General features: G+C 38.5%; 1 protein-coding gene and 1 long non-coding RNA gene across 5 annotated transcripts in view; both read right to left on the bottom strand.

The window, feature by feature from the left end:
* SKAP2 (src kinase associated phosphoprotein 2) overlaps positions 1-11,555 on the bottom strand; it is a 170,715-nt gene extending 159,160 nt beyond the window's left edge. For 2 of the 4 annotated variants that reach the window (XM_059396690.1, XM_059396692.1), the window contains exons 1-3: positions 11,252-11,549; positions 1,474-1,579; positions 868-893 (exon numbers count right to left, since the gene is read on the bottom strand). In XM_059396690.1, the coding sequence (XP_059252673.1) occupies positions 868-893; positions 1,474-1,579; positions 11,252-11,318 (199 nt within the window). In that variant the 5' untranslated portion in view covers positions 11,319-11,549. Of the gene's footprint in view, positions 1-867; positions 894-1,473; positions 1,580-11,251 lie in introns of all 4 variants that reach the window. The other 2 variants (XM_059396693.1, XM_059396691.1) reach the window with 2 other exon arrangements.
* Positions 11,556-27,143: 15,588 nt separating this feature from the next.
* LOC132015004 (uncharacterized) lies at positions 27,144-34,369 on the bottom strand. The gene is made up of 3 exons (XR_009403519.1): positions 34,240-34,369; positions 31,007-31,147; positions 27,144-27,176 (listed from the first exon to the last, which is right to left on the bottom strand). It is a non-coding gene; the product is annotated as an uncharacterized LOC132015004 (long non-coding RNA).
* Positions 34,370-72,089: the final 37,720 nt, after the last annotated feature.

The raw sequence follows: 72,089 nt of genomic DNA, 5'->3' as shown, positions 1-72,089 counted from the left end.
TTAGAAGATGCCATACTGTTTCTCCTAAACCCAGATCCTAACTCCTCATTGGTTAGCTGACCTCATGTTGTGACCCTCATCCCAGCATCCATAGGCTCCAGGTCATGATCTATGAATTAGCATCCTGGAAGTGAGGGCCGTACCCAGTTTCCCTTATAGAACTGAAGACGTGAAGGAGTAGGAACTTCCTTTGCCCTTCCTGATTTGGTTTTCAATACGTTAAGCAACCATCCCCTAAATCTAAAGGAAGTCAATCAGGTTACCAGCACTCTTCACATACTGTGAAAAAATTAAGTTCAACCCCTTCTCTGAAAATTTCTATAGCATACATTTATTCATACTAAAAGACTCACAATAATAAAAACAAGTATTTGAAAAAGATTTTACTCATCCTTTCAAGCAAAAACTGATACTGTTTTAAGACAATCACTCTTTAAAAACATTACCTATGAGCAGTGAGCCACAGGCCCTCCTGATCCCATCACAGCTATAAAATCATCTCTGCTGGGTTAAATGGTGTTAGCTTAGTGTCTCACCTCTTCTCTCCCAGATTATTCCATGTATACCTGCAAGTTCATACTTCTCTTAACAAAGTTCTGCCACAATGTGAAAAAACATTAAAGCACCTAAGAATATTAAATACATAAGATTTCTGCATCAGGAGACTGTGCAGACTAGATTCTGGATATGCTTTTTAATTTTTTTCTCAGCAGGGGGAGCTAGCACTCTCATGTTGAAAGTCTAAGTATACAATATGGAAATTTAAATTTTGATCCCAACTATCAAATTTCAGTATGTTTTAGATTACCCTACTGAACATCTCCACAAGGATAAAATATTTCAAGGTGGACAAACTTAAGGATTTACCTTTGTCTTGAAAGTCCTGAAGATAGCTGGAAAAAAAGAGCAAGAATATTATATTTTAAAATGAGGGTTGACAAATCGAAACAAGGTTTATACATTGGCAATAATTCACACCTATTTTAAAATATGTAACATAAAGAGACGTTTAGAGAAAAAAGCACTTCCTATCCTGAAATGACAATTCCAAAAGCCTTATGGATTTATAACAAAAGTATAAAAACCCAAGATACAGTCATAGCATTAAAATCTTTAGTATCCATGATATACATTATATTTATTCATTTCCATATCTAGAGGTATTTATATTAAAATTCTCAACCTACCTTTGTCCTATTATTTAAACCAAATATGTCTTCAATAATTAAACAGTTGGATTTTACTAGAATGCTTAGAAAAATATATAATCAAGAACCTTAAAAAAAGATAATATGATAAGCATGTCAGTTTTTAAAAACTATCATAGAGGACATATATTTTGTCCTTTAAAATATTTAACACCAATTCAGTTAGGACATAAAGAAAGGTAATTCCAAGATAATTCTTTATTAAAATGTTAACTACGAAGCTGCTTCTAAGTAAGAAATAAAAAACAGCAAGTAAGTGACTCACATAGACTTTACATCTTTTATCTTCTTAATAAGGGATTCTCTCTTTTCCTTTGCTTTCTTGGATAAATTTTCCCCTCTCAGTGTGTCTGCCACAAATGTTTCAACATCTAAACCATGAAATATAAGAAACAGGATACAAATTATAGGAAAGAATCATTTTTTGTGAAGACAAATAAGACAATGACTGTTTCTACCCATAAGTGTTAATATCTGTACAATTTGTTACAGTTATTTATCAATCCAAAGCATAACAGTTGAAATATGTTTCAAATACTAAGTTGGACAAATCTGCTCACCACTTAGCTAATAAAATTTGTATGCTCTACTTATGCTTAGCACAGCAAATGCTATTTGGATGTTTGGCATCATTAAACCAGAGAGAAGCTCACAAGTTTTAATAAACTATGGTGCCCCATAAAACAAATTCTCTCATATAAAAGCAAGCACAGAGCTTTTATGCATGTGTTACTATCATTTTGTAGTATTTTGTAAGCTCCTGTATAAACGGGTCATTCACAATATTATATCAATATAAGCTAATGTCTCTGGCAAGGGCCTGTTTTTTCCAGTGTAATCCATTTTCAAGTATGTGCAATATTTAATGTTTTAAAGGAAAAAATAAATCCCTTCTTCTAGCCAAGATTCCAAATCAAACCCTCTTCCTTCCTACCTGCCCCATCCATTCTACCAACCACCTTAAAAAAAAAAACATATCGTCTGCTATGTGGTTTTGTGTGTTCTTGCTTTCTGCCTGGGTATTACCACCTGGAAATATTTCTTTAAATAAACGAAGAAGTGGCAAAAGTAGATTCATCCACTATTTAAAAATATAGTAACCTAGAAATAAGATTTCCATGGTTTCATATAACATTTCCACTTAAAATTTAATAAACTTGTAAATTATTCTGCTTTCTAGTTCTTTCTAGTACAAAATTCCAACTAGTCTTTACTGGTTTGACTTTATAATAGCCCCATTCATATTGTTCATGAACCATAGTACAACTTTAAGTTAATTTTATATTCAGATGTTCAAATCTTACTTTGAGATATCTCATATAAAGGATACCATAAAAAAATTTTAAAGTAGGATGAGTACAAACCATCCATATTTCATATTGAAGAGATGTATGTATGTTTTATTTTCTTTTTATTCTCTGTCCCCTCTTTTTATTTCTCTGTTCCCTAACTCACACTGATAAAAAGACAGTATCAAAGCATATAATAGTATATGTAATTAATTCAAAGCATTAAAATAGTCTTTCAACTGTATTTATAATTAACAATTTAGAACCCAGTATTTGAGATAGAATGTTGTAATCGATTTTAAATTCTTCATTACAATAGTATCTTGATCCAATAAGCAAAGGTGATTAAACTGTTATCCCAAACATTCATAATAAATGTATAATGATCATTTTTCACTAAATCAATATGACAAGTGAAAGAATTAAAATTTAGTCTTGGAATAATTTTTTTAAAGTAGCTTTCTTGTTCAAAGTCCATTACTGACTAATATTACACGTAAGTATCAAAACGAAATGAAAGCAAAATGCCACAGCTTCTCTTTACTTAAGCTGTCCATATTTTGAAGAGGAGAATATATAGACATAATCCATAACCAGGGCAACTTAGAGCCAGACTTCTACTGTGAGTTCGAAATAATGAAACTTACTTAAACACACACACACACACACACACACACACACACACACACAAGCACTCTCCTTTAAACTCTTTAAATTTTGTATCCAGGGAAACAAGCAACCTTTGGACATTCAGACATTAGCTGAAATGGAGATCACTGGCTTCTCTGAGACGGTGACAGTACACCTACTCAAAAAGTAGAATAAGGGAAGAAGTAGCACGTCTACTGCTGATTCTTTCATCCAACCGGACTCAATACTTGGGAGAGTCTCTGGCACAAAGACTGGAGAATAGTCTGCTTAATGTTAGTTTCACTCAGTGTCTGTCTTTAATTCCCTCATCCACAAGTATTTAATTGCCTATTTTACATTTTCATTACACAATCCAAATTTAAACAAACAGGATCTATTTTCTATCTCTGGAAGCAATAGCAGAAGGAATTACAGCCCAAGAGTTATTTCTTTAAAAGGTCGTTTCAGTTCTATAAAAACTCAGAAAACAGAAAAAGCTCCAATGCTCTATACAGGGTTTCCTAACACTGCCAAAAAATATTTTTAAAATTCTGACCCATGCTATTTTATGAGGAAATGCTTGTTGAAAGAGTGTGAGACTGCTAGGAGAACCGTGTTGTTTATTTGTTGAGAGGGAGAAGATTCCAAGATCTGACAAGGGAAAACATCTATAGTTTTAGAGTAATCTTGATGTATTCTTAAGCTAATCCCAGAAAAGGGGTTTAAGGCAACTAAAAAGATTTAATAAACACTGAATTTTTTAATTAATTATTTCCCAAGGAGAGACGAGTGTAAGAACCGTTTTTGCTGTTTTCTTGTGGGTTTTTTTTTTTTCTTTTTTAACAGATAAGTTAGGAATTTGAAAGTGGAATTGATTCCTGAAATCTTAAGTTTGTTGGTGCCCACAGATTCCGTCGATTTTGAAGTTTTTGATATCTGGGCTATTTCTTAAAATCCACACTGTGCCCATTTATTTTCGAATTGAAAAGAAACAGCCTGTCCCAGGCACCGACACCCTCTGGATGCATGGGGGACTCTTCCGCTGCGTCCCTGCGCAAAGCAGGGACCCTGCTCGCCCAGCGCAAAGACTGGGCAAGCGCTCAGCTGGTTACTCCGGGCTTTCCTGGGAGACACTTCCGCTCCGCGTTCCTCGAACACTCGACACTTGGGAGTGTTAAACCCCCGGGGTTCCCGTCCTAGGAGCTGTGAGCAGGGAGCACGGGTTTGGGGCAGCGCCCTCGCCAGACAAATGGAACTGAATCTGTGGCTTTGTAGCTCAGAGCCAGGGTAATATTTCAAAAGCGGGCAATAAAAGTCCTGGACGAATCAAGCGCTCCTCTGGCTGGTTGGAGAAGAGATTTGAAGCTTTTTATTGTGCTGTGAATAGCCCTGCAAAACGGTAAACTAGCAAGCGCCTTAGCCCTCTTCTACCTTCCTTTAGGGGTCGTGTCCCTCGGTTGATATGTAGATTTCACTGACTGCAGACTGCCTGTAATTCGGGGAACAGTGGTAATTCAATTGTAAGAAAAGGTCAGCCTGCCTCCTCCCCAGCCTCTCTGTCTGGCGAGTCAGAATTCCTCTTCTTCAGAGGGAGGGGTATCAAGTCACGCACGCACTCATCCAAGCTTGGGGACCCGCCTGGCCCGCACCGAGAAAGCAGTTCCGGGGAGCCCCAATGCTGCAGCACCCCACCCGCAGCCACGCAGACTTCGGGTCAGTGCTGCTGGCATTTAACCCCAGAATCAGGCTCGGCTCCATCAGCCTCTGCCCCCGCGTCATCACCAAGGAAAAAGTTATCCCAGAGACTGTAAATGTGGTGATTTTTCTTCCTTTTACACCTTAACACTGCCAAGAATAAACCTTATCTCCCGGTACAACTGTAAAGATCTGGGGGAGAGGGCCCTCAGAAGATCAGACTTACAACTGCTCTGTCGATAACTGTTAAGGTCTCAAAACAAAATTAAAAGATGACATCATGTCTTCGCCCAGCAATCTCAAGCAGTTTAAGTTGGAAACCTCTCAAAAGCCAGCACAACCCCTAAGAGGCAAACACAGCACACACCAAACCATGGAATGGCATTCTAATTTCCTCTTTTTTTCTTTTTCTGTAGGTATGGACCCCAGGAAAAACTGCCTACCTCCCACGTCTTTCCCTATAAGTCCAAGTGGCTAGAACAGGTATCTAATAGAGAGAGAAAGACGCTGACTGCTTTCTACCACCTTCCATTTGGATCACATAGTGAAAAACTTGAACCCACAAAAGCTTAGAGCAATTTTTAAATTCTGGCAAACAAAAAAATAAACTGCCACCCTTTCAAAGCTCAGTACCTAGGTTCCCACTTTTGAAGAAAGCTGAGGTTTGGCCACTTGCCCTCAACCATGCTTGACCAGCAAGCAGCCTGGAATAGGACTTCCTGGGAGCTTGGAAATAAGTCACAAAGGTAGCACTTGATGTCTTCTGCCTCCTTTCCCAACCACCCAATACCACCTTGAGAAGGTTTGCCTGCATACACACACACACACACACACACACACACACACACAGCCTCTGTGATGGCCTGACTTGTACAGGAGGGCCAAGAATTGGACTGAATCCACTACCATTTGCTCAGCTCCAGATCAATAACATAAGTGTAAAACCAATCACACCTCACCCCCAAATGGCTTTACTTACTGAATTCCACACCCTCCTTACTTTATGAATTGGGCCAGGTTTTACTATGTATTCACTAAGGTACTATTACAAAACTTAATATGGTAAGAATCCCAGCCAAACTTTAAGCTGACATCAGAACAAAAGGAAAAATAAGCTGTTCTTCTCTGTTAAAAGGGGGGTACAGTCTGACCAAATACCTACTGGTAAAAACATGAAAATCAATTAAACTGGGCACATGTAGATCAATGCCCAAAGTTGGAAAATGGCTAAGTGAAAAGTTATTGATTCTCTAATCAATGTCTTTCCTTGATTATATAGCACTTTTACAGGTTATGGTTGAACTGTGGATTTTCTAAACATGGGAGAGACACAAGCAAGCACAAGGAGTTCTCATAGTACAATAAGGAAAACAGTCCTGAGTCTTAAAATTCAATCATCTGACAAAATCTTCAAAATTGGCTTTGGGAGCTCCATGATTTATTTTGATAGAAAACTGGGCTGTTGAAGAATACAGATGAACATGTTTCCCCCTCTAAAAGATGACTCTTGATAAATAACACCTCATAATAATCAAAGTCTTTTTACCACGCATTTTCAAAGAAGCCACAGTGAATAACACATTAGTCTGAGATTTACACTATATTCACTGTTAGGTAGCATCTATTGTAATGTGTTCAGTATGTGATTGAAAAAGAAATGTAAACTCAGTGGAATGAAAAAGATAGACTTGGCTTTAATTGAAAAAGACAAACTAAGTGAATAATGAGTATATAAAAACTAGCCTATGCCACTTTTATCACCCATATATGACACTTAATCTTAAATTTATGAGAGACAACTGAAGTGTGTTTCAAATCACCAGAGGCTTTTCCTACACTGTTGTTTCTATCCTCCTTCTAGTAATACTTTAATGTAGAGATAAACCTATTTGGTAATTTCTTCTCATTTTTTAAATATATTTAGATGCCTTTTTTTTTTAAAGAAACCCAGTGATAACTTGGGTTGAGTAACTATAAAAATTGTACATATCAGAGATGAAAATACTTTCAATGGAAAGTGAGGTTGGAAAACAAGCCAGCCAAAGATCCCCTCCCAAGAATAAGTAGGACATTATATGCTTAATAGAGGAAAATAATTTTCTTAACATCACATCTTAATACATCTATGTTATTTGACCCATAATAAGAAATTATAAAATTTTGTTCCTTTGATTTACATATATTCCTGTTTCTTGAAGAGAAAACCTTAGAGGCATGATCAACGGATTTCACTTCAAGATCAAATGTCCTCATAGCACCTTTATGCTCATTAGTTATCACTGCCAAAATGGGGAAGGCTTGTTCTCACTCTGTAAGAAAATCCAGGTGCTAAAGAAGTAGGTGACTATTGGTGACTCAGTAGGTGGCACTCTTCCCTTTACATACTCAGCCAATGCCCCAGAAGCAAATTATGGACACTAGATGTACCATAAATAATTCTCATAGGAAAAACAAACCCAAATGTTGACCAAATTATAAATGGAATTTAAGAAAGGTGGAAATCAAACCATACTATTCTTAGCACTGAAAAAAATTCCCCCTCTATTTCAGCGGAATTGCATTCTTTATCTTGTGCCCCTAAAGGGATTATCCATTTTAATGTGTGAAGTTTAAAAAAAAAAAAATGTTCTGGAAATCCCCAGTAGGGAAAAACGCAATATTTCTAATCAAGACTGCCCGGGGGGGGGGGGGGGGGGGGGCTCAAGGTCACTTTGGAGAAACCATATAGCCACTTTGTTTATTGTTTGTTTAGATTTTCAGAGTACTGACAAGCACTATATTCTCCTGTCAGCATTGGTTTCATCTTCTAACTTAATAAAAAGAAACTTACATCCTCTTACAGCTTTTCTCTTCAAACATGTTGTCCTAAAACAAATATCTGATTGCAAACTACTAACACTCCAGTATTCAAAGGATGGTTAAACAAATGAAGGCGGTTGGGAACCCATGGTTCCCAACACTTTCTCGCCTGCCTGGAGGAACAACCCACATAAATCAAGATTATTCTCGCTGTTGTCCTAGTCAAAATATTTGGATGTAGGAAAAGATTAAATGGGCAAGATCTGAAATTATCCATTGATTCCAATTATCCAGGCTAAACCTGTTCTTCCATTGTTGTGAAAAAAAAAAAAAAATTACAGATTGTCTATAGCGCATAGGCAGTTCAAAATTTGCTTTTAACAAAAATCTATAACCTTTTTTCTATTCATGTAACAAAAGAATAATACAACACCTTTACAAGAAGTATAGGCTTTCAAGATTTAATATACTGATTCCAGAGAAATATATATCTCTAACAGTCAAAACCATATAGCCACTTTTTCAAGAGTATCATTAAATGTGAGTTAAGAATGATAGCATCTATGGGTTTTTGCATTTCTATAGAATGTTTTAGAGGGGAAAGAATGAGAAGAGAGGAGAACAAATAGTGAAGGGAAGCCTAAAACTGCTATAATTAGAAAGAAAAATAAAGAGAAAGAAAATAATATAAACTGATAAGAATACATTGAGCACCTATTTCTATCAAGCAGTCCAGATGTCAAGCATTTAACACAGGACATATAATGATTTGAGTAATAGGCACACAGAACACAAAGGGAAATGTCTGAGCAACATTATTTTGATAGGCATTATCTTTTGACTTTACTTCCTTGTTTTCTGTAGACAAAGATTTGAAGTGCCTGAAAAGTTTAGGTCCTTATCTTCTCTACATGAGAATTCTAGCATGGTGTCAAGCATTCTCAGAGTACTCAACTATTAACTACAACCATCACTACTAATACCTCCTTCTTAGTTTCAAAGAAAGTATCAGGTAATGTAATAATCCCCAAAATTCAAACTAATGTTCTCCCTCTATAGTTGTAGTAATCTTAAATCTAACCTACTATTACCCAAAACACTTGAATTATGCAAATACTCATGCATAATCCGAACAGAATTTTTTGGATGGAAAATGTGAAAAGGCTGCTGAGAACCTTTATTCTTGCAACCTTTCCTATCTCCAAAAAGATTTTAATTACAGTCAAACACAAAATGTTAACATCTTTCTTTGAATAATACGTTAAAAAAGGAAACTGAAAAACACTAGTTTCTTTAAAAAGTATAGACAGATATTCCCTCAAATCCATACCTCTTGAAAATGTCCTCTGAATATAAAGTATAAGTCAAAGTTTAAAGATTAATTTTAATTTTTAAATTTTAATATTTTAAATTTTCATATTTGATTTTAACACTTTATGTGTTTTACATGTGATTTGTTTAATAATATGAAATACTGAAAGCTTGACTTTTATTTATTTTTTTTTATTAACATATGATGTATTATTAGCCCCAGGGCTACGGTTCTGTGAATCACCAGGTTTACACACTTCACAGCACTCACTATAGCACACACCCTCCCCAATCCCCAATGTCCATAACCCAGCCACCCTCTCCCTGCCCCCTTCCCCACTAGCAACCCTCTGTTTTGAAAACCTGACTTTTAAAGATAACTTTTAAAACACTCATTTCAGACATTATGCAGGTATATTAACAGACTAAAGAGAGAGAAGTGGCTAAGTATATAGGAAGTTAGCATTGGTAGATAATTTAAATATAATAAGCTTGCAGCAAATTATATACATAAGGGCCACATGAAATATTTGTAATTTATGGGAATCAGAAAATAATGAGTCTCATACTATCGACAAAAGTATGGTTATGGGGGGGGGGCGCCTGGGTGGCTCAGTGGGTTAAAGCCTCTGCCTTCGGCTCAGGTCATGATCCCAGGGTCCTGGGTTCGAGACCCACATTGGGTTCTCTGCTCAGCGGGGAGCCTGCTTTCTCCTCTCTCTGCCTGCCTCTCTGCCTACTTGTGATCTCTGTCTGTCAGATAAATAAATAAAATCTTAAAAAAAAAAAAAGTATGATTATGGACCCAAATAGCAAACTGCCTCCTGTTGGAGCTCTCAGGCTTTTTAAAGGTGTGCACCCAGAGGTCTGTACTTAATGATAAACACTTCTCCAGTCTGGCTATTAAAATAGTAGCCTAAACATGAAACTCCAGCATTGTAACAATGAAAATGTTAACTGTAGCAAAAATCAGTACTCGTGGGAAACTCTCATGCAGTGGAGTAAAAGCTGCCTCAAATCAAGTCTTTATAGTTCTTTATATTTCTCTTAGTGGTACCCATTAATGACAATAAGCATTCTTAAGAGTAAAATACTATCCCACCACAAATGCATTTATCACACTGTAATCGTGTTTAGACAAACCTAAGTCTGCATTCATACGCTATTGGTTTTATTCTCTTAATCATATTCATGATGCTAACGAGCAAAACAGCATATTAGGAGATTTGGTCTCACACTATAATAGCAACTTACTTAAAATGTCACATTTTAGATATTAATTTTTAAAGTTAAAATAAGCAACTTGGAAGAAACCATCTAAAAGAAACTCTTCTAATCCAGCTATCCATGACCAATATTTAAAGATAAATGCTTGAGACAACTAAGGTAAAACCATCAAAATTCAGTTTCTAGAATTCTGATGAACCTAATGACAAAATAAATGATGGTAAGAATTTCGGAGCATCAGGATGGGTAAGATTTGTGCTACCCTGAAAAGATGTATTCTCTACTTTGTGCAGAAATATGCCTCTCCATTCCCTAGCAGAGTAATGAAGGAGGAGTGGATTCGTAATATCCTTGAAGAACCGCATCTTGAACTCCTAGCGTAAGTTCCTATAAATGGTCATTTAAAACTGAAAAGGGGAAGATGAGGGTGCAAAGATGAAGTACTTTCATCGTGTGACACAGGAAGTTGGACCTTAACTCATACTTCCTTTTTTATTTTCATGTTACTCAGGCTGAAGACAAGTGGGCATTTGAGAATCAGGCCCTCTTTGAAAGTCTTAAATATGAGCGCAATGAACGTTTAAGAAAAAAAAGAGTTTTCGAAATGACAAAACCTTGCGTCCCACAACCTCTAACACCTGTAGCTCAGACATCTTTCTGCATCTTTACACCCTTCTCCTCCATTGGCCAGGCTCCCGAAGAACAACTTCTTCGACTTCTGAGCCCTTCCCAGTTCTCAGACAAGCACTCACGACCATTCCCTCTCCCCTCCTCTCCCTTCTCTCTCTCTCACACACACGCACACGACGTCCTCACGATGCATACAGAACTGCCGGGATCCCGTTAGTCTAGCCCATCCGGGGGGGGGGGGCTTCCCCAGCACCCCTGAACCAAATTTCAACACACGCCCGCTCCCTTCTCAGACCCCGCTTCCCCTTTCCCAGTCCTGCTCCCACTGGCCGGGAGACCTGGGAAGCGTGGGGAGGTAGGGCAGAGACGCTGAATGCTTCTGTCCCCACCGGCTCGCCGTCCCCTCGCCCCCGCCCCCGCCCCAGCAGCGCTGCCCGCCCCCTTACCCCCCGGGCTCTTTACCTGCCAACAGGTTCCTAATTTCCTCAGGGAGGGGGTAGGGAGAGGAGGTGCTGCTGGGGTTGGGCATGTTAGGGAGCGCGGGGCGTGCGGGGAAAAGACCTGTGCTGAAAGGGGGACCGACGGGCTGAGGTTGCCGCTGCGATCTAGACTCGGACTAGCGGTCCCGGTAAGGACAGCGGTGCTACGAGTCCGGTCACTGCCGGGTCGGGACTCACAACAAGGAAGTCCCTGAAGCCCTGGCCAGCAGCTGCTGGACTCTCGGCCCAGCCCCGCCCGGCAGATAGGGGCGGGGCGCTGGGCTGGGAGGAGACCCGAAGCGCCTGAGGAGCCCAACTGCGCATGTGTCCTATGGTTTTCCTAGCCTCGGAAAAGAGCCTCCGGACAGACCACACCCACCCCTACGTAAGGGAGCGGGAGGAGCGGCTGGTGGGAAGGGAGCGGACGGGGGCTGCATCACCTGATCTGCAGCCTGAAGCGCCTTGCAGCCATTTTGGTTACTGGTACCTCCACAACCGCTGACCATTTCTCCAGGATCCCGAAAAATAAGTTATCCATAGTGCCCCTAATTTTCCGACTAAAGGACTTCTAGCCAAAGGTCAGCCCCGCCGAGGTTTAACACCTCACGTGGTAAACCCACAAGGAATTTTCGGCCGCCCTAGACTATTGTGGCCTTCTTTGTCCGATTGAATGAGGTAACCAAGTCCCATCTTCCGCCAGTCTTCTCTGGGAAGCCGTCTGGAGCTGCTCCAGAGAGCTGATTGGTTCTTAAATTACTTTTCTACCTAATTCTTATTGTTGGGGCGACTTCCCCACTATGAACGAAGAGTGAGAAGTTCTAGTCACTATCCTTTTGAGTTAAAAAAGAAAAAGGCATAGATACTACTGTCCCATCTATAAGCATCCAAAAAAAAAAAAAAATTGCTGATTAGTAGAATGGAATTATAAAAGGTGTTCGCTCCAACCTGATTGACAGATATTTATTGCAGGTCTTCTATCTATAAATCTTCTTAGGGTTTCTCTAAAACCCAAAAGACACGTTCTGGTGCCTTTAAAGTGTGTGTGTGTGTGTGTGTGTGTGTGTTTTATACACTGTATATATATATTCTCTATATATGTATATTCTGAGTGTGTGTGTGTGTGTGTGTGTGTGTTGCAATCCGTCTTCCTCCCGGAGTATGGGAACTGCTGCCCTGACAAAGCTTTCCTTCATGCTACTATTGTATTTTGAAGGTTGTAGTGTGGTGTGTGGTGTATAAATTGCTTACTTCTCTACCCTGAGGCCCTCACATGATCCTTAAACTTCAGTTTTCATTAGAATGATAGAGAATTTATTAACAATGCAGATTCTCAAGTTCCACTCCCAGAGATTCTGATTCTGTCCATTTAGAAGGGGGCCTGAGTATTTCCATTTTAAATAAACCTTCTCTCAGTTCCGATCCTAAGAGTTGATTTTGAGAATCACTTTACCACTTTCCAGCTCCACACAGCACAGAATTTGCTGTAACTTAACCTTTCATCCCCACCTGGAACCCTAAATGTGACATAAAGTAATGGCTCTATTAATATTTCATACAAAAAAGTCTCAGAAAGCAATAGTAAAAAATTAATTGGTCAAATGCAATGAAATTTTTTTAAGGATTTTCTTTATTTCACAGAGAGATCACAAGTAAGCAGAGAGGCAGGCAGAGAGAAAAAAAGGAGAAGCAGGCTCCCCGCTGAGCAGAGAGCCGGATTTGGGGCTCAATCCCAGGACCCTGAGATCATGATCTGAGCTGAAGGCAGAGGCTTAACCCACTGAGCCACCCAGGTACCCCTGCAATGACATTTTTGTATACTTCTGTAAGAGATACAACAAACACTAATTGGAAAAGGAAAAATTAGAACATGTTGGAGTCTTGTCAAAACAAAAAACGGAGCTTCTGCCTGGCTCAGTCAGAAGAGCATGTGACTTGCTTCATCTCAGGGTCACGAGCCCGAGTTTAAATAAACTTAAAAAAAATAGACAAAAACTTTATAATAGAACTAAGACACACAACACAACTACGAAAAAGACCCCCTGGAAAACAAATCCATTCCCTAACATGGAATCTGAAATTCCTACTCAGATTTAGAAATGTGAGAAATTATAGAAAGAGTGCTGAAAATTACAATTCTTTTTGGTGGAGGTAAAAGTAAGTAGTTATTTTACAATATATGTCCTCCAGCTTCAAAGAATTGAGAATTATTATTCTTAAACTACAAAATTATCTTCCTTCTTAAAGAAAGAAGAAACTATGTCATGGACATTTTATATTAGTGCGGATTCTACTTTCCTTTAGAGTTATCATATATAATTCTTTGTCTTGTCACATTTTTTATTAAACCAGGCCTCCAAATATTCCTATCCTTTGTTTCCCTCTGATAGAACTGACCATTTTTTTCTTTATTCTTCTGTCTTATTTATTTATTTATACTCTACTCATTCCACAAAGGAATTGAAGTGATTTACTCTTGTATCATATAGACAGTTTTCTGGAGTGGATCAAATGGACAGTGTCTACACTGCTCATTATGACAAGTCATTCTTGTTAGTGAGAGACAGGAAACTATTAAGATTGCCTTAAAATATATAGCATCTAGTTGTCCAAATAAAAAAGGCAATAACAGAAAATGGACTTTTTGTGTGAAACACATTTCACCTACTTAGGAAGCCATTCTCAGACACAGGTTTGTGATGGATTCACTTGGGCAATGCTTTGTATACTCTATCATTTTTACTGTTTATTGTTAAAGTTACTGAAATTGATTATAAGACAGAAAGAGAAATAAAGAGAGGCTAGAAGAAATACATTCTTATTTCTTCTGTTTCCAAATGTTTCCCTAACAAAAACTAGGAAGGAAATCAAATCATACTTTACATTCTTTAAAGCAGTCATATTACATAAAAAAAGAATAATAAATGAAATTTTAAATCTCAACCTGTAAAAGGAGTAACAGCTTCCCTACCATTCCACAAAGAACAGACTAGACTCTGGGGAAAATCCCATGATTTGTCTTCTCAAAAGGAGAGCCTTCAATTCAAAGAAGATGTATATAGAGATATATAGATATATATCCCTATAACTAAAGCTAACCCACTTCCTTACGTTTTTCAAATTTAGTTTAGGTGAATAAGTATTTGCCCACAGGTGTAGGGTTAAAAGAATCTAAATGAGCACTGAAGAAGAACAATGAGCTAAAACACAATTTACTTTTTTTCTCTGCATCTCTTCCTTTAGTTTGGCATTCATAGGCATGTGAAAGAAATATTATATTTTATACTTAGACATTGTATAGTTATTTGTTACCACATGACAAAACTTAGCTTTAAACACTGGCATCTCACATAGTTTCTGATGGTCAGGAATCCATGAGCGGTTTAGCTGGATGGCCCCATCTCAGTCTCTCATGAGGTTACAGTCAAGCTATAGGCTGGGTTTCAGTCATCTGAAGACTTGACAATAGCTAAAGGATTAGCTTTATAGAAAATTCACCCACAGACTGTTGGCTGCAGTCCTCTATTCCTCTGGCTGTTGGCAAAAGACCTCAGTTCGTCACTACATAGACTACTTCTCCAGAGGGCTGCTTGAATGTCCTTTTGACATGGCAACTGGCTTCCCCTAGAGCAAGTAATCCAAGAGATAGCCCAGCCAAGACAGAAGCTACAATATCTTTATCACCTAATCCCAGAAGTGGCATCCCTTTGCTGCTGCCATATTGTATTGGTCCCACAGACCAAGTCTGGTGTGTAGAGAGAAGAATGTGCTAAAACTATCTATTACCTTTGCGTTTGTTCCCAGAGCTTGAAGTTCACAATGCAGGGAGTCAGGAAGGGAAGACAGAGGAGATTCATGATGAGCTGGAATGCAGAAGCACAGGCCATGTTCATGAGCCCACTTGAAACCACAGATAGCTCTTGCTGCCTCTGATTCTGATGGTATGGATGTCCCGCAGAAGTCAGGGTCCTTCCTTACAGAGTTAACCCACACTTGACTCTAGAGTCAGAACTCAAGGGAGGATCCAGCAAAAGATAGAGCAGTTTGCCCTACCTGGCTTTCTGGACTGGTCAGTGTCGCAGGCCAGTCAGGTGAACCAGCAGACAAGCAACAGTATAGGAGCCACATAGTGACAACTGTGTCAGGTGGTATAAACCTCACACGAGAATCTCTTTTGTGACTAATGATGTACTAGATCCTGGCTAACCAAACATAGTAAAAGAATAAATAAATAAATATTTAAATAAATAAATAAATATCTCTTTTGTGGCCCACCCCAGCCAGAAACAGACATAAGAGGGAATTCCAGGACAAGTAGGTTGACAGATTGCAAAGCCACCAAGCACACACTTGTACTATTCTATGTAAAGAGTGGACTAGACAAAAGAAGCAATTGAAATCTTACACTTATTTTGCAGCCTAATATGTTTTTAAAACTTTTTGAAGCCATTGTGTCAAGTCATCTAGTAAGGGCTCTTTTAAGAATTTTCAAAAATGAAGGTTTGTTTTTATTTCCTAAATTCTTAGTCCTCTCTTTATTGGAATCCTCGAGGGCTGGTAGGTATGAGTTTATCATTGTGTGGTGCCAGCAGAAAAAAATTTATATTCTCACTGGAATTAACCTTAAAAGATATGACACAGAAACCCCATCAAGACCAGCACATTCTGATAGATGCAGTTCACTAACTTGTATTTCTAGTTTTTAGGTCATAATTATTATTAATCCTGTTAGTATTATTTATTAACAAGATAAGGAAACATGTTCATTCTCTTTTGCTCTCCATCTCATTTGCAAATACACAAACATGTGCTCAGGGATTTTGCTGCCCTGACCAGTTATTTTAATATGAGAACAATAAGCAACTTCATACAGACCAGGTTTGAGTTTTGTTTTGTTTTGTTTTGGTTTGTTTGTTTGTTTGTTTGTTTTGTCAGAGAGAGAGCACACGCACAAGCAGGGGAAGTGGCAGGCAGAGGGACAACCAGACTCCCTGCTGACAAAAAGCCCAATGTGGGACTCAATCCCAGGACCCCAGCCAGGATCATTACCTGAGCTGAAGGCAGATGCCCAACCCACTGAGACACCCAGGCGCCCCCAGGTTTGAGTTCTTAACAGTCTTTAGGATTCCACAAATTAGGATTAAGGTAGGTCCATTCTAGACTTCTCAAGTGCTGCCTGGTTCTCTCCCCAGGTAACAGCCTTCTCCCTTTAAGTGAAGTTAATTTCTCCTTTCTAGAATCTCTGTGCTAGAGATCTCACCATTGTAAGGTCAGCTCTGGTGGTAATCTGGTTCTGGCTTCATATCCTAGTTCTAATAACTGAGTTTCTCCTGCCTGGGTTCTGACACCAAGTCTTTTACTTTGCCTACTTTCAGTAAAGGAACTTTTTTTTTTTTTTTTAATTACTTTTAGCCCTTTTGGACTATGGCTCTTACTCTCACAATCTTGATTTATAATCTGGTGCTGTAATTCAGGTGGTCTCCAGAGAAGGGATGGACCCATATTCCTGTGTTGCCTTCTACTAATCAGGCTTGGTCCCCAGAGTAGGTACTCTGAGAACATGCCAAGAAAATGCTCACTCTTTATAGTATATAAAATTGAATGTAGACCACCTCATCTCCATGTAAACTCTTTTACTCTTCTGTGGTTTGGTTGAGGTTAACTTAGCCTATGAACAGGTGCATAAAGAGACAAGAACTTTTGATTTCCCCCCCCCCCTTAATTCTTTTCCTCAAAATCTTTACTTTCTACCGCAGAGTCCCAATTGACTAAACTTGAAGATTCCACTTTATTTTTGGCTCAGAAGAGACTTAACAGAGAATTATCCTTGAGCTTAACCTAAGAGATAACTTGCAAGGTTACTGGTATAATTTAAGCCTTTCCAAAGTTGCCTGGCTGGCTCAGTCAGTAGAGCATGCAACTCTTGATCTCGGGGTCATGAGTTTGAGCCCCACACCAGGTGTTTAGAGTACTTTAAAAAAAAATACTCAGCATAATTTAAGCCTTCCCAGGACACCCTACTCCCAAGGATGACCCAGGCCTGCACTCCCTGAAGTTCCATCAATCAGAGACTTAAGAGAGTGGCTGGGTAACCATCTGTGTACCTCAGCCTAGACTGATTTAAGCAGTCGGGTCTTCCTGGATTAAGCACCCTCTGGCTTTGGATGAAAGGTAACTGAAACAGTGTTTTGGAATTTAAAACACCTCGAAAGAAGGCAAGCTGCATAGATCTTCCAAGGAATGGTTTCAGGATTAGCTGTGTAAAGCAAGCAAAGTCTTTATAGGTATATTTTATGCTTCATGCCCCGCTCTTTCTTTAGGATAGCCCTGGTCCCCACAACTCCAACAACATCCTTACCAACATTTAATGAGAAGATACTTTTCTAGAAGAATGAAACCGAAGAACATGACTGCCTTACTAATAAAACTTTGGAAGACTCACATTTGGGCTCTGAGTCTTAATTGGCTACATGTGAACTATTTATTCAATTTTAATTATTTTTATTACAGGAGTTTTATTTTGTTTCCGTTTTGTTATTGTAGCTATTTTTCAAAAACCGCAAATTTAGAGGAAAGATAATTTTCAGATACACTTCTAGAATCATTTTATAGCTAAGTTGGCAAAGATTTTAGAACATTAAATAATTAGAAACAGGCCAAGGTTTCTTTCTATATAAAGACAAAACAGTAAATTGTGATCAGAGTCCTTCTTATTATAGTACATCTATTCTCACTAGGCAATTTGAAAATACCAAGCTGTCTTCAGCAACAGTAATTCTGTGGGTTTGTGCCTAATATATTCATGAAGGGCTTTGATGGATTTGATAACCATAAGCAGCTGTTAACATTAAATTGCCATTTAATTTTTTTCAGTGACTTTCAAAGTTGTCAATATTAAACAGTAGTGTTTTACAAATGACTACTCTAAGACTAATAAGAGTAAAATTAAATAAACTTTAAAACTCTCAAGGAAATTCCCCCTTTTTTTCATAGTGTCCCACTACTAAGCAAACGGAAAGGGAAAAACAAATTTACAGGACTTGAAGCACTGTTTTGTTATATTTGTCTATAATTTCCATTGTATATTACTATACTCAATAATTCTCCCATCCCTTCCCCAGCCCATCCCTTTTATTTTTGTCCTTTTCTCATCTATCTCAGCTTTGGTTGAAAAAAAGAAATGAACTGAGAAACCTACTAGGCAAGTCCACTTAAGTATAAACAATCTTAAATGCAGTGACAAAAAAGTTAAGCACGTTTTTCCTCATCCTCTCACAAGTAGGTGAGCTATGTGCTTTCGTATTGTTATCATTTCTCTTAATTTTTCTAGGTTTTTTGAGATAGTTGACATATAATGTGGTGTAGGTTTAAAGTATACAATTTTATGATTTAATATATGTATATAATACACAATGTTTACCACAATAAGGTTATTAACACATTGAGGTGTGTGCTTCTTAATGACCTAGGTGCACCAGAAAAAGTGATGGACCACAAGAATATCTTGGATTCTATGCTGATGTCTTACTCTCCAAGAATTAAATAAGAACTCCAGCTCTCATATTAAAATTATTTAATTTTATTTCCTCACCTGAAATAAGAAACTTCATTTATTAAGTATTATATTTTAGAAAGCATAAATACAACACTGAAGCCATGGCATTTGCTTTGAGAAAATGGAAGTAAGCGGCTTCAAAAACTATGTAACAATAAGATTCTTCACAGTATTGTAAACATGGCCTGTTAATAATTGCTTGTAGAGTAGATACAATTCTGCCAGGACCAAAGCAGGAGACTGAACATGCAATAATTCAATGCGTGATTAAGAAGAGGCAAATATTAACTCAAAAGATAAATGGGTGAAGGGGGTCAAAAAGTAAAAAACAAAATACTCCTACAAACTAATAATAAAAACATAAACAATTCAATAAAACCTGGAGAAAAAAAGATTAAATAGGAAAGAGATGGAGAAGATATAGAAAAAGAAACATTATATTTACATATGTAAAAATGCAGGGTATTATATATACATATAAATATATACATCCATCAAATCCATGTTCAATCCCATTTCATAATACAAAATTTTGAGGGTAATTTTTTTTTTAAGATTTTATTTGACAGAATGAGAGAGATCACACATGTAGGCTAAGAGACAGGCAGAGAGAGAGGACGAGGAAGCAGCTTCCTGCTGAGCAGAGAGCCTGATGCAGGGCTCAATCCCAGGACCCTCAGATCATGACCTGAGCTGAAGGCAGAGGTTTAACCCACTGAGCCACCCAGGCATCCTTGAGGGTAATTTTTTACCCTCATCTCCAAAAGCATAATTTTATAACATTTTACTTAATAATCTGGATCTCAGTTCTTGCCGTTTTATATTTTTTCCATTTGGATGACTACTTTAACATGATTTTATGGACTAAATTTTGCTAAGCAAAGAAAGTACTATTGACATCTACCCAGCCTTCACAGTTTGTGGCCTGCTGCAGTTGGGTCAATGGCACAATGAAGGATAGAAAGAATTATGCAGTTTTCTATACTGCTGGGCTTTGCTGTCCCTCAGTCCATTCGTTCAGCATTCTGAAGATCTATTGCTGTCTGTTGGCAACTTGCTCCCGCCTTGTTCTCATTCTTTCCTTTGACCCTGAGACCATACTATCACTTTAAACATTGTGCCTCCCCCAAGAACCATCTATAAGAGGAAAAGGACTGCCAGAATGGATTCCTCTCCAGCCAGTTTGCTTTATATTGCCATGAGCATTTGATTTTTGTAATAGCTATTTTAATTTTTTCTCAGAAAGGTAAAAGTATTCTTATATTTTTATGCAATACAATCAAAATGTATACTTCTTAAAATCTAGAAAAATTAACTTGCCAGCACACACACACACACACAAAAGGACTTCCTGAGACATCCCCAAATTACATGCTTCCTTTTATTATATTTCTTCATTTTTATATTTTCAGATAAAATATAGCCATATATTGTTAGGAAAGAGTGTTTGTATGGAACACTGAAATAAATGTTCTTTCACTGTAGATACCTTGAGAAGCACTAGTATAAATAACCAAAATCAAGAGACATTACCCAAACTTAAATTAACAGTCTTAAACTTTTTTCCTAATAATTATGTTTCTTAAATCAGAGTTACATTATGAATACACAATCCAATTGAAGAGAGCACAAAGATTTCAATAACCTATCATTTTTCATAATGGATTATCAGTAATATACCATTATCACCATTAATCACCATTATCAGTAATATAATTTCCAAAAGCTATTTTTTAAAATGTCTGTATCTTCTTCTGGTACCTATCCCTAACACCTACTATACTCACAAACTAGCTACTAAATAAAACTTTGTTTATTTAAGGGCACATCAGTCTAGATCGGCCATGATGAATCAAGTCAATCAAATCTTTGCTATCCATCTCAATCACAGAATAACCTCAAGTTTCATCTCTTACTTCTGACCTTTCTCTCCTTTAGGAATGTCAATGAGTTCCACATGAATGGAGCACAGAGGGTTAACCTCCAACTGTCTGCCCAGAACTTTGCATAATACCTGGGACCTAGGAGTTAAATAATTGTTGAAAGTATGGTGAATAAATGCTATCTAGCAATGAAATAACCATAAGTGGAGAAGAAGATCACAAAAGAGGAAAATCTAAGAACTCCACTGTACCAGTTAGTTCTTGCCACAAAAATGAAGCACAACTAGCTCAAAATTTACTGAATTTAAACAACAATTTATATTATTATTATTTATTTTCAGATATCTTTGGAGTGGCATATGGTCAGCTGAAGAGCACTTCAGTCCCATGCCACATGACCCTTGTCTTGGGCATGTTCTTATGGCAATGATAGAGAGACAAGAAAACAGGCCCAAGTCACAAGCACTTTTCAGGCCTTTGATTGTATCACAACTGTTAAAATCTCATTTGCCAAAGCAAGTTGCCTGGTCAATCTCAGAGCCAAGCTGTGGAGACATACTCCTTAACCATAGTGAGACACTGCAAAATTACTGCAAAGAGTATGGATGTATAATGCTACTTCTGGGGAGAGAATGAACAGTTGGAATAATAATCCAGTCTACCACACTGCAGTATGCAGAATAATGACCCTCAGCCCAAGGTGTCTGCATCCTAATCCCAGAACCTGTGAATATGTAATCTTACATGGCATAAGGGACTTTGCAAAGGTGATCAAGGTAAGGATCTTGAAATAGGGAGATTATCCTGGATTACTCATGTGGGCCCAATGTAATCTCAGAAATCCTTGCAAGAGGGAAGCAGGAGGGTCAGAGAAAAAGAGATGTGACAACAGAAGCATAGAGAGATATCAAGATGCTGTGCTTCTGACTTTCAAGATAGAGGAAGGGGTCACCAGCCAAGCAATGCAGGTGGCCTCTAGAAATTAGAGAAAGCAAGAAAAGGATTCTTCCCTGAAGCCTCTGGAAGGACTGAAGCTCTGCTGACAGCTTGGTTCCAGCCACTGAAGGCCATTTCCAACTTCTGACTTCCAGATGATACGTTCGTTTTGCTTTAAGCCCCTAAATTTGTAATCATTTGTTACAGCAGCAATTGGAAACTAATATACACACCTGTAAAATCTACAAATTGAGTAAGAGATTTCTAAATAATAGAACCCACATATGTAATCATACTACCAACTAAATATGATTTTAGTTAATAGGACTATTTGTAGGAAACATATTAATACATATGACATGAGTTTCCTTAATGTAAATAACTATTAAATAGTTTTTCTCGTACTTCAAACACATTTCCTGGCAAAGACTACTGAGACGATCATCTCTAAATTCCACACTGAATAATGAATGTAAGTTAACAGCATTTTATTTATAAAGGCAATAACTATGTTAGTCCAGCCCTGATGAACTGCCCTGAGTTTCTTTCCATCTCCAAATTCATGCCAATTGGCCTTCCAGTCTGTTTTTTAGATCTTATCATCCACTCACTAATAAACTTGTTCCAGGATAGTCTCATATTCATCCCCTGAATGACTCCGAGGTCAGAAGACACCATTTCATTAATTAATCATCTAGAAATCTCTAAAGTTCTTCCTGATTGCCAAAATGACTTCATTTTTTTAATTTATGCTTAGAGTAAAATTCCCATAAGTGGAATTCGAAACATTCCAAGTATAAATATATAATTTTTAAAACTGAATTGCATAGTGTTTGTTTGGGACTTTTAAAATTATGTTGTGGTCCTATAAAAATGCATAAAAACAACCCAGCTGCAGTCTTTGAAAAGGCTTTGCTTTTTTAAGAGTGAATTCTCATTGAAATTTATTTTCAATTGTTTATTTCTGATAGTGAGAGCCTTTGAATGTGTTACCTATGCAGTGCTCATTCTCTTTTAAAAATGCCACTTAAGACTTACAATGTGTGGGTTAAATGAAAACCATCCAGTTTAATCATAGGACCATCTTTTTTTTTTTTTAAGATTTTATTTATTTATTTGTCAGAGACAGAGGGAGAGAGAGCAAGTGAGCACAGGCAGACAGAGAGGCAGGCAGAGGGAGAAGCAGGCTCCCTGCCAAGCAAGGATCCCGATGCAGGACTCGATCCCAGGACCCTGGGATCATGACCTGAGCCGAAGGCAGCTGCTTAACCAACTGAGCCACCCAGGCGTCCCAAGGACCATCTTTTATTATTGGCACTCATGAAGGCTCATCCGTAGGAAAATAACACTGCAATTTTTGAGTACTACAGTTTTTGATGTTTTGGGGATTTGCTGTCCTTATGTGATTGCTTTAAGTGGCAACAAATCAGAAAGCCATCATAAAATTTAGGTGAGTCAGCCATTCCTGCTGCCTGGTTCATCACTGGTATTTGGGAACATGTAAATGAAAGTGTGCTCCCAAAATACATAAAGAATCTTCTGATCAGCTTAAATCAGAAGTACATCTTTTTTTTCTCATTGCTATAACATCTTTTTCCACAAGGGTCAAACATTCCATTTCTTTTTACTGATGCATATAATCCTGAAACACTTCAACAAATAGAAAACATTTACTGTTTCTCTACAAATATTCATTCTAGTTCTATTGCAAATGTTAACTTTTTTTAAGATTTTATTTTTAAGTAACCTGTACACCCAGAGTGGGGCTTGAACCTGTAGCCCCAAGATCCAGAGTCATGTGCTCTATCGACTGAGTCAGCCAGGTGCTCCATATTGTTAACTTCTGTGGCAGTGGGTTCTGTGTAAGTCGCTAAATGCTGATTTGTAAAACAGGAAATCTTGATAAACTTTTGATATAAATTCCAATTATTTCAATAAAGCCCATTAGAAGTAACTTTTTTCCCCATTGGAACTATTCAGTTAATATTGCACTTCTTAGTTTTATATGTGAAATTTGAAGACCTAAGATGAAAACCTGATCTTTTCTGTGTAGTAAAATCATGTATATTGGTTTTGAGGCATTCCTTTATATAGAAAAATACTGTGAAAACTAGCACTGTATATTGGTAGCCATGGTGAGGTATTCTACATGAATAAGGAAACTGAGAAAATAGATTGCCTCTGAAAATTAAACCAGGAAGTCAACACATAAAATGGGTAGGAGCAGATATGCAACCACTTAAAAGAAACAATATCTATCTCCTCAGTCCAAAAGACTTGGCCGTAGCCTGTTTAAATATGGAGACCTGTCTCCATGTTTAAATATGGAGACCTGTCTCCCACTCATACAAGTACAGAAAAGAGAGAACCACAGTGGTAGGCACTGACATTGTTCCCCTAAACACTATGGAGGATAGAGCCTTTGCCAGGAAACTTTCATTTAGTGGGTGAACCGGGCTTGTTTATAAGCAGAGGGGAAAAATCCAGTTGAGAAGACATTTAAAATATTTAAGATACAGGAGAGAGAGGTGATAATCTATAGCATACATTTCCTGAGAAGGCAAGAATGTTGGGACTCAAAGCGCAGGTGGAGAAACTTACCTTGGATAGGAAGGGAGACATCTCTTCTATTGTAACAAGAGGAAAAGAGGCCAGGATGATAAACAGGTGAGTTTGGAGATCCAGTATTAGAAAATTGAGAAACATTCAATCTGGAGACATCCATTTTCTCTGAGAACAAGGCATGACCATCCACTGAGTGTGTGTGTGTGTGTGTGTGTGTGTGTGTGTAGTGAGGCAGGGAAGTGTGTGGTTGGGGTAGGAAAGAGGAGGAATTTCAGGTTTGATTTTTTTTTTAACGTTTAATAAAGATTAAACTTTTAATAAAGATTTAAAAAATTAAAGATTTTTTTAACGTTTAATAAAGATCTTCTTTAGCTACCTTTTGGCTAGTATTCAATTTGACTTTAAAAATCTGGAATGGGAATATTTTTATATCTATATTTAAAAAGTCAATGTGCTCTTATGACATTACACACTGAAATGACTATTCACACATTCCTGAAAACAATCGTGCTAATTTGTATGTATTATGATGTATATATTTATTGTATTTCATTAGGCAATAGTAGAAATCAATGATACAACTGGGAGAAGAACTCTGGCCTCACTTTTCTTTTCTTTTTTCTTTTTTTTTTTTAAAGAGGTTATTTATTTATTTAACAGACAGAAATCACAAGTAGGCAGAGAAGCAGCAGAGAGAGAGAAGGAAGCAGGCTCCCCGCTGAGCAGAGAGCCCTATGTGGGGCTCGATCCCAGGACTCTGGGATCATGACCTGAGCCAAAGGCAGAGGCCTTAACCCACTGAGCCACCCAGGAGCCCTGGCCTCACTTTTCAACTGACTTGTAGAACATGTTTTCCACTGTGATGTCTATTTTTGTTTGTTTTGCTGTTTTATCTATGTTACCCACAACAAGCAAAGACAGTCACGTCATTTTAATTGGATTTTAAGTAGGTACTGGTTTGTTCCCAACAAGGACTCAGTGAACCTAAAAGCTGGTGTATTCAGCAGAGTTAGATTTGACTGGGAATAACAGAAAGCCCCAAGTACAGTGGCTTAATCAGAACAAACGATGATCTCTCCTCTCTCTGTCGTTTGAAAGTCTAGCCAGACTTTCCTGGGTGGTGTGGTGCTCAGGCTGCCGCAGCGTGTGGCCACGCTTATTGGCCACAACTTAGTTACATGGTAACACAAGGCCAAAAGGGTCTGGGAAGTATTTACTTGGGAGTGTAAAGTATTGACATACACACTCCGGTAAAAATTCTGTTGGTCTAGAAGAAGAGGGAAATAGATATTAGGAAGAGACTAGGAATAACAGCAAACATAATCAATGACAGCACGAAGTTCTGAAATCCTGCAGAATGTTTAAAAAAAAAAAAAAAAAACAAACAAGTTTAAGACCATAGCTCTACTTTCTGTTTGTCACAGGCTGCTGGCAACTTTACTCCTCTCTTCTGGGTGAAAGTTCTTGTATGCTACAAAGTCTCAACTCCCTTATTTCTCTGTTTGGGTTTGAGAAAACTTTTCTTCTTAATTCTGGCATTATCTGAATTTGAACAGATTGGCCATCTGCTTCAACCTCCAACCAATGGGAAGGTTAATCTATACCTATTTTATTTCATACATGCCAGAAATGGGTTTGCAGTATATAAAAATTAAATAGTAATTGTTATTAGTATATTCTCATGGGCTCAGCTACAGAATCCACTGCCCTGTTAGCTAAAAGTAAAGCATGATCTGATCAACTAACTTACCAAAGAAAGTGTATTATTGATCATAAGTTTAACTGAAATCGAACATTCACATATTGTTAATACAATCTAACTTTGCATTTTGTATGTCCTGTGCAAAATAAATAAATTAGAGTGTTGGTAAAAATACCTTGTTTTAAAATAGAAAAAAAAGTTATAAAGCTTTTTATATGAAAAATTAATTCAGTGCCCCCCCCACTAATAGAGGATGATTTAAACTTTCAGGAAACACAAAGTGAAAGCAGAATTTTCCAGCATGAAGTATTTTCAGAGAAGAAAATTAAAGCAACGATTTAAAATATTTTATTACTGCCAGATTGCTAAGACTGCTCCTTTCTTAGGTTCGTTTCAATTTTTTTCTTTCTTTTCTTTTTCCCCCTCTTCCCTCAAGATTTTCCAGCACTTCCTATAACAGTAAACTTTAGGAAGGTCCCTTACCACCTTATCCATAAAGATTTGGAAGCAGTTTTTGTTGCAGTTCTTCATGCTGCTCTCCCTGATGTTAATAGTTAGACTACAGTTTGAAGATATTTGAAATGGAAAGAGTATTTCTCAAAAGTGCTTTGAGGCTGGCCAGAAGCATTTTTACTTGATCTACTATGTTCTATGCTCAGAATACAGCACATAGTGGCCTATGATGAAGCTGTCATCATGGCACATTCAGCCATTAATATGACACCATTCACGGGGAGTTAGAGAGAAGGGGGTTGAGGTAAATTGGAAGGGGAGGTGAATCATGAGAGACTATGGACTCTGAAAAGCAATCTGAGGGGTTTGAAGTTGGCAGGGGGGTGGGAGGTCGGGGTACCAGGTGGTGGGTATTATAGAGTGCATGGATTGCATGGAGCACTGGGTGTGGTGAAAAAATAATGATACTGTTATGCTGAAAATAAATAAATGAAAAAAATATATTAAAAAAATATGACGCCATTCTAAAATAAAAATCAGGGGTGCCTGGGTGGCTCAGTCATTGAGCATCTGCCTTCGGTTCAGGTCATGATCCCAGGGTCCTAGAACTGAGTCCCACCTCAGGCTCCCTGCTCTGCGAGGAGCCTGCTTCTCCCTCTCTCACTCCCTCTGCTGTGTTCCCTCTCTCACTGTGTCTCTCTGCGTCAAATAAACTTTAAAAATCTTTAAAAAAATAAAAATTAAAAATAAAATAAAGTAAAATAAAATAAAATAAAAATCATACCTGAACTCTGTAACCAATTGGTCTTCATCACCTCTAAGGAATAAAGACAAACAATAATGATTCACTTCCCTTCAGAGCATTCCTACATTAAAAATGGCACAGTAGTCTTTAAAATATTTAATTAAAAGTGATAATGTAACACCTTCTCATGCAAAAAAAAAAAAAAAAATCAAACGTATATAGTAGGGAAAAAAAAGTAGAAGTATCTTTCTCTTTCCCCAATGTAATTACTCTGAATCTTAATAGGTATTTCCAAAATGCATTCTCAAAGTTTTGTACTTACTTACATTCCACTATTCTTGAAACATGTTTATAAATAAATGCACTTAATAACGTGTTAAAGGCTCAGAGCCTTTCCATATTTATTGGTTATTAATCAAATTTAGTTTTACAGCTTCAGCTGTGAAATCTTATCACAGATAAGATATCCCAATTTTATAAATCAAAAAACAAAAATAAGGAGACTTGAAGTTGCTCAACAGTAACTCCATGCTGTGCTAGGAATTGACCTTTAACTTCCAGCCTATGGTAACATTATCTAACCACTGACCTATACTCTCAGGCTAATTGGGAAAGACAAAAGTAAAGTCCACAGAAAATTCTTTAAAAAGATGTAAATATTGAGACCCTCGTAGGTATTATTATATGTGCTGCCGAAGCAAGCACAGACCCTCGTAGGTATTAAATATCAGTCTACTATTCTGGTCACCTAATTTTTTCTCCAACTTAGAGTAAAAGTCACATTTATGACCAATTTGATATTTCTTCTATATATATGTCAATTGGGACTCATTAGCCAACAGTTATAGAGACAAATACAGGTATCCACTAATAAAAGGACCAGCACACTGCAAACAATGCACACTTACTGTATTTTAGAAATTCTTGGAAATGCTTTATTTTTAGTTTCATATCTCATCACAAAATCTCTGTGGTCCCTGGGTAGCCGTTGTGTCTAGTTGTGTATTATTACTTGAGAGACAAAAAAGCATCTCTGATAGAGAATGGTTCTGACTCTGCTAGGCTTAGTCTTGACCTCAGCTGTGCCAGTCACTCTATAGAGCATCCAGAAAGAAGATGAAGCTTATGTGAGGGTTAAATTTACAGCTCTCCTCTACAAAAAATCTGATGGTCAGAACTGCCGCTCCCAATGTCCCTTACGCTGTCAAAACAAACTGGTGCCCATAGTTCTCACTCAGATGTTTAAAAAAGAAGCTCTTTCCCTGCCACTGTTACCTCTTGGGTTCACACTTGGCCTTCATGTGAGTGACTCAGGATAGCAATTTGTAGTTGCAGGACACCTTTGAATAAGAAAAATGGATGTCCTCTTCTCTGCTGAACCAAATAATAACCCAATTCTAGTAACAGCTTTAGAACTATGTTGTCGAATTCCTATTAAATTTCATTCTCTAGGCCTAACTCTACAGGACTAGAATTATGTTTATTCAACCGATGTTCATAGTTTCCTGGAAGGTTGTCTGTGGATGAGAAGTGAAAATGTTAAGTAAACATCTTAAAGACTAAAAACAAATCTGATTATTTTGGGAATAGTCAGGTAACAAATTCAAATTCAAATTCACTTTGAAACGGAAAGTTTGAGGTCATGTGGGAACAACCTTTATGTCCTATGAATATGTAAGAAGTAAGAGAAAGACTGAATACATAGGCTGAGCTTTCATACCAATTTTGTCTACCCCATGAAATTTCATCTCTCAGCAACAGCTCTGTATTCTCTCATTTTGATACTTCTCAGTCCCTTTTATTAAATCCTAATGGTTTCTGATGGTTTCTGCAGGATTGGATTGGGTTAGATTGGAAGTATCAAATGCAGATTTGGCTTTTCTTTGCTTGATTATGCAGCTGGATGAGAAGTAGCTTTCCTAGTAGACCTGGGAATCGAGTGAGAATAGACTTGTTGTATGAATGAGCAGATGGAAACCTGACCTTGTCTGGATGTGCTGGGGGGAGAGGGTGGGGAAATCAGTGGCCTGATACCTAGCCACCATCTCTGTTTTTAGCTGTAGCCCTGTACTGTATAGTTTTGGAGGGAAACAGAGCAAGTCTGGCATTTCAGCTCTGTCAATTTATGCCAGAACCTGGGGAAGTTAGTTACTCTGAGTACCAGAATACACATCTGAAAGATGAAAATCAGATCATTGCTATAGGAATTAAAGATTACATCTATCTGCCTGGCACACACACAGCAGGCATTCAATAAATAGTCACTAGAGAGGGCACCTGGCTGGCTCAGTGGGAAGGTTATGCAGCTCTTGATGTTGAGATTGTGAGTTCAAGGCCCACACTGGGTATAGAGATTACTTAAATAAATAAATAAAACTTTAAAAAATAGTGTCTATAGAACTAGTCAGAAACCAGTAAACATTGCCAAGCTACCAGCTGAGACATGAGACATTTCTATCACCAGTCTCTCCTATTAAACTCATTCAAATAGTCTAGAATGACAGAAACATGCAGAACTAGTCTAAAGCTCATAAGGAGAAGAAACCAGAAAGCTCATTCATCCTTTCAACAAATATAAACAAAGAGGACACAAAGATGTCAGTCTGTAAGGTAAGTCATGTACACATATCACTATATTGCACCGTAGGACAAAATACGGGCCACAGAGTTAAGCTGCTGTGGACCTTTGAGGAAGGAAATATTTCAGTTGAATTACCATACAATATTATATTGAAAGGTATGTTTAAACAGGGTTCTATAGGCAGAGTGGGTAAATAAGGTATGTTTATGTTATAGTGACTAATTCAATTTGACTAAAGCATGAGTAAATGAAAAGGGAAAGTGTGAGATAAGACAAAAAAGGTAGGTTTGGACCATACCATAGAGGCCAGGCTAAGGAATTGGAGTTTTTTTTTCAACAGAGAGATAATATGATTGATATGATATTAGCTTTATTAGTCGTTGATCTAGAAGCTTTCATAAAGAGTGGACACAAGAAATACCAAATCCAATGAGGAGATTGCACAGTAAGACAGGGGAAGGATTGTGATGGGCTGATTTCAGGTGAGAACAATGGGATTAGAGGGGAAGGATTGGACTCAAGAGTTAGGGGAACTGGCAAATATGCTGTTAGTAAAGAAAGGAGGGTAATGTATTTCTAACTTCTTTTTGTTATCAAAATAAAAACATAGATTGATTCTGTCTTTATTTTAGTTAGAATAATGGACTGTTTTTAGCTTTATGTTAATAAAGTACCTAATAAATGTGAGCTGTTTAACAACCAGTTTTATCATCTGCCAATATTATTGCATTAGGAATTAAAATAAAACTTAACACCTATGAAAAATAAATAAATAAAAATAAAAACTTAACACTATATTTGACTTCTCTGTTTTATTCTTCCTAAGAACACTAATCTTCTCTCATTCTTAGAAGATGGTTCTCAGTCCTGGCTGCTCAGTAGTATCTCCTGGAGAACATTTTAAAAATTCTAACATCTGGGCCCCTGGGTGGCTCAGTAGTTAGGCATCTGCCTTCAGCTCAGGTCATGATTCCAGAGTCCTGGGATTGAATCCCACATTGGGCCGCCTGTCAATGGGAAGCCTGCTTCTCCCTCTCGCATTCCTCCTGCTTGTGTTCCCTCTCTCACTGTGTCTCTCCGTCAAATAAATAAAATCTTTAAAAAAATTTTTTTTTAAATTCTAATATCTGGGCTCCAGCCCTGGACAAATGAATCAGAATCTCTGGAAAGTGGACTTGGGCATCAGTGTTTTAAATTCTAGTCTCCCCAGTGATCCCAGTGTTCAGCCTCAGCTGAGAACTGCTGACCTTGAACAAGATATACTGTAATCTATATAAGCACACTTGCTCACATGCTTTTATCCATTCATTGTCAAACTCACCGAGCATGCTCATGGTGGTTCATTCTTGAGTCTCAACTGAAAGGTGTTTCCCCAGAATTCCTGGATGTTCAGAATTCCTCACTGGTTTCTCCTCACTCTACGCCCCTCCAGTTTGGGAGAATAAATAATCCCAATTGCTACCTGTAAGTACAGATATGAGAAAAATCGGCCTGAAAATAAAGTAGACACCACTGGTAGCAGAGAGCAAAGACAAAAAGAACACAGATCCTTGGTGAATTGAACTACTGTATCAATCAGTCCAGAAGCCCAGTCTACCACAGGACTTCAGGTTTATAAGAACCAAGAAATTTATTTGTCATTTAAGCCTCTTTGATTTGGAGTTTCTATTACCTCCAAAAGAATATCATATTAACAGCCATATTATCAGCCATCTATGTTCTTAAAACAAATGGCTTTAGATCTTTTTGATCCCAGACCAAAATTGGCAAGGTACAAACCTGAAGTGTGACACTTTTTGTAGGATACCCAGCATTAACACTGTTGTCTTAATGACATGAACACTTGGTTTGTAAGTGCTGCACAGCTGTGAAAACCTGGAGTTTGAAATCTGATGAGTTTTCCAGCTGTATCCTGACCATTTAACTGTGCTCTTTTGTTTTGTTTTTAGCAGCATAAATTACATGAAGTTTACTCATAGTATTATTTCTGTGACTTTTCTTTTTTCTTTTTCTTTTTTTAAAGAATTTATTTATTTGAAAGAGAGCACGAGCAGGGAGAAGGGCAGAGGGAGAGGGAGAAGCAGACAGCCTGCTGAGTAGGGATCCTGATGAGGGGCTCAGCCAGGATCATGGGATCATGACCTCATCTGAAGGCAGACACTTATCTGGCTGAGCCACCCACACACCCCTCAGTGAATTTTCAAAAGAAAATAATTCTAAGTTCTAGGCATTGAACATACTCTCGAAATTTAATCACACCCATAATAGTGCCAGAAACTACTATCAAATTTTATGTGTTGAAAAATATACTGAAAATCCATTTCTTCAAAAGATGCTTAAGATACAGAAGAATGGGAAAATAGAACCAACATTTATATTTGCTTATATGTACATCAGAAAACTCTGAAAGGAAGAAGTTATGAACAGCAGATAATTTCAATGGGAGTGGGGGACTGGGCAGATGAGGATATTGGGGGAGACATACTGCTCTATATTTTTTATACTTTGGGTCTTTGAATTAATGTGATTATATTACCTATATGCGATTTTAGTTAAAATATCACTTTAACAAAAATAAATTTTAAAACTCTAAAATATACTTTTTACTAGAAATACACCCACATTAATTGATTACCTTCAAGAACCCACACAAATGAGAACCCTACCATCTCCACTCAATGCCATATTAGACTTTTAGCTATAACAATCCTAAATTAGAGATTTCAAAGTCATTTTGTAGAATGGTCTTCTTAGTGATTCGATTTTATTAGGGCATAAAACATTAAGGTCACAAGTGACCCTGAAACCATACAAAATGGGGCAAAGCAGTCAGAGTAACGGGAGAGAAGACATGGCTAAAGATGAAGAGAAGAGGCTGAGTTGGCATTCCAGCCCAGAATATTTGAAGAATAAGCACAACTCACAAATCTTATATCTAACAACTAGATGTCTTACAAATGGTACATGAGGATTGATTTGTTACAGCTCATTTAAGGTTTTCTGCATCATTGTCCTCCAGCTAGCCCCAGCTGCCATTTCAAACCAGATCTTGTTCTCTACTTTCTCATCTCTAGGGATAGACAAGCAGTTCAACTCTAATAACAAAATAAAAACCCTAATAACAAAAATAATGATGCCAGCTAACAAAACAACCCTAATAACAAAATAGCAACCCTAATAACAAAAATAATGATGCCAGCTAACATTAATCAGTGGTGGGTTATACTTATCTCTTCTCAAGTGTATATCTCAGACTCATGCTGAGCATTTAGGAGACACTCACAGACCCAACCAGATTCATTAGAAAATCAACAACAACAATAAAAAAATCAATAATGAGATCACTAATAAACCTTTCTTTTTTTTTTAATTTTTAAATAGGCTCCACACCCAATGTGAGGCTTGAACTCACAACCCTGAGAGTAAGAGTCACATGCTCTTCCAACTGTGCCAGCCAAACACCCCAGTAAACCTAATTTTTAAAAATTTGCCCTTTGAATAGATCCATAAATTATGGTACACAACACTTTATAATGATATAAAGCTGCTAAAAATAACTGACACCTATATTAAAACATAGAAGAATATGTAACAGGGGTGCCTGGATGGCTCAGTCGGTTAAACGTACAACTCTTGGTTTTGGCTCAGGTCATGATCTCCTTGTCATGAGATCAAGCCCCGTGTGGGGCTCTGCGACTGGCATGGAATCTACCTGATGTTCTTTTCTCCTCTGCTCTTAAGTCCCCTCTCCCTCTCTCAAATAAATAAATAATACCTTTTTAAAAAATGTAACATAAGATTAAATCTTTAAGGAACAGAATGTCAAATGGCATGTAAACACATGAACAGTTACATAAATTACATTAACAATTACATACCAATTTCATAAAAAAACACACGTGTGGATGAGGCACAGAAGATAATACACAAGTGTGAAGATGGTTGTATTAGAGAAGCGGGATTATAAGTGGTCTTTTTTTCCTTTCTCAAAGTTTCTCTTAATCTTGTTGCTACTCCATGTATTATTTTAACCAATGTTAGTCAGCAAATAGAGTCACCTGCATCACAAGATCCAACATATTGGTGAATTTAAAAAGAGAGCAGTTTATTTCTCTCTCCTACAACAGTCCAAATATAAGCCATGCCGTACTGACACGACACTTTGAAGCTATGTGTCTACCTAGATATGCTGTTACCAAGAGGGAGAGAAGAGGATTTGGAAATCAACTAGCCATGTTTTGCCTCACTACTCCCTTCTTTTCCTAAGGTATGGAAATGAGTTTGCAGTTGTTTATGCTTCTAAACGCATATTAAATGCAAATTCTCCATTCATCCCATCTAGTAACAAGTTCCTTAAATCAATGATGCTGTACCTCTTAACCAAGCACCTAGTACTGCTCTTGTCACCAGACTAAGTTTTATGCTTCCCCCGACCCTCACAAGGCTGGCTCCTGCTTCTCATTCAGGTCTCCTTTCATGTGATGCTTCCTCAGAGCTGTCATTCCCAAACCCCCCTACTTTAAAGAAGCCTCTCATTTAGCCATTATGTCTTACCTTGTTGTTGGGTTTTTTTCTTTTTACTTAAAATTTTTTGTCCTTAGGATTTGCCTTCCCACGACGAAACTGGAGTTCCATGAGAGCGGAGACCCTGTTTACCGCAGCCTCCTGTATACAGCATCAGGCACAGTGCCTCACACACAGGAAGAAGACCAAAAAAAATGTTGAGTGAATGTCCAACCCTGCAGTAACTGTAGAGCTGAAGGGTCCCAACAGGGAAATAATAAGAAACACTTGACCATGGGACACCTGCTGGCTCAGTCGGAAGAGCATGGAACTCTTGATCTTGGGGTCAAGAGTTTGAGCCCCACGTTGGGTGTAGAGATTACTCAAATAAGTGAAACTTAAAAAAACAAATACAAAAACAAAAAAAAAGATACTTGACAATGAGTAGTTAAAGTCCTCTGATGTTTTCTCACTGCCCTGAAAAATATCAGGAGAAGAAAAAGATGTTTTGCGAGCTAGTAGGAAAATACCTGATTGTTATCTAAACTTATTTAATCTCACAGGACTGATTCAAGGTGTAGGCAAATGCTTCTCAGTAAGAATGGTGTACCACTCAGCTCCATTAAACCTCCTTGTCCGAACTCCTGACCAACTAACTCAACTTCCTATAACCTTCAGAGTGCAAGGTAACAGCTAGTGGTGTTCACAGAAATCATCCTAACCAGGACAGTAATAATGAATAGCCAAAATAATTATAAGTGAATTATTATTTCCCTTCCTTCCAGTCTGAGGCAAGTACAACACCCACTGAATTCAGCGTACATCTCAGGAAGAATCTGTGGGTGAGGAGAATAAAAGCACTGCTATCCATCTTTCTTTTTTTTTTAAGATTTTACTTATCTATTTGATAGAGAAAATGTGTCACAAACAGGGAGAGTGGGAGAGGAAGAAAGAGACTCCCCCATCGAGAAAGGAGTCAGGCTCGGGGCTGGATCCCAGGACCCTGGGATCATGACCTGAGCCGAAGACAGATGTTTAACCGACTGAGCCACCTAGGTACTGCATTCAAGAGGGTGATTTTGTTCTAAATTCAGTTTGCTGACTTTTCAACCAAATTTAGCATTATATGAATTTTTAATAACAGCTCTTAAAGCATGCCTTATAGATAAGCCAGTAACAAATCCTTCAAATGTGCATAGGAGGTAATTCTAGCAAAGGCAAAGTTAAATAAACACAAAAGTGAAGAGATATTCCTTCTGCTAAATTATCAGTAATCATTCCTTAGATATTAAGATCCTAAGATCATACCTTAAATACCAACACCCCACCAAGCTGTGAGGAGATGTTGAAAGATTATGGAAAGTATCTGGCATAATGTTGCTAATGGAGTTTTGCGCTGAAATCATATAATTCATTACATATTTATGACTTCCAAACATGGCACATAGGAAGCCACTTGAAAATCACATTATTCATATGTTATCACCTCTGAGGCTACACAAAGCTTTAGCTTTCATAGAATCATTGATTTAAGAAATCTTTTCCTGAGAAAATAATTTTTTAAAAAATTTTATTTATTTATTTGACAGAGATCACAAGTAGGCAGAGAGGCAGGCAGAGAGAGGAAGGGAAGCAGGCTCCCCGCTGAGCAGAGAGCCCGATGCGGGGCTCGATCCTAGGACCCTGGAATCATGACCTGAGCCAAAGGCAGAGGCTTTAACCCACTGAGCCACCCAGGTGCCCCGAGAAAATAATTTTTTAATAAGCTTGAAAACAATCACCAATTTCCAAAAGAAAAGTCATTATTTTCCTTATAATCCAGACCTCCTCTTGGGCTCCACATTTGTGAGTGCCACAGTCTTCATAGACACTTGGGGGTGTCCTCTGTCTTCTGAACATTTCCAGTGTCTACAGAGAAGCTCACAGCGCCCTCCTCATTTCCTCTCAACAAGTTAACAACCAATAGCTTCTTCACATTTCCCTCCACCAACAGCAAAATAAATTTGAGTCCCCTTCCCATGACATTCCAGATGCATCCCAATTTGGATTCATTTCACTTTCCAGCATCATCTCTCACTACAAATCCCTTAAGCATACCTGGTCCCTAAAGAAGTCAAAAACATTTATCTCTCTGTGTCATCGTCCATACCATTTATTGAGTCTGAAATGCTGAAATACTGTTCCCTTCCTTCTGTTCCTTCTTCCCATTCATCTTCCAGGGCTCATCTCCATTGCCACTTTCTCCTTCCACCTTGCTCCCATCACATTTTGCTTGTTTATAATAAAATTTAAAATAACATTACTACTACTACTACTACTACTATTACTACTACTACTACTACTATAACTATTATCGAGGCCTTACCATGTGCCAGCCAATTTGCTAAGCAAGCATTAACTCATTCAGTCATCACCATTATTATTCCATCTTATAGAGGCCTCTACAAGAATAATTCTTTTTTTTTCTTTTTAAGATTTACTCATTTAAGCGGAGAATTGAAATCAAGATACGCTGACTACAGAGATGATGTTCTCTTAGAGCGTTCTGCCTGATACTATAATTAGTATTCATGCCTCTGTCTCTCCAGTGATACTGTAAGGTCCTTGAGATGTGGGGTTATGTCTTTGTAGCTCTGTATCCCCACAGTGTCTAGCACTGTGTTTTGTGCATAATAGTTTTCATGCTCAGATACTTCATTGAAGAAACAGAAAAGACGGTGTGGAAGCTTGACAACTCTGTTTTTGTTTTGTTTTGTTTTGTTTTTAAGGGAAGGACTATTTTTATTTATTTATTTACTTACTTACTTACTTACTTACTTATTTGACAGAGAGAGAGTGTGCAGGCAGAGGGAGAGAGAGAAGCAGACTTCCCACTGAATAAGGTGTCCAACTCCGTGCTCGAAACCAGGACCCTGGGACCATGACCTGAACCAAAGGCAGACACTTAACCAACTGAGCCATCCAGGTGCCCCACTGACAGCTCTAAGAAAGAAGAGTTTCCTTACACCACTCCTGTCCTCCCATCCACCTCCCACCTTATTAGTAGAGATTCCCCAAACTGCCCATAATCCAAACAGCAGAAGCCGTAGCTCTCCCCGAGCTCCGACACTCACATTAGCTGAACAGTCCTGAGAAGGGAAGCCATGCAATTAGCACATGATGAGCAGCCCACCAGAGGCTCGACGTCTGAGAGTCAGCTAGAAATATGATAACAGTTCGAGCTAATTTCTTCACAGCTGGCAACAGCTTTGTCCTAGCTGCAAGCATCACTAGCATGATGTTCATTGAACAAAAACAATTGCCCGACGCAGCTCAGAATGTTGAACCAGAAGTCATCTTGACCTGGGAGACTGCTAGGTTAGATTCTAGACCTATCCTTCTCTCCTCCGTCTCCCACCCATACATGTACTCAGTGAGCAATGCAGCAATATTCCTCCGGTGAGTCAGAGGACCCGCGGATCCTGCATGAGGCCTTCGGCAAAGATGCATTAATGTAATCGGGCTGAGATGATAGCACTGACCGAGCTGCAACACTCACTCGCCATACAGACCTTGGTGTCCTGCACAAGTTAGTCGAGTTTTTAAATGTGATTAATGTACTAACATAGTTTACGATGTGAGATCAAAGATGTAGCCCAGGTTAGCCCTGGAAAAAAAAAATGTGAGAGAGGCAGAAATATAATTCTCACCTCTCCTAATAGCATCACCTTCTGCTTGTGGTATGTGCCCCCTTTATTCCCCTAGACTCCATCCCATTTCTAATTGCAACTAATCTCTGCTAAACATTTCACTGGCAATGGGCCAGTGAATACATTACATTGTTAATTTTAATTTTGATCAAAGTAATACATGCACATCATTTAAAAACTAAAACTTGACAAAAAGCCGTCCTCTTGCCCATGCCTTCCCAGCCCCATTCCTGTTTCCCTGTGGTAACTCCTTCCAGCTCTTGTGGTGTTTACATCCATTTGACAAATAATGTGATTATGCTGTTATTTCTTGATTTTTGTATTTTAAACATTATTTGCTTTCTTCTATGGGAGATGAGGAATTACCTTTTTTAACACATCCCCACACACACCCAAAAACATACACATATTTCCCCTTCTCCATCTTCCCAATGTAACTACAGCATAGTTTGAAGCTAAACCCAAAATAGAAGATTACCTTATTATGAATCTATTAGTATTGTTTCCAGCTCAGTCATTCAATATGTTATATTTCTTGTAGAACTTTTTATTTCCTAAAAGTTTATACTTTCCTCTATTTTTTTTTTGTTGTTGTTGTTGCCTGATTTCCTATATACCCATCATCAACTCATTCTCAGACTCTCGAGTAGAACTGAAAAGACCCCTCAATGTGGTCAAACACCTCATGTAATCCTTCAACTTAATTTGTTTCCTGGAGACTTCTCTAACAACTCTGTTCTTCCATTACAATTGGGAAGAATTGTTTTCTAGATTTCTTGATACCTACCACTGTGGGGCTTCCTTCTGCCTCATCTTTGGAATTCCTTTTGCCTCCTTCCTGTGTTAGATTCCTTATCTTTTTTATTTCATGCCTTCCTCTTTCCAATTTTACCTATTCATTTTCATGGAGCATATCCTTCCATATTTTTTTGAGAAAGGATGCAGGAGCATCCTTTTTGTTGAGACCTCACATATCTGAAAACACATTTATCCTTATGTTTAAACAGGTACCAAATTTTTGTTTGGTAAGCATATTCTCTTAGAATTTTTAAAGCATTTCTCCATGGTTTTCTAGTTTTTAATATTTAACAGACAGAGAAACTGAGGGCCAGTGTACTCAGTGACAAAACCAAGTCGCAAGTTCATGTCTCTTTCTCTTTTTTTAAGATTTTATTTTTAGTTAATCTCTACACTCAGTGTGGGGCTTGAACTCAAAACCCTGAGACCAAGAGATGCATGCTCCACTGACTAAGCCAGCCAAGTGCCCCAAGATCACATGTCTTTAATTCAAGGGTGAGGAATATTTTTCCCCCATAAAACCCAGCCTCTATTTACTAAAGTGTGGAGGGATAATAGGGGAACTACTCCTAGCAGTATTTGTAATTAGATAAAGGGCTCATTTGTAGACCTAAAGGTTGAGTCAAAGGATTTAAGTTATAATGGTGAAATAAGCAGTGATACATAGTTGATTTGAGGGACAGGACCACTCAAATCGCAGGGCACAACTTTTATTACTACCCAATTATGTCAAGCTGGTAGTATATCCTAAAGTTTCTTGGGACTCCAGAAATTGATTGCTTTTTTGTTTTGTTTGTTTGTTTGTTTAAGATTTTTTTAAGATTTTATTTATTTGTCAGAGAGAGAGAGAGAGTGTGTGTGTGTGTGAGAGAGAGAGAGAGAGAGCACAGGCAGGGGAGCAGCAGGCAGAGGGAGAAGCAGGCTCCCTGCTGAGCAAGGAGCCCAATGTGGGGCTCAACCCCAGGACCCTGGGATCATGACCTGAGCCAAAGGCAGATGCTTAACCGACTGAGCCACACAGGTGTCCCTTTAAAGATTTTTTTTTTTTTAGTACTCTCTACTCCTAACATGGGGCTCAAACTTACAACCCAAAACCAAGAGTTGCATGCTCCACCAACTGAGCCAGCCAGGTGCCCCCAGAAATTGAGTGTTGAGAGAAAATTCTCCAAGAGTTTCTCACATTTGTGCACATCTTAGAAACAGAAACACTGACTTGCCTTTGTTCCAAACTCTCCTTTCTAGGATGTATGTGTAGCAAACAGCATGATGAGAATCAGATAATGTATTGCATTGGAGCAAAGGGCAAGCTTGCTTTCAGCTCTGGAAGATAGAGATAATGGTTCTCTCTGGAGGAAAAGGCAGATGTGCTTAACTTCCCATTATGAACAACTTGTGTTCCCTCACTCAGTGTTCCTCACGAGTAATACTCCTCACTGCTTATGCAGATGTCACCTGATCCTCTTCACACTGCCCAGCAGAAGTTGGGGCTCAGGGGCTTGACACAAATGCTGATACTCTGGCTACTGCTAGTGCTGTGAGTAATAAAATGTCCTTGGTTTCTGATCTAGGAGTATCATGTCTTCTGCCAGCACCCATGAACTGTGACAGGCTAACTTACTGGCTTGTAAGTAGAATAAAATGTCGGACCCTTTGCAGTTCTTGAAAGAGGTATATACAAATTACATAGGAGAAACATTCGGGGGGATTAAAAAAGAGTTTCCTATCAAAATGATGTTTTTGGCTTAGAAACACAGATTTCAAACCCAACCATAGTCTAGAAGTCTAAAAACAAATATACTTGAAATTTGGCTTCAACAAGTTAAATATTTTTGCAATGCATCTCAAGTGCCTATGTTTCTTCTAAGTATTCAGTATTTCTATGATTAGCATTCTCTATTTTTACAGAGCTCTTCACAAAACAATCATCCTCTAAGATGTGACCACTTGGGAGGCAGCAGGAAGAAGGAACTCTTACAATTAACTCAAGCCTTCAAAGACTATTTCAACTATCCCTGTAGAGCCAAAACAGAATAAAATCTTTCAAATGTCTTAGATACCCTTAACTTAAACTAAGCCATAATACCTGGAAATATCTTTGAATACATGGCCTGTGATTCATTTCTGCTTTTGGCATCCTTGGCAACACCACTGAATGCGCTAAAGGCTGTGAACTCTGACCTTGTAAAGGGCTTCATGTTCAGTACTAATGCAAGTAGTCTCCATTATCACATCACACTTGAAACACCCAGAATAAAACACCATGTCAAGAAGAAAACACCTTTTTGCCATCATGTACCATGTACTTCTGATGCGATGAGAAAGGACAGTTTGGAACCCAACATACATGAGAGTAAGTCTCTGGAACACTGTAATTCTAAAAAGTTCATTTATTGTGCTGGCACCTCCCAGAGTCATCCTGGTGGAGAGATCGCTTAAGAAGGCTAGAGGAAGGCTCCAGGATGGACCGAAACAGCGCTCTGATGAACTTTTCTGCTAGAGCCGCGTTAAAGGGAAAAGAACACAGACTATGGATTCAAGAGAATGCTGTTCAAACTCCAGCTCCACTCTGACCAGTCAGGAAGCTCTGGGCAACATTTTTCAGCTTTTCTGAGCTCAACTTCCTTGTCTGGATCCTGGCTGTGGTAATACCCAGCAAGGTCGTCTTGAAGACCACAAGTTAAGGTTATGTGCAAATTTCTGGCACATACAGGACTCTTAATAAATATTTACTGAACCTAAATTGCAGAGGGGAGGCTTGGCTTTCCAGATTAAACTGATACAGAATCCTCAGACCCATTGAAAACCTGATGTCTCTATTTAAAATAAGAGACATTTTCTTCCTTATGTAAAGTGTTTCTTCTTAAAGTTAAGAAAAGTTAACCTCTTTCCTGATATTACTGCATTAAGATGAAAGTGGAAAATAGATGTGATACCAGCTAATAGACAGCCTTGAATGCCAAGTAGGGAATTTGGGCTTTATTCTATGAGGAAATCGTTAACGTTTCTAAACTAGGGAATGACAGCTTAAGGAAAATTACTCTGATAGCAATGAATGAAATGATTTGGTGGTGGTTAAAGAGTGCAGAAGAAAGATTGGTTAGGAGGTCATTTAAATACTCCAGAGTGGAGTCATCTGACATTGAGATAATGATGGTAGTATTGATGGACCTGACATGAGGTCAAAAAATCTCTTAGTGGCTATAAACTGCTCACGGAAAATGAGATGCATTTACCCTTCTGATGATAATGTGTTTATCATACAGTTATCCCAGTAACCACTTCACAAAATAATTCCTTCAGGTAGTTGATAGTTTTACGTATCACTCTTAATAACAGGAATACAAAAATGTGTCTTGGCCTGACACTTTTTTCAAGATTTTTTTTATTTATTTGAGATACAGAGAGAGAGAGAGAGAGAGAGCATGAGCAAGGAGCAGGAGCAGGAGCAGAGAGAGGGAGAAGCAAACTCCCCACTGAGCAGGAAGCCCCACACAGGGACTCGATTCCAGGACCCTGGGGTCATGACCTGAGCTGAAGGCAGATGCTGAACTGACTGAGCCACCCAGGCACCCTCAAAACAGACACTTTTAAGCGAAGTTTATGTATTTAGTCTGACACAAACTCTTCAGTCTTGAGGGAGGAGGATAGAAAAATTATCTTGAAAAGACGAGACATGAATTTAAGAGTTCAGTGAAACAAAGTCAAAATTTTGGCTTAAGCTTTTAGTTTATAAACATTTTAATAAGCTTTTTATACAATGAGGATAGGAAATAGACTAAGAATAGAAATACACTGAGCATCCTATTGGAGGACTAAGTGAATATACAGGGTTCACCAATTGCAGGGAATCGTGGCTAATATTTCAGGTTATGTGGGGCAAAAGAAATCATCTCATTATTTGTGTTCCTTTTATGACTGGAAACTCATCCTCTCAAATATTGCCATGGTTTTCAGTAAGCAAGATCATTTAGGTTGGCCATCTCAGGGGCTATTAAGAAATATTGGGTGGACATTACTAGGTTCATGTGCTTGTTTACTTCTTTCATTTTTCTCTTTGCTGACCAAAGGAAATTACAAACCATTATGTGCAACTGTGCCATCATTACAGATTTATGAGAGAAATAAATGACTCCTTTGATGGATTTAAGAATGTAGAAGGCTTAAGTAGATGCTTTCCTCAAAACATAATTCCATTTCCCATTGCCAAACCTGACCTCTCACAAACCCCCTCCTTTTTATAACTACTAATCCTGATGTAAAGAAAACAGAATATTGGAGAAAAATAAGTTTCATATAACCCACCAATACAATATTTGATTCTCCAAACAAATCTGTAATTATTTTCAGTATCTGTCTACTTAAGGACAAGGTAAGTTTCACCAAAAAGGTTAGTTCGCTAATGATAAAGAATGGCATAGAAAAGCTCATCAGTGCTAAAACACGCCCCTCCAAGTATGACAGTTTTAATCAACTACATCTCAAATAGTTAGGAATAACTGAACATTTTTGAGTATGAAATTCTCAAATCAAAACTGGAATGAGTTAAACTTGCCAAGAAGATGCAAGGCAACATAGTTCCGTGAAGTTTTGAACAACTATGATGCCAAAAGCATGGTTTTAATAAATCCTCACTCTGTCTTGATCAGGGAGTGGTAAGAAAGCCAATGATTGGTAAGGCAACCGATCAAGCTGCTTACAAAGCCAAGTCCTTTCAGTACTAAAGATGGGAGAAATCGAAGTGGAAGGAGAAGGAATATGTTAGATTGCGAAAGGAGCCCACAGATGCCTCCCATTCCTGTATGCACGCCCCGATATGCACTTTGACTTCGTATCATGTGGATGAGCCTGGGCAAACCTCCTGATGCTGACAGCCATGTGGATCTCCCTTGAGCAGACACAGAGTCACCACCAGACATATGTAGAGGCTTACAGCCCCAGCCGAGCCCATTTCGCTGAGAGAGAACACCCCGCCAACCCACAACTGTAAGAAACATAGCTATTGTTTTAATCCAAAGCTTTTGGACAGTGCATTGTGCGGCCAGAGCTGAAACAGAAAGTGGTATGAGAACTGGAGGGCTGCTGTGACAGCAACTGAGAATAGGAAGTTTGGGACCAGGTGGGAGACAGAGATTGGAAAGGCGGCAAAAAATAAATGGTAGCCCAATTCGGGAAAACAGTTTGAACATTGTAAGCAGAGGCCAATTGGTGCATATAGTAGTGAAGCTGTGAAACAATCCCAAAGCTGATGTCTATGCTAATTCGGAAGACAGGAAATTGGCCTAATGCATCTGTAGGTTTGGCTAAGGAGCTTCCCTGGAAAAATGTTAAAGGAGTGGTTTTATTTTGATTTTTGAATTGCATAAGATAAAGTACAAAACAGAGATGAGCAAAAGAGGGAACTGTAACTTTCCTCCAGAATTCTACAGGCATTATAAAGGAGTCAGGGGTTGAGAGCATAGAAAATGAAACTATTTCCTATCTCTGGTCTCTCTAGCCATTAAAGATTCTCAAAGTAAGAACCGATGTCAAGGTAAAGATCCAAATCAAGGGTGTGGATGAAAGACCACTGAATGGTGTACGGGAGTCCCAAGAATCTTCAGGATGCTGTACCCCAGCACCCTGCTATGCAGCCTGAAATTGAAAGCAGCCTTCTCAGAAAGAGTTGGGTTATGTGCCTGGAGGGCATAGTGTGGGGCCAAATTAGACTCAGGGGAAGCCCACAAGTTTTTAAGAGTGTTGCACTGGCCCAAATCAAAAAATGCTACCTGCTTCTTGAGTAGAGGGAACCCAGCAACATACGCCCGGCTAAACTTCAGAATTGCTTTGGACAATTTTTTTTTAAGTGTTAACAAAAGTTTATACTCTGAGTGTTACTTCTCCCCGCCACCCCCACCCACCATTTAAAGTCATCTCTACAACCAACATGGGGCTTGAACTCATGACTCCAAGATCAAGAGTTGCATGCTCCACCAACTGAGCTAGCCAAGCCACCCTCTGTTATTACTCCTTAAGACCATTAGTATGTACAGTGGTCCAGGGGTGAGAGTTTCATTTCCTGGTGACTGAAACTAGAACCACAACAAAGTAGCCCACCCACAATAGCAGTTACATTCTTTCTTGGATCTTAGGAAGTTGGCAACTTTGCATATTAGAAACTAGGTGAGGTCAACCATTTTAATTAGTAACCCTTGAATTCTCGATTATCGGAACAATAAGCTTTGATGAAAACTGTGCCAGTTTCACTAATTCGAATTGCAGTTTTTTTCCTTCCCTGATCTAATCTATAGGTGGTAGGTGTTATGACCCCAAATCCTCCTCAGAGTGTCCTACTTCATTTTTTATGCTGAATAGAAAGGGATTTGTGTCAGTGGTTCCTGGCGGGGGGGGCGGGGGAGAAAGGCTCTAGTACTTATGAACTATAAACAGAAATATCACAGTTCTTCCTGGAATGATAGCTCCCTAATTGTTCTAAGTCATACCTGTTGTACGCTTCAAAGGGCCACTGAGAAAGGAGCAAATCATGTTAATCTGGCCAAGAACAAGAGCACATGTTCAGCCCCAATGTTTTTGGCCATATGATGAAGGATACAAGAAGTAAAGAAGGTAGGGCTTCACCTCAGAATCTCGTCCATATCTGGACCAGTTGCATGTCATAAGATCCTGGACTTCCCTCCTGATGCCTTAGGATAAACTTAGGGGTGCGGGGTGGTGGTGGCAGAGTCCTGTGACATGAATAAGATTTTATAAGTAGGAGAAATGTGAATGATTTGTGGCCAGGAGGCAGACTGTTAAACTGCAAAAAAAAAGAGCCACATATTCTTCCCATTCCTGAACACAAGCCCTTTTCTTTTTTTTTTTATTTATTTTTTATTTTCAGCATAACAGTATTGATTATTTTTGCACCACACCCAGTGCTCCATGCAATCCGTGCCCTCTGTAATACCCACCACCTGGTACCCCAACCTCCCACCCCCCTTCAAAACCCTCAGATTGTTTTTCAGAGTCCATAGTCTCTCATGGTTCACCTCCCCTTCCAATTTCCCCCAACTCCCTTCACTTCTCTAACTCCCCATGTCCTCCATGCTATTTGTTATGCTCCACAAGTAAGTGAAACCATATGATAATTGACTCTCTCTGCTTGACTTATTTCACTCAGCATAATCTCTTCCAGTCCCGTCCATGTTGCTACAAAAGTTGGGTATTCATCCTTTCTGATGGAGGCATAATACTCCATAATGTATATGGACCACATCTTCCTTATCCATATGACTTTACAATTCAGACCATCAAGAGCTAGAATCTATTTTTCTACCCCTTAAATCTGAACTTAATCATATGATTTTGCTAATGGAACACTGCCAGCGTGACATGAATGGAGGCTTAGAAAGTGCTAGTACATTCAGGCTTGCCCTCTGTTGCTGCTTGGAGTCTTTCTGCCACCATGTAGGGGAGCCTGGGCCAGCCTGCTAGAAGTCCCCGGCTGTCCCACCAGCTGACGAAGACTACCTCCCATCTGTGAGGGACACTCTCCTAGACCACACCTGGCTTGGCCAACCCAGTCCAGACCAGAAAGGGCTCCCAACCCCCACACAACCATGAGAAATATAGATGTTGTTTAATCCACTAAATTCAGCTATGGTTTTTAGCCAGAAAAATCCCATGGATAAAAAGGCGTCCCCCTAAAAAAGTTTGTTCTTTGGGATTATAACAAGAGCAGAAAAGATAAAAGAGCCTATAACACAGAGTAAGATTTTACAGAAAAGTTTCTAAAGGAAAACAGAAAGAGCATATAATGCAAAGGGCATTTAATGGAGAGGAAAACAAAAGACAGCACCATTGACACATCCAGAATTTAATTTTTAAAACAAAAGCCAGAGTCCTCCAAGGAATCTACAAATATTCAGTTCATACATCAGTAGTCTTAGCTACTGCAGCAGTGAGCAACTAGAATTTTCCTCCCCAGTTTAGGTGAGTAGATCATGAAATTGTGAGCATTGTTCTATAATTCTGAGGCAGGAAAATTATCTCATATTTTTAGAAAAATTTTCACCAAGGAGAGAGATAAAAAAGAGTCGTAGTATTTTAAACAACAATAAAAATTAATCAGATTATCTTAATACCCTGAGTCTTCTCATCAATCAAGAATACATGTAATGAATAGATTACATTCAACGGGTCTCAGGACCTTTCTACTTGCTCCACTTGCGTTTCCATGTTTCAAATATCACCTTCTGGTGATGCCTTTCCTGACCACCCTTTTTGGAATTGTATACTGTTTCCTATTTCCCTTCTCTGCTTTATTCTTCTTCATACTTAACAACTTCTCCTGTACTATATAACTAACTCATTTGACTTATGACCTCTCTCTCACTAGAATGTAAATTCCATAAAAACAAGGACCTTTTTTCTGTGTTTCTTATTGTTATATCCCAAACACCCCAAAACTGACAGGTTCATGGTAGACCCTCAGTAAAAATTTTCACTGAATGAAAGAATTGATTCTTTGGTCAATACATTGCTCTTTGATGTTGTGCTAGCAGATGCTTTTGATTTTCACTGCCAAAACAAAACACAATGTGACCTAAATGTGGTATCCTGCTCACAGCCATAATGGATACTTTCAAAAGGAGGTAAACTTCAGTAGGAATCCAGCCACTTCCCCAGAGCATCCTAAGGAAATAGAGAACTGCAAAGCTCCCACAATGATCTGTTTGTGCCTTGAGGCATGAGATTCTATTACCTTTTTCTTAATATTCATATTAAGACTGCAGTATTATGACTGGTCATAAAATTATCTAGCCCTTTCTAATTCACCCATTGACTAAATCTATGACCTCCCAGGGTAGTAAATTCCACAGGTTGGCCATACACTGGGTGAAAAAATATTTTCCTTATGCTTTTTTAAAAATTCTGAGTTTATATCATCCATTAATTTTGCAAAATGAGTGACCCTTGGCTTAATATTTGGAAGACACAAAATTACGTAAATTGAGCTTGCAATAAAGATGTCATTTTGGTCATTCTCTATGATCATGCTCCATTTATCAAGGGAACATGTGGCTGTGTTTGAAGGGTAGGAATAGCTTACTGTTTTCCTTTTAGGTTTTTACCCTCGTAGGAGTACAGAAAGGACGTGTCAGGACAGAGATAAAGGGAAAAGGAGAAAAGGAAAACAAACAAATAAGGGCCATGTGAGACCATCCAGACTGTGGGTCACTATCGTTCTACTCAGTTTTTTTTTAATTGCTATGGTCTAAGATGATAAGATAAAGAAAATTGATACAATCAGTTTTAAAGCTAAATTTTTCGTGGGTAACCATAACAAGCATCTGAACACTTCTATCCCTAAGGTTAGAAGCAAATGAATAAAGAACAATTTGCTCTTGACGGGATCTTATTTTTAAGGCTAAGGCTGCCTTTAAAACCCATTAACAAAGTATTTCCTAATATAATGGCTGCTTGGGATTCGGGGGTGTGTGTGTGTCATTTTTCACAGGCTGTAGTCCATTTCACTGAAATGTGTGATGTCAGCTAACAAGGTGCAGTCTGCTACCTGCCACATGATCAGTCAGGTTGGGGGTCTCAGTGGGATTAAGCCTTGGAATACACAAAGATTGTTTGTTTATGTATTTACTTATTTATCTTTCAGCTTTGGAAATTCAGAACATTACTCTCTATGTACTAATTACAAATTTTGGTGAGAACACAAGATTCTCCATTATTTGATATTGGACTTCCAATTAAGTTTTTTAAGGGTTACATAGAGTTTTAATACAGAGCAAGAAATGATAGACATACCTGTGTGAAACAGCGAAGCATTCTGGCACTTGGGGTTTTTAGGAGATGAAAAGTGTGCACGTGAAAAATAGTATTGCAGATTACAATACACTGTGTATGGACATCGACGTGGGTTGGCACACATGAATTAGGAAAAAAAGCATCACAGGCTGGAAAGGATTTGCCAATCATCTGGTACGGTGTAAACATTTTACCAAAGAAGAAATGAGCGCTTGAGAAGTGATGTATTCAAGATAATGGAGCTGCTTAGTGGAAGGCAGAAAGGTCAGGCAATCGTGCTGTCCTCAATGGCCAACAATTCTGTCTGTGTCACAATACAATAGGAGGACCATTCGACATGTGGCCAAATGCTGGTCCCTCTAAGATTTCATTCCAGGCCTTGACCGCTCAAGTTCAAAGAAACCTGCTCCTCTTTCTCAAGATCTGGAACACCAGAAAGACTACTTCACCTTGGTCATAATCAGTGGGAAAAGCAACTTATAAATAAGCATACAAGGAAAGAGCTACCATGATGCTCCTTCCTCTCTGACAGCCTCCCTTCCACCGCTACCCCCACCCCCCGCCAACAGATGAGCCTTTTCAGTCCGGTACCAGCAAAGCATCTGACACACGGATGGGTATGTTGATCTAGCACATACTAAAATATTACTTCCAAAAAAATATATTACTTCCAAACCCATGATTCCAGTTCTCTTTACACTATGGCACCTAATTATAACTTTAGGTCACATACCATGGGTCTGGTCAAAGGCTTGGAGTCACACCACTGTTGCTTCTACTATTACTAATTCTCTATTCTTTGGAGATATTTTTATGCTTTCTGTGTCATTCTGTCACATGGAGTATGTTGTAATGAGTATATTTATGAGTCCAGCCATTGGGAGTGGGAACTGATGTATTATGTAGCCTTGCACCTCCTGTGCAGCTGAATTATAACACAGACCTTAACAGCCAACAAGTCTGTGTTCAGAGAAAAAAAGAATTTCCAAACATAAACCATGTTCTTGGCACTAGCCTCGAACACTGGACATTCATAACCCACAAATGCCCAGACTATAAATTTGCAAGTTGCATTAATATGGCAGTAAAAGTCACTCTTCTGAAAGCTGCACTTGTAAAATATTTATAAATTCACATGGTTGTTCCTGGCAAATAACTACATCTGTCAGCTCTGTCTTTTTGCTCCCAAAGCAGCAGGGTTGGTGTCCTGTGTAATTCACAATATGTTCGTAAAAAATTATTTTGGAAAAATCAAGATGGAAGATATTTTGTTCTAGGGGGAAATATATCTGCTCCTTCAATGGTCTGGTGCTACTGTTTGATCTCCTGAGATTTTTTTTCCTCATCAAGGATTTTTCTCTGAACTAGTTTTCATTTTATTGGATTTATCTAGTTTCCAAATTAGCAAGCTAACTCCTGTGGGGTTGTCTTTAAAATCCCATATTAATACATACAACACAGTGGACTTTTTCAGTTCTGAGGTCAATATGTATTGATATGTGAAGAAGTTTTCTATGTCTATTATCACCTCCCTACAGTATTTAGGAGACATTTACATAGGGAGCTGTCTTTCCAGACCTGTCCAAATAATCATCTGATTGTTTATCTTTAATATGGGAGAAAAATAAAAAGAGAAGACACCAGATGACATTTTCAGACAGATGTATGCCATTTAGGGTTATTCTTTTCAGCCTACTGTTTCTAAATAAATAACAACAACAAAAAAACCTGCCCTCTAAAATCATTTCTACTAACAGACTGAATACTTGACAACAAAATGTACTCTTGTATTTGTGTTTATGTAATTTTTACATATATCTGGCATTTCCTTCCCTCTCCTCCAAGGGGGGAAAAAAAAGATTTAGATTGCTTATAATTGAAATACATTTGTTATACAGACAGAACAGCTAAAGGTGAGATCAAAAATATAAAACATCATATAGTATTATGGTCCTTAACTTTTTCTGGATAATGCATCCTCTTAAGAATCTGGTGAAAACTTTGGGTTCTTTCTACAGAAAAATGTAAGTGGGTAAACACACACACACACTCTACACACGCCTCTGCATAAAAATTCAGGTGTTCAGAGACCACCAATGCCACTTCACTGACCACCACAGAGGAAGGAGAAAGAAACTGTGTATCACAAGAAGTTAGAATAAAACTATCAGTACAACTAAGTGCAGAATTTACCTCTCATCTTTGCAGCCAAAGTAAAAAGGATAAATCAATGGGTTGCGTAGGTATACATGTCCATGTTTAATAGAGGAATACATACCAGGTTTTCAGGAGACATATTTTAAGAGGGATTTGTCAGGTAGATGGATATTTGATTAATAATTAAACATTCAATGAACAATGTCTTTAACAGCAGTTTTACGAAGGTGTAAAACTATTTTTTACATGGCCATTTTTACATTGTTCCCTTAATAAATCCTGCGGCTATCCTTATTAAATAGTAATTTTTATGAGCAGTTACACCAGCGGAGCCTAGGGAATCTGGCTTCTGTATCTGGCCTGACACAGAAGCACATGACTTTTCTCTCGAGAAAGCCCCAGCCTCCATAAGGCTCAAAGTGCCTGCAGTGGCCTTTCCTCAATTACACCTACGCCAGCCGGGCATCTGCGGAAACTGGGCGGATTTGCTGCCCCACCCACCTTGTGGGCCTCAGTGGGACGAAGGTAACTTGAAGTAAGACACCAACAGATACATGAGTTAAAAGGTAGAGCTTAGGGCACCTGGGTGGCTCAGTGGGGTAAGCCGCTGCCTTCGGCTCAGGTCATGATCTCAGGGTCCTGGGATCGAGTCCCCCATCAGGCTCTCTGCTCAGCAGAGAGCCTGCTTCCCCCTCTCTCTCTGCCTGCCTCTCTGCCTACTCGTGATCTCTCTCTGTCAAATAAATAAATAAAATCTTTAAAAAAAAAAAAAAAAGGTAGAGCTTAAAACCACAAATAGTTTAGAGTGGGACTGAAGTCTTGTCTGACTTAATTTCTGCACATTCTGGGGAACTGTATGGTGTATGTGTTGATCTTTTTTCAGCCCTAAAGCTGCTCCAGTCAGGCTTATCACCTGGGAATGGGAGAGAACTGACTTTAGACCAACTCATCCATCACTGAAGAAAAGAGATACCGGTGAGGAAAATGCAAAGCAAAGGAAGGAAGAGTATTATTAGATCACTAGATGGAAATGGATTGCCTGATTATATTGACCCATCAAGTGCTATTCTGGTGATTAGCAGCTCAAATCATATATATATATATATATATATATATATATATATATAAAATCATATATATATATGATTTTTTGTTCAAAGAAATGGTCACATAATCTGCTTTAAAAGATGATAGTATGACATCTTACCAAGTCAAAAGAGCAAAATTTCTTGCTAAGATGCTTAAGACAGCAAGCAAGCCCCGGTATCATCTGTGTAAATAAGGTCAGGATAGCCATTGTTTCCCTCCACAAATGGAGGGTGGGGTTGGGGGTTTACTCTGTGGGATTCAGTCAGTTTTGTGCAGGGCACAGTTTATGAAAAGAGGTTTCAACCTTTGGGCCTAGAAAGCCTTGGCTGCATATCCATAGCAGTGCCTGGGGTTAATTCAGGGGCTAGAATATCCTAAAAACAGCAGCCTTCTCCAGAACTCTCTTTTGAGTGACATCTGGGGTAAATTAAGTTTCTGTTTAGTCCTGGCTTTCACTACAGATGTGAAGGTGTAAATGTGCTTTCCAGGAACTGTAGATTATATGGTCATGATGTAGACCACTTTTATTAGGAGCTCAAGTACCACATTTCCAGAAATATGAAGAATGACAGCAAGGAAAAAAGCCTTTAGAGCTTAAATTACAACCACATCTAATGAACTCAGAGGTGTTTTTCACTTACTAGGGTATTGCTTTTCAACTCCTGTAGCTTAAATGAATCTAGTGATCATAACAGTAAATATGGGTTCCAAAGGTATCCCAAGAGGTATCATTAGTCACATATTACATCCTTTTCTAATTTGTACACTTTCCATGTTTCAGGGTTTCACAGGACTGCTGAAACCTCCAGAATTTCATGTTTCCCTCAGCAGTCTACAATAACCCTTAGTCTGAATGACATGTATTATTTCCTCTGCAAACATGTGATGTGGGAAGCTTAGTAAAAGATTTATTATAAGAAACGGTTCGATGTTTTATTTCCTCCCTTAATTGAATACATTATTGCTCCGTGTTTAGAAATGCTGTGTTGATGTATTACACCTTGGAACAACTATGCACATGCCATCTGCGGCAGGAAGGTTTATTAGACTACAAATCAGGATACAGATGTTGGAGGGAAAGCTCTGTATGTTAAGTCATAATACATTATGGCACATTTTAAATCTGTAAATCATGGTGGTCCAGCAGTTTTTACTTTTAAAAAATTAGATATTGGTACTTATGAAAATGAAGGAACTGGAAACCCTCTCTTTCATCATACATATGCTTAGGAAAGAGATAACCCACTGAGGTGGTTGCTATGTCCAGTAGATGGGAAAAAGGACTAAGTAACTTCAAAAGAAAAATCTCACCGTCTCATTCCTTAATGCTAGCTTAGAGAGCCATGCTTAAAGTCAGCACTCAGAAGCAAAGGAGCAAATACATCATCTGGGAGTGTAAATGATCACATATTTATTGATCCCTTTCACAAATTTAAATTTTCCATTTATTCCAAAGAGCAAGTATTGAGTACCTGTAACTTGCGAGGTGATGCCGTGCTCTAAGGTTTTATTAAAATGAGACTCACTTGTTTATTTTGATGCAAGAAGAGCTGTTGGATTTCTTTCTTTCCCAGACTATTTGAAGCTCAGACCTAATAAGGGACAAAGTGCCTCCAGAAAGTTTACAGGAATATATCAAGTGCTTCATTGGTCAAAAGGATTAACAGGATGAAGCTTGGCCAGTGCCGCTGAGAGGATTGCTTTCCTGAGAGATGATGTGATTCTCTTCCATTAGATTCTCAAAAATATAACTCAATTGTACTGATCTTAAATAAATAAAATCCAGGAAGCTCACACTTTCAAAAGGGATGAGTGTTCTACAGATTTATTGATCTTCTGCACTCTTCTTCAGGTGTCTGGGGGAATCATTAACAACACTTTGTTCTGATCTACTCGCCTGTCCGAGGCTCTTCCAGCCTCTACAAATACATCTGTGCTTTACTCATCATGCTTATTCTATAATAAAGTCCCAGCATTCCTGGCATTTACAACTGGGAGGGAGGCTTAAGACTTATAAAAATTAGATTATATATGCCTTTTAAGTAGGGTGTAGATTTTCAAGACAAAGTGGTCTTCTCTTTCGCTGGAACTATTCAGAAAAGAGTCTGCCTTTGGTTGGGCAGCACAGGCAAATGCAACAATTCAAGAAATCACTGTAAAAATGCACATGTCCCCATGAAAAGGAGAACATTTTACTTTCTCTTAAGCGGAGTCAAACAGGTGATTATTCTTAGCCATCTATCACATTTGTGTCACAATTAAGTTGCATGGTACTGTCACATACATTGTCTCATTTGCCATAAAAAGGGCAGTATGTTTTCATTCATTCCTCAAATTTTCATGAGTACTTATCGGTGCCAGGTATCTTGCTCTGTACTAGGGATGTTAGAGTGAATGAGACACGTTCTTGGCAAGCTTAGTTTCTAGTTGAAGAGTGAGATGGAAGTCATTAGATCATTCTAACATGCTATTAAGCAGATACAATGAAGTATTGAAGCAACACAGAGTTAATGGTATCATAGCCTCATTTTATAGAAAAGCAAACTGTTCAGTAGTATTAATATTAATAGTATAGGATAGTTTTAAATATTAATGAGAAACTATTAAAGTACCTAATACAATGCCAGTCCATAGTAAGGACTCCATAAGTGTTATTACTAAAAAGGTAGCATGAGGGGCAGGCACCTGGGGTGGCTCAGTTGGTTAAGTGTTTGCCTTCAGTTCAGATCATGATCTCAGGGTCCTGGGATGGAGGCCAGCATTAGACTGCCTGCTCAGTGGGGAGCCTGCTTCTCCAGCTCTCTCTGCCCCTCCTCCCACTCCTCTTTGTTTGCTCTCTCTCAAATACATAAATAAAATATTTTTTTCTTTTTTAAGAGATAGCATGAGTAATAAGAGTGTAGGCTCTATCAAACTTTTTGTATTGAATCCTAACTCTTATACGTCTTAGTTGTGTGGCCTTGGGAGAGTAATAGAATCAGTCTAGATCTCCATTTCCTCAGGCCTAAGATGGGAATACCGAATGCAACCATTTCCTAGGGTTGTTTTTATGAAGATTAATTTGACATAAATGCTCAAAAAATGTTATCTATAATAAAGATCAAAGCTAGGAGAAGGTTTGAAAACTTTCAGACATACTAAATGCCTAGCTGGCTTCTTAAAAATATAGGTAGTATAGACCTGAAGGGCGGCATATCCTAAAGTTTTACTATGGCAAAGCCAAGTCTCCTACAAAGATTTCAAGGTAGAAGGCAGCAAAGGATATTTAGCATCTTGGAGCTTTAGGGGAAAACTGGCCCAAAAGAGGTGGAGAGCATGGAACTAGTGGGGATGGAGTAACTGGGCTTTGATAGGAGTTGGAGTAGACACAACAGAGGGAAATGGCTTTAAGAAGAGAAGAGGAAGGGGCACCTGGGTGGCTCAGTCTGTTAACCATCTGCCTTTAACTCAGGTCATGATCCAGGGTCCTGGGATGAAGCCCTGCATTGGGCTGTCTGCTCAGCAAGGGGTCTGCCTCTCCCTCTGCCTGCCATTCCTCCTGCTTGCGCTCTCTTTCTCTCAAATAAACAAATCTTTAAAAAAAAAAAAAAGAGGAAGAGTGGAAGGATATGTAATGCACACACTTTGCATTTTTTTCTACCACAGGGTAAGAGATAATCTTTCTAGTATGTCTGATCCATATTTTGTTAAGTGAGAGCATTGTTTTTTATTAAACAACTTCTAAAATGTCATGAATGGAATTTAACTAAGTAAGAGTATCCAAAACACACCTTTGAAGATGTCTGATAGAAATATATGCTCCTTCCTCTCATTTGGATTCCTACAAGAAAATGGTTTCCATAGTGTGTGTCATGATACTGAAAGGGTTTTCCTATTTGCTACTTTTCATTTTCTTTTTTTGAATGAGTGATTTAAATTTCTTTCTGTACATAACAGATAGGGAGTGGCTGCAAATAAAGTCCATAAATGGTCCTATAAGCGGAATGACCTAAAAACATTAATTGTAAGAACAATGGTAATACAACGTAGAGAACTACATTGTCTCCCTGCAGGAGCCCCTATGATAAATCCCTCCAGAGAATCTTCTTTCTTTATTTTTGAAATACATCTTCTCTTGGTCACTGAGCAGCCAAGAATCATGGTGTTTGGGGGCTGAAAGGGAAGTTCAAGAAATTTAATCCAATCCTCTACTTTACCGCTGACAAAACTAAGGCCTTTAAACAATTACTGACTTGACACTGTTTAACAACCAGATATAGTAAGGACAATTCTGTCTTAATTCAGAAACAGGAGAACAATGATAACTGCAAACTTTTATTGAACATTTTTAATGGGTCAAGCACTAGTTGTTATACATGTACTATTTCTTTCCTCCCTCGAAATAACCCTGTAAGAAAAGTCCTATTGTAAGAAAAGTCCCCATTTGGCCAAGAAGAAAATATGAGCCTGAGAGGGGTTATTTAACTCACCCTAGGTTACACAGCTAAAAGAGCCAGAAATGAATAAAAACCCTTAGGTCTGCATGAAATCAAGGTCTGGGTCCTTGATTATTAGGTTATTAATATTGCCTGTGATGACTCCATGGAAAGGATGCTTGGGCTCTAGTGCCAACTTTATTAATAACCTGAAACATGGCCTTGGAAAGTCACCACCTTTCTGGTTCTCAATTTCCTGATACTAAAAAGAAAAATCATTTTCATCCTGTTTGTTCCACAGGATAATTGTGTGGGCAAGATAAGATGATAAATATTACACTTGTTTTTTTGTTTGTTTGTGTTTTATTTTTGTTTTTTGGTGAACTCCGCCTTCAGTGTGGGGCTTGAACTCATGACCTTGAAATCAAGAGTCACATCTACCAACTGAGCCAGTCAGGTGCCCCCATATTATAGCTATTTAAAAGTATTTTACAAATGTAAGGAGATATCTAAAGCAGGAGAATAAAACAGTGGGGTACAAAGAGTCACTACTCTCTCTACAAGAAGGAAGATATACGGCTGGGTTAATAGAAGACAATCAATCCACTTGCTTGTTAACATTTTTACTCACCAGAGGGCATGGAAATGTCAACTGTGACCCCAATATAAAAGCTGTTGTTAAATGTGGACAGGAAGCTTGGTTTTCTGGGTAACTAAGCTACTTCACAACCGAGTTCAAAATCAGGCCTCAGTTTGTCTACAAGGCAAAGAGCACACATTCACAGTGTGTCACCCAGTTTTGATACTGTAGTGTTTCTCAACCTCAGCCTATTTGGGGCCAGATGATTCTTTGTTGTGGAAGGCTGTCCTGTGCATTGCAGGGCATATAGCGACATCCTTGACATATACCCCACTCGATGCACTAGCACCCCCACAGACCAACTGGGAAAATCAAAGATATCTTCAGATATTGCCAAAGCCCTGCCCCTCTCCAGGTGAGAACCACTGCATTAGAACATGATTTTAAAGTAATTTGTGAATAGGAACTGAGGAAATGAAAGGACTAAGCACATTGTTTTAAATATTAAGAAATAATAAAAAGAAAAAATAGCCCCAAGCAGCCGTTATCACTTCCAAATGGCACAGTACCAACTTCCAAAGTGATGCTAGTCAGTACAGAATTGCACAGCCACAAAATTAATTAGTAGAGATCTGAGGAGAAAAAGAGGATGAGGACCCCAACAAAAAAAATAGTGACTTCCATGAATGAAGGAAGGTTTTTAAGCAAATTTATTGAGATGCAATTAACAAACTATACAATCCACCCATTTAAAATATTCAGTTCAATGGGAGGCACCTGACTAGCTCAGTCAGAAGGGAAGAGTGTGTGACTCTTGATCTCAGGGTTGTGAGTTTGAACCCCATGTTGGGCACAGAGATTACTTTAAATGGATAAATAGGTAAAAATTATAAAATATACAATTCAATGGTTTTCAGTTTATTTGTAGGATTAGACAACCATCACCACAACACAATTTTAGGACGATTTCAGAGAATGAAGGAGTTTTAACCTGTGATTTAAATGCTGACAGTTCAATTGGTCTCTGTTCTTGCTAGAGATTACCAGAAGCCTCCTGTCTGGAAGTAAACAGCCAAACCAGCAATCACCAAGTAGCTGATTAAAAGATCACTATATTTTGCCCTTTGTGTGGCTAGCTTCCTGTCAAAGATATATACATTGTCTCTCCTCTTTCATCACCTCTCTATTAATACAGTTTGTGTTATAGGCCAGTGTATTACATTCGAGAACATTTGAAGCAAAAAGTGACTTACATTAAAACTGTTTACATATAATTGTGAATTTCTGCTGTACATCACTATAACTAAGATGGCTCATAACTAGTACAACATGTCCAGGCCAGTTCGGATCCTCGGCAGTTAACAGCACAATTCTTTTAACAGCCAAGCTCCAGTAGGTAACCCTTGACAAAGGCATTTATTGTTTGTTCTGTTAGCTACTGAACCAGTCTTTGCATACCTGGATGTGTAAGCAAGCAAAATGGAAATTTTTATTCTAAGTTATGTGCCATACTTTGCACATGGAACAGAAGTTGATTAAATATATGTGGGAAACTCCAATGTGTTTTCTCTATAAGGAAAATTTATCTGTGACGAAGGGTCTAATTTAAAACTGTACAGAAAAGGTAAATATACACCCTCTGATATACTGCTCAGTCCTGTTCCCCAACTCGCCCCATCCCAATCCCCCTCATTAACAAAAAATTGTCACAGTTCCTTAACACGATAGAGTAGTAAGAATGGTATTTCAACAAAAGATGAAATGCTAAGAAATTTCCTCCCAAAAAACAGGTTATTCATTTATTCCTGAATCAATATTCCAGCAAAAACAAGACCCTATTTTATCTGGCAAAACCTCCTGTGCTTTTAGATACTGTGAAAATGGAAAAGGAAAAAAGAATTTCTTCCATATTCTTTATGCATAACAAGAGTACTCATTAAATGATGTTTATGTATGATGATGACAGAATGTTTAGATTGCTTCATTGCATGGCATTGCAAGGGCAGTGCCCTGGAGTCTTCCCTGGGCTCAATCTTAAATAAACAACAGCCCTTTTAGTTTTCAATGTACTGACTTGGCTCAAACCATGCCATGAATTACTTTTGTATGAAGACTGTCGTAAAAAAAATTTGTACAGAATGCTCCACTGGCAGTTAAAGCCAGTACAAGCTAATGCAAGCAAGTTATGCAAGTTAAAATAAACAACAGAGAATTGGGTGTGAAAAAAATATTTATCAGGTATGTCCATCTGAACGTTTTAAGTTTAAAACATCAGCGGCGCAAAGCCAGTTTTTGTCAAGGTCACTTACTGTTCAGAAAAAGCTTTTCAGCTTCCACAAAAATATCCAAGAAACAAAATGAGGGTAAACAATAACATTCAAATACTGTAGGTGTGTTTCATTTTATGCCACTTGTAAGAGGTGGGGTTTTCAATCTAACGTGAGATTTCCAGATCTTGATTCCTCTCTAGAGGCACTGTTCTGGTAAGTTCAAGGGCTTCAGACAAAGAAGAGATTTAGAAAATCAATGATCACCTCTATCAGCAACATTTCTTTGAGAGCTAACTGGGGGCTGTCGGTGGAGGAAGGTACAGGAAGCTGCTTATCCCCCAAACAGTTGCCCCACAAGCATTCCTCAGACTATAAAGATTCTCTTATTAGCATCAAATTGGGGCATTATGTCTTCAGAAACCTCTTGTTAATAATACACACGTGTCTGTCAGGATTAACACCGTGTGCAAGATATTTAGATCAGCCTTTTCAATCTCCATTTTATTCACCTTCTATTTGGAGAGATTAGATAAACTAAACACAATTACTCAGAGCACAGATGCTGGAGTCAAAACTTGGTCCCATCACTTACTAGTTATGTGTCTCTGGTCGGTTTACACATGTATAGTGGCCTCTTCCAGGACAGTATGAAAAATACTATAAAAGCAACAGACACATAAATGGAGCCTATTGGAAGTGGGAGAGTGAAATGGTGTGCTGGTAGAGCCTAACCAGGGAACTGGAGCAGTCCACAGTTTCTGGGTACTTGTGGCCCCAGGCTAGGAAGGTCAACCTATAGTTTCCCATCTACAAAATAAGGTTGATACTAGTAGTACCTCCTTCAAAGGGTTTTTAGGGGGATTAAATGCAATAAAGAATATAAAGTGCTTGGCACAATCCTGGCACACAAAGAGACTGACAGATGTTAGCTGCTTTTTTCCTTTGGTCCTTAAGAGGCTCTGCAGGCAGAGAGGAAGAATGAAAAATGAGCTAGGAGACCACCCAGGCACAAGTGGGGTGTGTACTGGGTGAAGAATCCTTTGCATCTAATTTACGGTGAGAATTGAGAAGAACACCATAGGAGTGTGCATTCAAAGCACCAGAGCCACAAGATGAGCCAGGGACACCCTTCTAGCTTCACGTGGCAATATTCATGGATCTTGTTGCACTAAGTATCCACGAGTTCCCCCACCCCCAATCTGTCTGAGCAGCCACTTTTGGATCCATATGAGCTCACAGGCCAGACATTGAGCTGTGCCTAACTAAGACCCAACAGCTTCTCTCTTCTCTAGTAACAAAACTCTTACTTGTGTTCAGGTTGTTGGCAGAAATTCCTTGATTTCAAGAAGGTTAGGCCCCTATCTCAGGCACAGGGAATGAGCTGAAATTGTCTCAACTGGTCACAGTAATCTGCCTCCCTTCTTAAAGGACTGGCCAGAGTGGGCACATGACAGCCTGGCCAACAAGACTTAGGGTAACTCCACGAGGACAGGCTCTTTTCCTAAAGAAAAAGATAAGACTTCACAGGAGGGTCTCCACCTGTCTGCTTGCTTCCTGTCCTGACCATGCAAGGGGTGGCTGGAGACATTGCAGCTCTAGTCCAGCCAAGAAAATGACAAAGAAGTTAGCCCTGAAATCATTTGATCAACACAGGCAAATGCCTATCTCCAGACTTCCTATTATATAAGAAATATGAAATCCTGGGGCGCCTGGGTGGCTCAGTGGTTTGGGCTGCTGCCTTCGGCTCGGGTCATGATCTCAGGGTCCTGGGATCAAGCCCCGCATCGGGCTCCCTGCTCCGCAGGAAGCCTGCTTCTCTCTCTCTCTCTCTCTCTCTCTCTCTGCCTGCCTCTCTGCCTACTTGTGATCTCTGTCAAATAAATAAATAAAATCTTTAAAAAAAAAAAAAGAAATATGAAATCCCATCTACAGATGAATTTTCTGTTTCTTACAGTCAAATGCATTCCCATACAGTGCTTAATTTCTTACTTCTGTCTGAACCATCTATAAGATACATTTTCTCACTTGGTTTCATTTGAACCAAGATTTTAATGATCAACCAGAAGAAACCAGTTTGTGGATCCACTGTTCTAAAATAAAAGGAAACAATCATGTCCTGTAATAAGAATTTTGCATCCAACTCTTTTCTAATTTGAAAATACTGGTTAAGCAGAAAGGCAAAATCCAAATGGTCTCTTACCAACTTGCCTCTCTTCTCTCCCTCTGGAGCATTTGGCTTCAAAGAGACACAAAGGGACGCTATTTCATTATTTTTGACAGAACCACTTTTGTAATGCCAAAAGTATGCTAAAATTATACAACTACTTGGGTTCCTTGAGCTAGAGTGGGATAAGCCACTTCTGTAATGATCTCTTCTCTGTGTCATCTGCCACCACCAACTGAAATAAGCAATGAGCGCCATTATTACTCCAATGACTTACAAATGGATGCCTTTTGACAGTACTTCAAAGTACTTTCACATATATTCTATCCCTGAAGGCTCACAACTCTGCCATTTACCATCTATATGATCTCCATAGAAGGGACTATAGAGACTCTGGGGAAGGGGATCCTCATCTTATTTTTTTAAAGATTTTATTTATTGATTTGAGACAGAAAGAAAGCACGAGTGGGGTGGAGGAGAGGGAGCAGACTCTCTGCTGAGCAGAAAGTCCATTATAGGGCTCCATCCCAGGACCGTGAGATCATGACCTGAGCTGAGGCAGACATTTAACTGACTGAGCCACCCAGGTGCCCAGGAGATCCTCAGTTTGGAGGAGAGATGTCATTTTCCTACCCCCTTAAGTCTTTCTCTGCTACAGGCACTAATGACTTACTCTCTGCCTAGCACCACTGTACTCCTAAGCCAATCATGCAAAAATCATGTCAAAATTACATGTCCACATATGGCTCTCTGGTCTTTCATCCTTGTGTGGGGTTTTTCCCCCTGTGATCAGATGTGATATCTGAATCCCATGCTGGAACAAGAGTTTTATTCAAATCTTGGGTCTCTTCCACTACCTAGACTTCACCAATCTCTTATGCCCATAAACTGAGTTTCTGGTCTAACCTGGATTTAAGTTGGAGTCTGATCCTCTACTAGGACATAAATGATAGGAAGCCAGGGAAGTTACTGCTATTTTATTGAGCCACCCTTAGCACATAACACAGATTCTGGTTGATTCACAACAGCTACTTCATAAATATTTGTTGAATGAATCACTCTGAGAACTGTCCCTAACAAGAGATTTCTGCTCCTATGCCTTAATCACCAGATCAGACCTTTGTGGAGTACTAACATCTACTTAGGCCCATTTATAGATGTCTTATCTCTTTAAATGACACAATATGGACTGTTGGACATTCCTTTGGAGTACAGAGCTCTCGGCTGAGCCTGCCTAAAATACACCTTGAGAAATGAGAGAACTTAGGTTTTCACACCACAAAAGGGCAGATGACCTCAAAAAAATAGAACACTAAAAATAAACCTGTCCCTTTCACTTCTCCAAACAGTCAAAAAGCAGTCTCCTGAAAAGATGATCAAAATCATTAGCTACCATGGAAATGCAAATCAGGACGACTTAACACCCACTGGGATGGCAACAACCAAAAAGACCAAAAATACCAAGCATTGATGAGGAAGTAAAGAAATTGGAACCTTAATGTTGATAGGAATGGTAGCCCTTTGGACAATTGTTTGGCAGTTCTTTAAAATGTTAAATATAGACTTATCATATGACCCAGCAATTTCATCCCCAGGGATATACTCAAAAGAAATGAAAACATAAGTCCGGTGTAAACTATACAAATGTTTGTAGCAGCATTATTCATAATTGCCAAAAAGTTAAAAAATGCAAATGTCCATCAGCTGATGAGTGGTTACACAAAATGTGGTTAACCTACACAAAGAATGTTATACAGCAATAAAAAGGAATGAGGGAAAATTCTGGAATGATGACAGAGTAGGAAATTCCGGAAATCTGTCTTCCCACCTACACAACAATTACATTGGCAGAATCTGTCTGATATAACTATTTTGGAAAGCTGGAGTCTATTGAAGGTTTGCAACTTCCCCAGCTGGGGAGGAATTGGCTAGATGGTAAGTTGCAGTTAATTTCAGTCAGCTTCAGCTCTTATCACAATAATAGCTACTCATTATTCAGTGACAGGTAGCCCTGCAAGTTACTGGAGCAGCTTGCCCACAGCTTGTAGGACTCAGGGTGGGCAGAAAGCATCTAGTACTCCAAATATCAGGGATCTGTCCTCTAATCACAGAGGTGCAGACAAAGAAATGGTGACCACTGTTACACCTCCCCTAACTGTTGCAAGCCCCACCCCTTGGCTGAAGCAACTTTCCAGGGGATTTAAAGGGCCAGTGCCTTTACGCCCTTCATTTTTCTCTTTTCCTCTTTTGCAAACCAAACGTCAAAGAGTAGGACATTCAAAAGCAACTTTATACATGAAGGAAATTAGAAAGTCACCATGGCTGCCCAACAGCAATCATGGGTTCAACAAAACCTGAGCAGACCTTAAGTTTATACTTCAGGCTGATCTTTGGCACAGAGACAGCCTACAACAATTAAAACACAACAAAAGAACAACATTTAAAAAAAAAAAAAAAAAGCAAACCCTGAAAAAGGGGGAGAATCTGATGTCCAGAATTATCACAATATTAGATTTAAATGACCAGTTTTCAACAAAAAAAAAAAATCACAAGACATATAAAGAAACAAGAAAGTATGGGCCATTCAAAGGAAAAAAATAAATAAAACAACAGAAACTACCCTTGAATGAAAAACCTGATGGTGGATCTACTAGACAAAGACTTTAAAACAATTATTTTAAAGATGCCCAAAGAACTAAAGGAAGACATGGAGAAAATCAAGAAAATAATGTGTGAACAAAATGGAAATAACAATAAGAATGTTGAAAACCTAAAAGAAACCAAAAAGAGATTTTTGGAACTGAAATGAAAATTTCTCTAGAAGGATTGAATGTCAGATTTGAGTAGGCAGAAGAATCAGTAAGACTGAAGATTAGAATAATGGGAATTGCAAAATCTGAAGAACAGAAAGAAAAAAGTCTGAAGAGAAGTGAACAAAGCTTGAAGGACCTGTGGGACACCATCAAACAGAACAACATATGTATTGTGGGAGTTCTAGAAGGAGAAGAGAGAGAGAGAAAGGGATAGAGAAAACATTTAAAGAAACAATGGCTAAAAACTTCCCAAATTTGATGAAAGACCTAAACATCTGAGACTCTCAAAAAACGCCAAGTAGGAATAACTCAATAAGACCCACACTAAGACACACTATAATCAGACTATGTAAAGACAAAGAGAGAATTTTAAAGGCAGTGAGAGAGGGACTCCTGGGTGGCTCAGTCGGTTAAGCAGCTGCCTTTGGCTCAGGGCACGATCCTGGCTCAGGTCCTGGAATCAAGTCCTGCATTGGGCTCCTTACTCTGCAGGGCGCCTGCTTCTCCCTCTGCCTCTGCCTGCCACTCTGCCTGCCTGTACTTTCTCTATCTCTCTGACAAATAAATAAATAAAATATTAAAAAAAAAAAAAGAGCAGTGAGAGAGAAGCAATTTGTCACAGACAAGGGATTCTCACTAAGATTATAAGAAGATTTTAAGCATTAAGCATAAGATTATAAGCATTTTTTCATCAGAAACTTTGGAGCCCAGAAGGAGGGAACTAATATATTCAAAGTGTTGAAAGAAAAAAAAAAATGTCAACCAAGAATCCTTTATTTGGCAAAACTGTCCTTCAAACGTGAGGGAGAAATTAAGACATTTCCAGAAAGATCAAAGGCTGAAGAAGTTTGTAACCACCACACCTACCCTGCAAGAAATGCTAAAGAGTGTTCTACAGGTTGAAATGAAAAGACACTAGACAGTAACCCAAAGCTGTATGAAGAACTAAAGATCTCAGTAAAAATAAACACATGGGAATATAAAACTAGTATTATTGTAACAATGGTGTGTAACTCCACGTTTTCTCCACAATTTTAAAAACTCATACATTTTTAAAAATACAACTATTAATGTAAAAGTTAATATTATAGTAAATTTAATTGGTAATTCCACATTTATTTTTCTATGTAATTTAGGAAAGTAATACATTTAGAAATTACTAGTTTATGGTTTGGGTCACAAAATGTATACAGATAGAATTTTGTGACATTAACAACTGAAGAGAGTGGGCATAGACTTATTAAAGGAGCAGAGGTTTTGTAAATTATTGAAGTCAAGCTGGTATTAACTCAAATTCGAGTGTTATAAATTTAGAATGTTGAATGTAGCCTGTATGGTCACCACAAAGAAAATAGCTGAAGACTGGGGTGCCTGGGTGGCTCAGTGGATTAAGCCGCTGCCTTCGGCTCAGGTCATGATCTCAGGGTCCTGGGATCGAATCCCACATCGGGCTTTCTACTCGTCGGGGAGCCTGCTTCCCCCTCTCTCTCTGCCTGCTTGTGATCTCTCTCTCTCTGTCAAATAAATAAATAAAATCTTTTAAAAAAAAAAGAAAAGAAAATAGCTGAAGAATATACACAAAAGGAAATGAAGAGATTTAAATATTTTGCTACACAAAAGAAGACAACAATACAGGAAATGAGGGACAAAAAAGCTATAAGCCATATGGAAAACAAACAGCAAAATGACAGCAGTCCCTCCATTTCATAATTACTTTACAAATAAATAAACTCTCCGGTTCGAAGATAGAAATTGGTAAAATAAATTTAAAAAATTTTTTTAAATGTTCCAACTATAGGCTATCTACAAGACACAATAGAGTCACTGTTTAATGAATACAGAGTTCCATTTTTGCAAAATGAAGAGTTCTGGAGATGGATGGTGATGATGGTTGCTCAATAAGATAAATGTACTTAGTAACAGTGAAATGGGGGCACCTGGGTGGCTCAGTCGTTGGGCATCTGCCTTCAACTCAGGTCATGATCCCAGGGTCCTGGGATCAAGCCCTGCATCAGGCTCCCTGCTCAGCGGGAAGCCTGCTTTTCCCTCTCCCACTCTCCCTGCTTATGTTCCCTCTCTTGCTGTGTGTCTCTCTCTGTCAAATAAATAAATAAAATCTTTAAAAAAACAAAAACACCATACTAAGTGAAAAAAGTCAGATACAAAGACCACAGCTTATGTGATTCTATTCATTTGAAATTTCCAGAATATGTACATCCATAGAGACAGGAAATGAATTAGTGGCTGCCAGGGGCTGGAAGGAGGGGGAATGGTGAATGACTGCTAATGGATACAAGGTTCTTTTGGAGATAACAAAAATGTTCTAAAACTTGATAGTGGTAATGGTTGCACAATTCTGAGACTATGCCAGACACCACTAATTATACACTTTAATGAATTTAAAAAAAATTTTTTTAATTTATTTTAGAGAGAAAGAAAGCATAGGCAGGAGGGAGGGACATAGTGTGAAGAAGAAGTAGACTCCCCACTGAGCACAGAACCGCATCCCAGCACCTGAGCTGAAGGCAGATGCCCAACCAAGTGAGCCACCCTGGCACCCCCACTTGAATGAATTTTATGGTATGTGAATTATATCTCAACAAAGCTGTTACATTAAAACAAAACAAAACAAAAAAACTAACAACAACAAACCTCCTCCTTTTACAATGCTTTTAGGGCTAGAAGACTAATTTGAGATGGGGCTGAGATGAAAACTTTGTCTTCTACTTCTTCCCTCTGTAGTCTCCCACTACTCAGTCACTCTGTCACTGCTGCCCCCAGGCTCTCACCTGCTCTATTGGCACATAGAAACAGTAACAGCTGAAGCAGCAGAAAAACCACTTTCCCAAGTTCCCACGGCAGCCCAAAAAAGTTAGAGACAAAATCTGCCCCCCAGAACCACCGCCTCTGCCTTAGCTTTGTCTAGGACAGCATCCTGCTTATAAATTATAGTCATATGAATAGGAAATGTGAAATTTTTTATCTATGAACTAAAACAAAACAAAATAAAACAAAAAATTTTCATCTGACCTTTAATATATTTCTTAAAGATAATGGCAGCCTGGGAACACCTGGGTGGCTCAGTTGGTTAAGTGGCTGCCTTCAGCTCAGGTCACGATCCCAAGGTCCTGGGATCGAGTCCCACATCCAGCTCCTTGGTCAGCAGGGAGTCTGCTTCTCCCTCTGCCTGCTGCTCCTTCTGCTTGTGTGCTCTCTCTCTCTCCAACAAATAAGTAAAATCTTAAAAAAAAAAAAAAAGATAATGGCAATCTGAATTATGAATTTTTAAATTTCTCCCCATTTAAACCATATTGCTCTCATTTTTTTCCCCTCTTATTTTTAAACAATGGAAATTCCTTTCTTACAAAATATAAAATTCCTTTCTTACCAAGTACAAAAAATATATATCATTGCAAGGTTCTTTGGACATTCTAACTTTCAGAGCCTTTGCTTTTCAACAACTAATCCTCAGTCTAAAAAGGGAAAACAAGATAATCCCTTATTTAAATGATCAATGGAAGGGAATTAGTATGGCAAAGCAGACAACTCTCACAGCTCTATCACTCAGAACTTGCAGAATTTTTAACACAGCACTTCAGAAATAGAAATGTGTTCAGATTTTACCAACAAATTTTCTGCCTTTCCTAGGTTTCTGGCATCAATGTTTCTGTTGTGGGTCCTCACTGCATGCTGGGTACTGTGCAGACCTTTCACAATTCTCGTAGTTCATTCTCACTACAATTCTTGTATCTGTCAACTTAGACTGACTGTCAATTTGGGGCAAGGACCAAGCAAGGACCAAGAGCAGAAAAAGAAGGGGGCCAACTGGGAAAGTGAGTAAAGGGTACCTGCTCCAAAATACCTTCCTTTTGGTTTGTTACACTTGCTGAAATTCCATAATTAGGTTGGAAGGCTTTTCGGACTGCTTTTAGAAGGTGGAACTTCCTTAGGCCATAATCAAACATGACTTCAGTGTCAGAGATTCTGGGAGCTCCAACTTAAAACAAGTGGACTAAGGACAAACAGCAGAGAGCAGAGAGCCCAATGCCAAATCTAGCAGGCTGACCCAAGAGGCTGTCTCCACATGAGCATCATTGGTCACAACTATTTCTCAGAAGACCCTAAGCAGGCCTGCTTTCTACAATAATGGAGGGTAGTTTTCAGGATGTCTCTCTTCCTGGCCAGTTCATCTACCTGCTATTTCACTGCTTCTGACAAAAAGACTGTTTTAAAATTCTGTCCACCCCCTACTAAGGCTCCAAATGTTTAAATGATTGGCCCAATACCATAGAGTAAATGGTTAGAACCAGGATTTGACCCCTCACAAAGTTGCTGTTCTTAATTACTACCCAGTATTCTTTTTTCCACTATATTAATAAAATTCCAAGCAGAGCTAGGAAGTAACCCAAAAACATTTTGTTTTGGGGATCCCCGACTACTTACTTTACTTCCCAAATATACTTCCCTAATGCCTTCTCAAGCCTGACTTTCAGATTTTTTATTTACACAAGGGTGAAAAATGGCTCAATTGCTGGCTTTCCCAGAATAACTTCAGTTTAATAGAGACCAATAATTTAAACTAAAACAATAAAGTTTTAACCTTAGAATTTCAGACGTTATTAAGGATGGAGGCTAGTCCCAAGATTGGCTAAGTTGATTGAGAAGAAATACCTTAAGTTTGGGACAATGAAAGGCCCTTTAGCACACTGAAACATGTTTTCAGCACTATATTACTATAAATAGGACCATAGCTCAAAGAGTGTTTTTCCAAGATCCTCATTTAAATCAGCAAATGAATGGTTTCAAGCCCCCATAACACCAGACCATCTGCTGGGACATTTTATCAGCAAATATGAAAAAGAACATTGCTATGGTGCTTTAAATGGGGAGGTAAATAGAAAGGTTGCTAGCTGAAATCCTTTATTCTTGATTTAAAGAAAGAAGTGGGGGGAGCTCTGCTTTTTTAATTCTTCTCTGTCTAGTGTCCCTGACAAACCTGTTTGATGGGCATCAGGGACCTGAAGCAGAGCTTCTAGGGAAAAAGTAGCCATCATTCATGCTTCATTGGATTTCTATGACAGAATGATCACATTCTGTAGAACCTGGAATAAGCACATCATTATTAAGCCTTGCTTTAGCATTTCTTAACTGATCACGGATGCTGGGGTCCTTGGTGGCTCCTCTCTGCTGGCACTGTTTGTAGTTATGTGACCTTTTCTCAGTGGATAATCCACACAAAAAGCCCTAATTACTTCCCCAGCTTTGACCAGCCAGCAGTGTGAATAATCAATGACACTCATTTCGGTATATTGCACAATCAGATGCTTGTGGTGTTTAAAGAACATTTTTCCATTGACCTGCCACAGCTGTAGGACAATTACAAGCAGTAAAGCTGCTGTTGTAATCACAAGATGACCAAGTGACCTTGTGGGTTTAAAGTTGATGACTGGGGCCTTGACTGGGGCATCATCATGATAGAGAACACATTTTGGGAGAGAAAGGAGGCTTCATTGTATGCTAATGAGACATGCTAAGCCCCAGGAGCGATGCTCTGAAATATTGACAAATCAAGAGACTCATATTGGCAGGTAAAATTCAGTATTTGTATCCAGGGCTGCAGCTACTTTTTACTATTGTCTATAAAATAGTAAACAAGTAAGACTGGGGGAAAAATTGAACTCCACCCACACTGTTTCTTAAGATAAACATGAAACTAAAATTGAAGCAAGGTTTCCTGTCTAAACAGATAATTAAAGATTTTTAGGATGTTAAAATATTGCAACATATTCAAATCCCAGTAAATCCCTATTCATTCTCAGGTCAAACTTTCCCCACAAAGATCACTATTAAAAAGATATGAAGGGACACTCAAGAGGCTCAGTGGGTTAAGCCTCTGCCTTCAGCTCAGGTCATGGTCTCAGGGTCCTGGGATGGAGCCCTGCATCGGGCTCTCTCTGCACAGCAGGGAGCCTGCTTCCCCTTCTCTCTCTGCCTGTCTCTCTGCCTACTTGTGATCTTTCTCTCTCTGTCAAATAAATTAATCTTTTTTTAAAAAATATGAATATTTGAAATTATGATTAGTTATGAAATTACATATAAAGCTGAATTATAAAATAAATTATAGGAAAATGGAATATGGCAACTTTTCCAAGAGTGTTTTCCTAGAAACAGAACTCCACCAAAAATCCTTTGGAAAACAGTATAGAACATCTAATAAGTTTGGGAAATGCAGCACAAATATCCTCCTCTTGGAGATTTACAATGTATACTAGCATATTAAAGTTTCTGGAATGTGTCCCTAAAAACAACATTGGGTAGTACTAATATATAGGTATTTTTTTCCTTATTACCATCTCATATGAAAACTAAATTTGTAAATATTGGTTCTTGACTCAGAATGTCAATAAATAGACTCTCGACTTTACTTTTGAAATCCCTTAACATTTTCCTAAGGTTGTATACTTACTTATTAAAAGGAACACAAAGTTAAAATCAGTAAAAACAAGTAAGAAAACACACTGGCGGGACAGAAACAGTTTTGTTACTGATAGAAAAGATGAAGGAAAGGAAGTATCATAAATTAAGAGCATAACAGAAGAGTTTAGGAGTGGAAAAAATCCCAGATAAAAGAAAAGGAAGGAAAAGTCAGAAGTAATGGCACAGACCATTCTCTCCTTTTCCAAATTCGAAAGCTGTCCTGATTTAATCTGGCAAAAGAAGGCAAACCAGCTCATCAGCATGCACTTGATGACTTACCCAGCCGGCTGTCAGAGACAGCACTGTCTAAAGACACAGCAGAGAATGAGGAAAAACAGGCAAAACCCAGTGGGTAAGCCAAAAATGCAAATCACTGAAAAAAAATACACAGCAAAAAGACTGCACATTTGAAGGTGTGATCTTGATTAATCCCAAAATAGCTTAAACCATCATTTTGGGGGTTCCTGGGATGTATAACCCAAGTTTTTTCTGATACTGGCAAAGTCCAATTCATAATATATGTAGAGAATGAGCTGTTCTTTAAATGTTGCTTTTAATTTCAGCATGCATTACTGTATTTTCCTTTAACATAAGGCATGCTTGGGTGATATTTGTAACTCCTTCCTTATACATGTTTATTGTTTTGTTGGAAACTGAGACTCACATTTTTCCCAGTTCTGAAGTACCTGGGAATTTCAGTAGATCTTGCCCCTTACAGCCCCTTGCAGCACTCTCTTGCAAACACCCGACTTGTAGGCACCTGGGTGGCTCAGTTGGGTAAGAGTCTAACTCTTGATCTCAGCTCAGGTCTTGATTTCAGAGTTATGCATTCAAGCCCCGTGTTGAGCAAACAAAACAAAGAAACAGGCAGCCAAATTTTAATGCTTTGTGTATGAGGAAACTGAGGCACAGGAATGTTAAATACTTGACAGTGATCATTACTAGTCTGTAGCACAGTAGACCATAAAAGGCTGACTTTCTGAATTTAGCACTTTTTATTTTCACTGAAACATATTTCTCCAAAAAAAGTCTATCCAATAGAAGGTATATAAACATGTTATACAAGTATAAAACGGTATTTGCAGATTTATCAATTAAACTTCCCTGAATCATTCTTTTTGTATACAAAAATACCAGGTTTACTCTAAGTATCAAAGAAACACACACCTCGCAGGAAAATACTAAAATAGTCAGAAGTGAGAAATATCATCTGACCCCTATTTATGCATAATAAACATTACTCTTAGCCACACTGATTCAGTTGAGAAAAGATGTTTCCTTTTTCAGACCCCAAATCCCAGAGTCAAAAACAGCAGGCTGGTCATGTTGAAAGCATTTGCCCTGCATTTGTGTCTCCTTAGGTTTGCACCACACAGCTCTGCTGGGAATTGTTTGGATAATCTGGACAAGGACACCTAATTATCTTGTTTCTTGTTTGATGAAACTGCTATACACAAGAGAGCAGCTTCTCCACTGAAGATGAGTTCCTGCATGATTGGGAAACCAATTCAAAGGAATGCTTCTCAAACTTGCAGCAACTTAGCAACTCATTATTACTAAAATTGTCATTAAACCATTCAAAGCTTTCTTTACATAAACAAAATTTCTTTTTTTTTTTTTTAGTCAGTCAGCATATCTGAACTTTAAAGCT

This window comes from Mustela nigripes, chromosome 4 (genome assembly GCF_022355385.1).
Source record: "Mustela nigripes isolate SB6536 chromosome 4, MUSNIG.SB6536, whole genome shotgun sequence".
In the NCBI taxonomy this organism is placed as follows: Eukaryota; Metazoa; Chordata; class Mammalia; order Carnivora; family Mustelidae; genus Mustela; species Mustela nigripes.
The sequence above is the reverse complement of the archived record's forward strand: the minus strand, read 5'-3'. Positions and strand labels throughout refer to the sequence as shown.